Genomic DNA, 72,089 nt, shown 5'->3' on the forward strand with positions numbered 1-72,089 from the left:
GTAAAATGTTCAGAGAGTTTAACCCTTCACAGTCACAGAAATAAATTACTTTCTTCATTGAATTTCTAATATTGCATGTCCACCATACAAATACAGCCCTTCACATTTTAAGTGGAAATAAAGGAAGAAATGTCAAATATGACTTCAGCTTAAAAAGCAGCCTCATTTTTTGTTCTGTTTGCAATGTTACACAAAGCATGAAATGTGGAAGATCACGGGAACGTGATCATCATGTAGAATAGCACACCCCCCCCCCCCCCCCCCGCTTTGAGCATGATTTATCTTTTCCCTGAAGGCTTGGTTAATTTGCCAAGATTTTCTAGTAAGAAGCCAATTATTACATCATTAAGGTTTACCTCAATGTTCGTAGAGCAAATGATGATAAGAGGTTACCCTTAATCCTCACAGAAGCCCTTAATAAGTAGAGACTATCAAGCCACAAAAAGTTATTAAAGCTTCATCATGTATACAGTGGAAAGCAAAAAAACTCACTTTGCTGTACTTCTACGTAGCCCCTGAGAAGTAAGCAGGAGGCACTGTCTGGAAACTGAAGGATGTTCCCTGCAGCAGACTAATCAATACGCACAGAGGCCACTGCCCTTCACATCTCACTCTCCTTCCTGAATCCAGGCGTGCTCAGAGGTGGACGCCCTGCGTGGAGACCAGTGGAGAGAAGGCCACAGGATGAGCATGGCCGATCAGGGACAGGGCGCTGGTCCGAGTCCCCACACCATCACTGGAATCCCCATTCCACCTTGACTTGCCTAACCCCAGATTTCTAACTTAGTGACAACAAACCTACCCCCATACTTGTTCAAGACACTTTTGGTAGTCTTTTTTTGTTGCCTGCAAATGAATACCTTTTCCAACTGACCAAAACTACTATATAACTTCTATTCTAAACTCTAACATATTTTTCACTTTTAACTTTTGAAACCTCTCAAGACAGTTAAGACACAGAACTGTTATTTGCAACTATGCAAATGAGGAAGTGTAGGACCCAGTGCAGACGAGGTAGCTTAGGACCAGGTGCAGACAAAGAAGCTTAGGACCAGGTCAGGTGCAGACGAGGAAGTGTAGGACCAGGTGCAGATGAGGAAGCATAGGGCCAGGATCCACCAGATCCATCAGATAGTTGTATTGCTTACTCTTCCCTCCTTATAGCTCCAGCAAGGAGTCTGGTTTACAAGTTTCCAATCTTCTTTTTCAGCAATAGACATCATATTCTTTAAACCAGAAATCTTCTGCGGCCACACGCTGGGTCCCTTCTGGCAATTACTGCTTGTGTGATCTGGGGCAAGTGATGTCTCCGAGCCTTTGCTTTTTTACAGAATTGTAATAAGAACGAAATCCAATAATGACTTATGGTCCTGGCAAGTCATAATAGCTGCAACTCATACAGAGCACTTACATGTATGCAAGACACTGCACTAAACACTTCATAGAATGACTCATTCAATCCTCACTGCAGCCCTGTGGGAAACGCACATTGTAGTTCAGAATATACAGATGAAAATTGAGCACAAGGAGAATGTAATTTGCCTGAGGTTGTACTGATGGTGATAAAGCAGGGATTCCATCCCTGTGGTCTGGCAATAACATTCATGCTCAGGCCTCTATGCCACACAGGTAAGTCTATTCCGAACAGCCACTTCCTGCACTTTATTTTTTTCCAGTGAATGGCTACACATTGATAAGAGACCACATAACCCTCCTGTCCCAATGGAACATTCTCCCCACGTGACTGACTTCCTTCCCAGTGTGCACACCACCACATTCTGCATGCATTTCCCACCAGGCTTGCCTGAGCATCTCTGCTGTCCAGCCCTACATGGCATCACGTTTTCCCAACACCCAAACTAATTATACTCCCAGTCACACTGCTCATTGCACACCCCAAGTCCAACGCCTAATTACACTTGCAGCAAGGCATCTTACAAGAGCCCCAGACAAGCATCTCATTATGGTGTACCAGACAAGCATCTCATTACAGGGCTCGACACATCTGACTTCCCACAGAGACACCCATCTCATTAAACACTGTTGAGAAACACACATATGAACTGAGGACTTTAGATATTCGTAGCATTAAACCTGATTTGTCATATCCCATTTCACATAAATTTTTTAAAGTTTTTTTTTTTTTTTTTTTTAGAAATAAGCATCACACAGTACCTATTATTATTTAAGTTCTTTTTTTTTTTTTTTAGGTCAGCTAACTTTTTTTTATTGTTGACTCTATTACAGATGTCCCTCATTCCCCTACACCTTTGCCTCCCTCCCCTCCTTGCCTCCCCCAGGCCTTCACCATATCTGTTTCCATGGCTATGCATATATGCATATATATCCTTTAGTTGATTTATTCTCACTCTTCCAACCCTCCTGTTCTGAGATCTATCAGTCTGTTCCATTTGTCATGACTCTGGTCCTATTTAGTCTGAGATTTTACTGCCTATGTTTTTTTTTTCTATGATTTTTATGGTTTTGCGACTTATAGTTAAGTATTTTATCAATTTTAAGTTTATTCTTGTCTCTGGTGTAAGTTGGTGGTCTAGATGCATGTTTTCATGTTTCTGTCTAATTTTCCCAACACCATTTATTGGAGAGACTGTTTTTAGTCCATTATATTTTCTTGCCTCCTTTGTCAAATATTAATTGAGCATAGAGGCATGGGTTGATTTCTGAGCTCTCTGTTCTGTTCCATTGATTTATATGCCTGTTCTTATTCCAATACAAGGCAGTTTTGACTACAATGTCTTTGTGGTATTGTTTGATATCAGGTAATATAATTCCTCCAACTTTGTTCTTCTTCCTCAACATTGCTGTGGCAATTTGGGATCTTTTTTGGTTCCATATAAATATTCACAATATTTGTTCTAGTTCTGTGAAATATGACATTTGTACTTTGTTCTTGTTGTTGTTAGCTCTCACCCAAGGGTATTTCTCCATTGATGTTTAGAGATAGTAAAAGGGAGGGAGGAAGACAGAGAGAGACATTGATGTGAGAAAGACACACTGGTTGGTTGCCTCCTATTTGACCCAGACCAGAGCCAGGGATTGAACCTGCAACCCAGGTACCTTCCCTTGACCAGAATCATACCTGCAGCCCTTCAATCCACAGGCTGATGCTCTAACCACTGAGCAAACCAGCTAAGGCTGGCATTGGTATTTTAATAGGGATTGCATTGAGTCTATAGGTTGCTTTGGATAGTATGGACATTTTAATGATAATTTTTTCTAATCCACGAATATGATATATACTTTCACTTGTTTGTATCTTCCTCTATTTCTTTTTTTCAATGACCTATAGTTTTCCAAGTTTAGTTCTTTTAATGTCTTCATTAAGTTTGTTCCTAGGTACCTTCATATTTTTTGTTGCAGTGGTAAATGGGATTGTTTTCTTGGTTTCTCTTTCTGAGAGCTTGTTGTCAGTGTATAAAAATGCCACTGACTTCTGGATATTAACTGTGTATCCTGCTACATTGCCTAATTCATGTATTAACTCTAGTAGTTTTTTGTTGGATCATGTCATCTGTGAATAATGACAGTTTTACCTCCTCCTTTCCAATTTGGATGCCTTTATTTCTTCTTCTAGTTTGATTGCTGTGACTAGGACATCCAACACTATGTAAAGTAAGGTTGGTGAAAGCAGACATTCCTGTCTTGATCTGATTTTAAGTGGAATGCTTTTAGTTTTTGAATATGATGTTGGCTGTAGGTTTTTCATGTATGGCTTTTATTATGTTGAGGTATAATCCCTCTATTCCCACTTTGCTGAGAGTTTTTATCATAAATGGGTGCTGGATTTTGTTGAATGCTTTTTCTTGTGTCTATTAATATGATGATGTAATTTTTAATTTTTATCCTTAATTTTGTTTATTTGAGGTATCACATTTATTAATTTTTAAATGTTGAAACAATCTTGAATCCTCAAAATAAATATCACATGGTCTTGGTGTATATTCTTTTTAATGTATTGCTGGATCCGATTTGTTAATATTTTGTTGAGGATTTTAGCATCTATATTCATCAGGGATATTGCCCTATACTTTTCTTTCCTGGTTTTGAAATTTGTGTCTTTTCCTGGTTTTGAAATTTGGATAATGCTGGCCTCATAAAAAGAGCTTGGAAGTCTTTCTTTCTCTTGAATTTTTTGGAATAATTCGAGAAGTACAAGTATTAGTTCTTCTTTGAAAGTTTAGTAAAATTCACTTGTGAAGCCATCCAGTCTAGGACTTTTGTTTGCTTGGAGTTTCTTAATTACTTCTTCAATTTCATTAGTTGTTACAGGTCTATTCATGTTTTCTGAATTTTCCTGATTGACTTTTGGATGATTTTATGTTTCTAGTAATTTGTCTATTTTTGCCAGTTTGCCCAATTTGTTGCATATTATTGTTCATAGTATTTTCTTACAATTATTTGTATTACTGTGGTGTTGGTTGTTAGTTCACCTCTTTCATTTCTGATATTTATTTTGACCCTCTCTCTTTATGTCTTGGTGATTCTGGCTAAAAGTCTGTCAATCTTGTTTATTTTTTCAAAGAATCAGCTCTTGGTTTCATAAATCTTTTTTGTATTATTTTTTAAGTCTCTATGTCATCTATTTTCATTCTGATCTTTTTTATTTCCTTCTTTCCATGCACTCTTGGCTTTTCTTGTGCTATTTTTTCTAGTTCCTTTAGTTTTAAGTTTAGATTATTTATTTAAAATGTTTTCTTATTTCTTGAGGTAGGCCTGTAATTCTATGAACTCCCTCTTAGCACTGCTTTTGCTGTGTCCCGTACATATAGGGTAGTTATGTGTTCCTTTTCATTGGTTTCCAGGAAGTGTTTCATTTCTTTCTTGATCTCTTTGGTAACTCATTCATTGTTTAATAACATCCTATTCAGCCTCTATGTGTTTGAATCTTTTTGAGGTTTTATTTTTATTGTGATTAGTTTCTAATTTCATACCACTGTGATCCAAGAAGTACTTGATATGAGTTCAATCTTTTTAATGTAAGTCTTATTTTGTGTCCTAATACGTGGTCTGTCTTTGAGAATGTTCCATGTGCACTTGACAAGAATGTATATTCTGTAGATTTAGGGCAAAATGTTCTATATCAATTAAATCCAACTGATCCAGGGTGTCCTATAGGGTTGCTGTTTTCTGGCTGACTTTTGTCTGGAAGATCTATCCAGTGATGTCAGGGGCTGTTAAGTTACCTTGCTATGACTGGGTTGCTATTGATCTCTCTTTGAAAGCCCTCCAAGAATTATTTTATATATTTAGGTGCTGCAATATTGGGTGCATATATTTTTTACCAGGGTTATACTCTCTTGCTGGATCGATTATTATTATGTAGTGACATTCTTTGTCTCTTGTTATGCCTTTGTTTTGAAGTCTATTTTGTCAGACATAAGTATTGCTACCCCAGCTTTTTTTAAATTTCCATTTTCATGGAATATTTTTTCCATCCCTTCACTTTCAATATGTGTGAGTCTTTTGTTTTGAGGCGGGTCCTTGTAGACAGCATATATATGGGTCATGTTTTCTTATCCATTCAGCCATTCAGCTACTCTATGACTTTTGATTGGAACATTAAATCCATTTAAGATTATTATTTAAGGTTTTTATTGATAGATACTTAGTTATTGTCATTTCAATTCATCATGCTTATGTTAATCTCACTCTCTATTTCTTCTTCTTCTTAAAGTAGTTCTTTAATATTCTTTGCAGTGCTGGTTTGGTGGTAATAACCTCCTTCAGTACATCAATTATTGCCAAACACTATGTGAGTTTCAGAAAGGCTTGTCTCTTCCAGTGCTGGATGCCTGGGGATGGAGGTAGAAAAATAGTTAGAAAGCATGTGTTTAGATCCAAACTAAAATGTCAGCAAAGTTGAACCCATGGGCAATTGTCAAGGTTGGAGAATCTTCATTTGCTAAGCATAGAAAACCCATCCATTTTATTTTTAGTTTTTCTTCGGAAAAACACAAACAAATAACATGCTCACTTTACTGAAAAACAAAAATAATAAATAGAAAATAAATCACCAATACTACCATCATTCAACTATAACCATAAACTGTAAAGTGTATATCGTTTTAGCTATATATGTTAACATATATGTGGTAGGCAAAATTATGATTCCCAAGAACATCCTATACCATAATTTCTGTGACAGAATACATTTTCTTAGGGCTAAAGAAACCTTTCAAATGTAAGTAAAAATACCAGTCAGTTGACTTTAAGATAAGGCAAGTTTCCTGAATTATTTTGGTGAGCTTAATATAACTCATATAAGCCTTTAGAAGCAGCAAAAGAAAGCCAAATGACAAATTCAGAGATATTAGAAGCACGTGAAAGAATCAACTGGCCGTTACTATCTTAAAGAAGAAGGGAGACATGTATCAAGAAAATGAAAACCTCAGTCCTACAACCACAAACAATTGAATTCTGTCCACAGTAAAAATGAATTCAGGAACTAGTTCTCCTTCAGAGCCTTCCAAAAATAATGCACGTCTGCCAGACCTTGATTTTAGGCTCACAAGACCCTGCGCAGAGAATCCAGGCACCTTGTGGTGGAATTCTGACCCACAGGGCTATAATATATAATAAGTAGGTTTTATTTTAATCTGATAAATTTGTGGTAAAGTGTTATACATTAGTAGAAAACTAATAAAATATGCATAGTTTTTTAAATTTAAATTATACTATGTATATTTTTGAAGTCCATTTATGTGATAAGGTACCTAAAATATTTTACATGTTAAAAATGCATGTTAACAAAATATTTAATGTCTGTGTATTTATTAGCTGAATCATAACATAAATAACCATGTATTTGGAACATATAGATGATTATTTTGTTATTAAAAATAAATGTCATGCCCTGCCGGAGTGGCTCAGTGGTTCAGCGTCGACCCATGCACCAAGAGGTCTTGGTTATATTCCAGGTCAGGGCACATGCCCAGGATGTGGGCCAAATCCCCAGTGGGATGCGTGCAGGAGGCAGCCAATAGATGTTCTCACTCATTGATGTTTCTATCTCTCTCTCCCTCATCCTTCCTCTCTAAAATCAATAAAGAAAAATAAATAAATAAATAAATAAATAAATAAATAAATAAATAAATAAATAAATGTCATGATTTATCAATTGTCATTTTGGATTTTACAGGATACAAATAATAGCATTGCCTTACCTAATACAAGGTCACTGTTCAATGAGCATAAGATATAATTGCAAATACAAAATTATCAAACAAGAATTATGTATGGATCAATTACCTACTAAATTTGGGTGTATTTGGAATAATCATTCTTACAATCATAGAAAATTAAAAAACAATCTGAGAGTTATCATTTGGCAGGATTATACAGATTTTAATCATCCATTCTACAAATATCTGTTAAGAACTTCTTCTGATCAAAGCTCTATGACGGGTTCCAGAAATATAGGGATGAAAACAATGATTGAAGCTATGTCCAGCAGCCTCAGGTTGTCAGAGGAAACTAGGCAGCAATCATACACTAACATTCAAAATTTTAATAGGTATGACGCAGAAAGAATACTTTATATCTCAGTTTACTAATGTAATTTTTCAGAGAGTTACATTGTATATGAGACTCAAAATAAAAAAATAATTTTAAAATGTATGAGAATCAGGCAATGAAGCCTGAATTGAACACCAATGACTCTTCATAGACCAAGTGTAGGTGTGGGGATGGTATTTCATAATTAAAAAATTCTGCCTTATTTTATGGGGGTATATTGAGGTGAAATAGTATAAAAGGTGCACCCTGGCCGGTTTGGCTCTGCGGTTAGAGCATCGGCCTGTGGTCCAGAGAGACCCGGGTTTGGTTCCCGCTAAGGGCATGTACCTCGGTTGCAGTTTGTCCCTGGCCCTGGTTGGGTCGTGGGGGTGGCAACCACTCAATGTGTCCCTTTCACATTGATGTTTCTCTCTCTCTCTCTACCTCCCACTCCATCTGAACAAAAAATGGAAAAATGTCCTCGGGTGAGGATAAAAAAAAAGAAAGAAAGAAAAATGTAGCAGTGCATTTACAGGTAATGTGAATATTATATATATGTGTGTGTATATTTTTTAGACAGAGTGGGAAGGGGAGAGAGATAAACATTGATGTGAGAGAGACACATCAATAAGTTGCCTCCTGTATGACCCTGACCAGGGCCAGGGACGAAACTGCAACTAAGGTACATGCCCTTGACTGGAATCCAACCCACGACTGTTTGGTCTATGGGCCCGCACTCTAACTGCAGAGCCAAAATGGCCAGGGCCTATTATGTATTTTAAAGGTAAAGGAATGAATGGAAAAACTACTCCGTGGAATGAAAAATGTAAAGATGTTTCTGGAACCTGTTGTCAAATGAAAAATAAGGAAACAATAAAAAACTACTAGGGTCCTATAAAAAAAAATGCAGAACCCAACCTGACTGAACCTAACTACCAATGACAGGATGGTTTGAGCCTCTGCTAGTATTATAATGTCATTGGATTAAGCCTTATTAAATTTGTTTAAATCTATGAGCTTCTGAAATTCTGTTGACAGTAACTTTTATGGGACATCTTTTGAGAGTACTAAGGAAGCCAACTCATTATTTTGAACACTGGAAAACAAAGGGAAGGAATCAAGCATTTGTCCACCTTCTGCTTGTTTAAACTGGACCTTATTACTATGAGTTGAATAGTTCATGGGAAGTTTGTCTTAAGGAAATAGTCTAGCTAATTAATGATGAAAGAATATTAACATCAGAATGTTACAACTTGAACCTTAATCAATCCATGGATTTACTAATAATTATCTATAACTGCTAGTACAAAAATACAAATATGCATTGTGCATCTTCTGAAAAATTATATAAAACAACTTTGAAGAAGACTTACTAATGAACGAATAAATAGATGATTTAATTATTTAACTAATCTGACTACCTAGTTACAGAAAATAAAATAAACAAAGGAATATATCAAATGGCACCATGAATATATACCCTTCAATATTCTGACTTTTGGAAATTCTATAGAACACATAACCTGGTTTCTTCAACTAAAGATTACATCGGAGAAACTGTAAATGAGGTGTATTAGTTCGGCCTATATATTAAGACAAAAAGTTCACAGTAAATATTTAATGATACAAAAAAACGTATTGTTAATTTTGTTTTGGTATCATAATACCATTGTGGTTTTGTTTGCAAAAGGAACCCCTATCTATTAAAAATGCATCATTAAATATTTATGGTTCAACTAATATGATGTCTAGATTTTCTTCGCAGTAATCTTGAGCACAGGAGTGGAGATAGAAAAAATAAGATTGTCCATAAGTGAGTTGGACCTTGTTGAAACTTGGTAGGTGGAGATTCATTATGCCATTTTCTCTTCTTTTGCATGTTTGACAATTCCTGAACCAATTTTTTTATCATAAGTCTTTTCATAAGTTAAAATACTCATTGTTTTAAAGGATATGGTAAAAACAGTTCTACATTTTCAGGAAAACATTTTGTTATTATAATCAAGTATAATTTAAGTGTTAAAAGTGTATGCTATTGACTTAATTTCAAAATCAGAAATCTAACCTAAAAGTGTAATTATAAATACAAATAAGAGTATATGCCTTAAATTACTTATTAATGTAAAATATGGAGGCAAGTGAGATATTCAATAATATAAATAAGTAAAATATATCTAAACAGTTGCATATCATATAGATACGTCTAAGGTATCTCAAGAGCTTTGATGGTTAGAGAAGCTCAAATCATGATGTAATACAAATTGAAATAAGCTGGATTCAGCATGGTATTGTGTGATTGTACCTATGTAAGAAATGGATTCATATTCAATCATCCAGTCATGATAATTCAACTCATATTCCTTAAGTGTCTTCTATGAACTGAAGACTAGAAAAGCTGCTGGGATACAGTAGTTTAATTTTTTTTTAAATATAGATATTGTCTCTATTCTCTAAGAGTTAACAGTCTTCAGTTGGATTGTTGCCCTGTTTCTGAGGTAAAAGAATGAGTGCAATAACAAAACATCAGCCTTCCCATTGAGTTATTTACAAATATTCCCAAGGATCAGATGGGAAATTGCAAACAGTAAGTTCTATGAAAGTGTTAGCTTTAAACTGCCAAAGACACACAACAAGCATGCACCTGACTTCTATGGAATGACAGCAATGGAGTCTGATGTTGGGAGTTAATAATTTAATAGGATTTAATGAACTACCTAGAATGTAGAGTGAGAACAATGGGAAAATATCTAGAAAATAATCAAAATAAACAAGAGGAATGAAGTCATGTTAAGATTAGTGAAAACATCGGTGTAGTAGAAATGTAATTTCCGAGGAAGGCAGGTGTTGGGGAGGCCATGGCATAGTGCACGATGAGAGACATCCAGCTGGCATCCCAGGGAAACGGAAAGCCATGGAATGAGTGATGTCTTAGAAACCTGCGGGATTCAAATATTGCTCTTTATACTTTTCTGTAGTGGACAAAATTAAACAAAAATAAAAGTGGAGAAATATGTACGCTAGAGACAGCGAGGGTTTCTGGGTGGAGGTAACAAATGAGAATGGCAATGAAGGACGATACGCAGATACTGGGGATGGGTCAGTGACAGAGGGAAAAATAAAGGCAGAAATGAAACATAGTAGACAGTCACAACCATCCAAGCAAGAGGTAGTAGGTTCTCAATAAAGAAGCTTACAAGGAGGCAAAGGCATTGGATGTGAGACCCTTTGAAGAAGAAGTGACAAGACCAGTCCGTAAAGAGTAAGTGTCAAGGAAGAAAGATGGTTAAATGTGTAGGCTGAGACAAGGAGAGTATGATGCTGTCACTTGTTAGAAGCAGAGAAGTGTTTTGACAATTAACTGTGTGGAAGTCACAAGCACTACAGCATGTGTTTGAACAGTGTCAAAGTGGATTTGGCTCAGAGCAAAGATGCCACACACCTATAATGCAGCATTTGTGATATATTTGTTCATTCACATACACTGTAAACATCAATCTCTGGGAGCCAAACACTCCATGATAGTAAAGGCCTTCAAGTAGATCACGAACTAGTAAAACATATTATTCTGAGGATCTAAGTGGCTCTTCCTAAGATCATGTGGCAAACAGTTAAGTCAGAAGCAGTAAGTATTCTCAAAAACACAACGCACACAAATAATTGCTATTTCTATATCATTCCAATGTATTTCATCTGTGAAGCAGCTCCGAGCAGATGAAGTGGATGGAACCCCTTCTCATAAGTGGAACTGTTGGCGTATTGAATTAGAACTATTCTTGTTGTGAAGGTAAAGGAGCTACATTATTTTAGAGCAAAGATAGGTGGGTCTGGACATAAGTGCACTTAACTTATTTTTGCTTATCTTCTCATAAATTTAACACAGACAGGTATCAAACCCCTTGCATATGCTGAATTGTTGCACATTAGTTAGTATCAACATTTCAGATCATTCCAGATTGGCACTCTGCATCCATTGGGTGATTCAGTGTTTTTTTCTCATATGTGTTAGCTCAGGACTGTTTGTAAATGTTGCATTCTTCCTCGTAACTTAATAAAAAAGGGCAAAAATGGAAACATAAAAGTGCTGATATAAGTGATAAGAACTTTTTGTCTGTTAAACTAATGCAATTGAAAGTAAAAAATCATCTTTTATGCTGACGAGCAGCTTCGTAGCTTCTATAAGATCAAAATCAGTAAACTTAAGCCATTAAAGTGGAATAACAAAGTTAAAGCAACAGGTAATAATAGAAATATTCAAAATCTATGCATTCTTGAATGCATGCGACTGATGTTAGATTCTGTAACTGAAAGTCATGCTGATAATGAATGACCATAGCTTGCTTTTCTCCATTTGTGCACCTGTACAGAAATGCAGGGTTATGTAGTGAACTGCATGCTCCTAATTTCAGGTCCTGAGGATATTTTTTATCCATTAATGCATTTTACACTTACAGTAACCCTGTGAGGGGCTCATCATCACCTCTGTCTCATTGATGACAAAACTAGAATTTATTGAGACTATTAAATTGACCGTGTTAAATAATTTATGAATGGTTAAGGTGAAACTCACATTGCATACTGACTGCATATCTATATCCACATACACATTTGTTCATCAGGCTAAATCATTCCCCGAAACTTTTTTTTTTTTTCCTGGAAAATTGTAGCATAAAGAGAATTTAATAAAATCTACAACTGTTTTTCTATGTTGTGACCATTAGTTACTGTTTTAGTGTAGGTTCCCCCAAAACCAGAGCATGTGATAACATAGGTCTGATTATTGATGGAGAATGTAATTCCCAGGATCAGCAGTGAGAAATAGGAAGTGATGGAGAGAAAACCAATGTAAGGATGAGGTGTCCTCTGCTCCTACATGAACTTCAGAGAAGACACATGAAATTAGGTATGGGGGGTGGTGAATCCCAGATGCAGAAAGGGGGCATATTTATCAATGGGACCCCACACCCACTGGTCAAAAGTTATTCCATGTGAGGACTTAAGATGTCCATTTCCAGGTTGTTCATGCATGGGTACCAAGCCGACTTCCATAGTGTGAGATAAGAGGGGCTTAATCAATCCAGAGACAAGGCCTCAGCAGGATGCTTCTGTTTGAAGTTACTCAGAGCCCCACAGAAGTGCAGTATGTAGCGATGGCTAGGTTAAGGGCAGGGATAGGCCAAGACGAGATGAACTGGTGGTGTGTAAGAGTTGTCTGATACATTCAGACATGTGTGTGAACATAATATAATACATCTGTATGTGTGTGTATACACATGTCATCCATTCAGCCATCCAAAAACAATTTTTAGGACCTACAGTGTGACAAATTGTGTGCTATGCAATGGGAAGCATATGTACACACACACACACACACACACACACACAGTCCCAGCCATCAAAGAGGTCATTCCCTGAGGAAAAGAGACAGACACACAAACACAAGCACTACAGCGTTGCCTGTCATCACATGAGTGGTCTTCAAGGCATATGCCTGGTTGATTCTCCCTGCAGGAGCATTCAGGAACAAAAGAGCTGGTGTTTCCAATCAAAGGAGACATAACAAGGTTCATGACATCATGACAAAGCTCTGCTTTGCTGATATGACAGACTGAACTGAACCCAAAACCTAGAACTGAGGGTCTTAGGTGGAAAGATGACAGAATTTCTACTTCTCTTTCCCTCTGTGGCAGAAAATATTCTTACAGCAAGTGAGGTAGTAGATGGGAAAGCCATTTGGAAGGAATGCTCATGTGGGCAAACTACAACAAATGTCTGCAGTGAAGTAGTGACTAAGATCCGAGTGGCATTTGAGAGGAAGAGAGAATTTGAAAGATATTTCAGTGGAGGAATAAAAAGAAGATGGGACAAGTGAGTGATGGGAAGAAGGTATATATCTTGGGTAACTGCATAAATAGTGATACTGGTAAACAAGGCTGACACCCTGGAGAAGAAGCTATTTTGGAGGTAAAGGATGGGGTAAATTAGCAACTTTCATTTCATGTGTGGTGTCTGAGGTACTCTGTGTATATGGCGTGTGTGTGTTTGTGCATGTGTGCTTGTGTATTTGTGAATACTGCCCAAGTGAAGACATAAGATTAGCAATGACACAGAGTCCCCCAGATCCCAAGAACAAATCTAGGTTTATTGAAGCCTGACACAAGACAAGTAAATGCAGCAGGAGGACAGAAGAGACGACAACAGGATGTGGGGAACCAGTTCTTAAGGTAGAGGATGGGCCAGATGGTGTCTGTGGAGAAGAACCAGACAGAGATGTTCCCAGAGAGGACAGAAAGAGGCGTGCTTAATGAAAACCAAAAAAAAAATTCAGATGAGTACAGTCAGCAGTCCCAGCAGCGGCATATAGAAACCGAGAAAGAATGTAAAAATATGTTCTTGGCTTTTAGTTAATCATCACTGATGACCTTGAGATAACAGGGGCTGTGACGGAGACAGGACCCAGTGAATTAGGAGTTGAGTGTGTGAGTAGAGATGGGGTGAGAGAAGGTGAGCATAGTGTAGAAGTAACAAGCACTGGGGTAAGAAAAAAATTCTAGGATAGAGTTGGTGAGCAAGGATACAAGGTCAAGGTTAGCTTTCTTTAAAATATCTTTGAGAAAAAAAGATGGCAGTGGGAAGGACCAGAGGGAGGGTGAATGTGTGAGAGAGTGAATTAGTGTGTGAGAGAGTGTGAGTGGACGTGAAGGTGGACGACCAAACTCGTGCAGTGCAGAGACACGGAGCAGAAGGTTCCTGTGCTGTGGATGGGAGCAGTGGGCTCCACTTTAAATGGCCCTTCAGGGCACTTTTCCCTGCACTGCAGGGAAGTCCCACTACTTTGGAAGATCCTGGGTCTTCCTGGGAGGAGGCAGTGGGAGCGGCTAGGGCCCAGTAAACTGACCAGTGCACCTAGCACCATTGGACCAGTGGACAACCTGTGTCAACACAGACCAGTGCACAGTAGTGGAGCTGCCAAGGTGCCGGTTGCGGAAGCCGCAGACAGCTGGGAGCCCAGCACCATCCCCCACAGTAGCAGCCAGATCAGAGTCAAGATATACCCCCAGCAACAGAGGCTGGGGAGCAGACATCCATCCCCAGGCAACAGAAGCACAGACCAGCAGCTGAGACCCATCCCTAACAACTACAGCAAAAGCTGAGCAGCAGTTGAGCCCCATGGGGCAGCGGCACTACCCAGCTGCCAGCAGCGGGACCTGAAGCTCCACAGAAGCCTGTGCAACACAGCAGCCCACAAAAGTGGTGGGAAGCCGGAGCCCTAGAGGGACTGGTGCAATCCAGCTGCCTGGCCACAGAACCTGCAGGGAGCAGGGGCACCAGAGAGACCTGTGAGACCCAGCAGCCCACAAGATAGGAGTAGAGCCAGGTCTCCAAAAGGATTGCGATCCAGTTACCTACAGGACCTGTGGGGTGCTGAGACATCAGAGAGGCCTGTGCCACCCAGATACCCACAAGATATGTGTGGAGTCAAGTCTCCAAAGGCACTGTGAGATCCAGCTGTCCAAGGTACTGGCAGGAGCACGGCTACAACAGGGCCTGAGCTAGACAGCTACAGGTGGCACCAGTGACCAGCTGGGAACTCAGCTCCAGAGGGGCCCACGTGATCCAGCAGCAGCACCTACCAGGACACACCAATACCAGCCCTTGGCAGTCAATCTTCTAGGATCCACAGCCAAGAGGCAACACAATAGAACAGTGTCAGAGGCACAGTAGCCTTGTTTGATATACAGTGAGCTGCATACACATCCAAACATCCCTCACTGAGTCTAGAGCTACCAGATGGCTAAAATGGGGAGACAAAGAAACAACACCCAAAGGATAGAAAAAGAGAAATCACCAGAAAAGAACTACAGGACATGAAAGACAGCACCTTGTCAGATAAAGAATTCAAAGAAATGATTTTAAGGGTGCTCAAACAATTTGGTGAGAACTACAAGCAACTTAATAAGAATTATAAAGAGCTCACTGGAAACTACTTCATCTTAAAAAAAAAAAAAAAAAAAAGATAGAAGCTATGCATAAAAATCAAGAGGAAATGAAGAATGACATAACTGTTATGAAAAATACCTTAGAAGGTTTTAATAATAGATTAGAAGAAGCTGAAGACCAAATCAGCAACTTAGAAGACAAGGTAGAGAAACATACTCAAATAGAACAAGAAATGAAAAAAAAATTTTTTTTTAAATCAGGAGGAGAGTTTAAGGGAGCTGTGGGACAATCAAAATGTAACAACATTTGCATTATAGGGATACTGGAAGAAGAAGAATCAGAGAACGGAATAGGGGACCTGTTTGAAGAAATAATGACAGAAAATTTCCCTAAACTGGTGAAGGAAAAAGGCACACAAGTCCAGGAAACACAGAGAGTCCCAAGCAAAATGACCCCCAGAAGACCACAGCTAGACACATCATAATAAAAATGGCAAATATTAAATAAAGAAAGAATCTTAAAGGAAGCAAGAGAGAGACAGAAAGTTACCTACAAGGAAGCTCCCATTAGACTGTCAGATGATTTCTCAAAGGAAATGATGCAGGCCAGAAAGGAGTGGCATGAAGTGTACAAAGGAATGCAAGGCAAGTGTACAAAGGACGGTCTGAATCCAAGACTACTCTATCCAGCAAGATTATCATTCAAAATTGAAGGAGAAATAAAGAGCTTCATGGATTAAAAAGAAAGTTATAGGAATTTACCACCACCAAACCAGCACTGCAAGAAATGCTGAAGGGACTGTTGTAAGAAGAAGATGAAAATAGAAAGAGGGGAGTGGGGGGAAGGAACACAGGCATAAAATTAAAATGGCAACTAATAATTATCTATCAATAATTACCTTAAATGTAAATGGCTTAAATGCTCCAATCAAAAGACATGGGGTAGCTGACTGGATAAGAACACATGACCCATATATATGCTGTCTACAAGAGAACGGCCTCACAACAAAAGACTCACACAGGATGAAAGTGAAGGGATGGAAAAAAATTTTGCAAGCAAATGGTAATGAAAAAAAAAAAAAAAACTGGTGTAGCAATACTCATAACTGACAAGATAGACTTCAAAACAAGGGCCATAATAAGAGACAGAGAAGATCACTACATAATATTAAAAGGAGCAATCCAACAAGAGGATATAACCCTGGTAAACATATATGCACCAAATATGGGATCACCAAAATGTATTTAAAAATTTCTGGGAGACTTCAAAGGAGAGATCAATAGCAACACGATCATAATGGGTGACTATAACATGCCACTGACCCCACTGGATAGATCTTCTAGACAAAAAATTAACAAGGACATAGTCCTTACAAGACAAACTAGGTCAGTTGGACTTAATTGATATTTACAAAACATCTCACCCCAAAGCTGCAGAATATACATTCTTCTCAAGTGCACATGGGTCATTCTCAAACATAGACCACATGTTAGGACATAAAGCAAGTCTCTATAAATTCAAGAAAATTGAAATCATATCAAGCATCTTCTCAGATCACAGTGGCATAAAACTAGAACTCAATTACAATAAAAACACACAAAAATATTCAAACACTTGGAGGCTAAATTGAATGGGTTACTAATGGGATCAAAGAAGAAATTAAAAACTTCCTGGAAACCAATGAAAATGAACACACAATAACACATAATCTATGGGAAACAGCAGTCCTGAGAGGAAAGTTCATAGCACTATAGGCCTATCTCAAGAAACAAGAAAAATTCCTAATTGATATTCTAACGCTACAACTTAAAGAACTAGATAGTAAACAAAAAGAAAAACCCAGACCTAGTAGGAGGAAGGAAATAGTAAAGGTCAGAGCAGAAATAAACAACACAGAGACAAAAAAAAAAAAAAACAACAACAACAACAAAAAAAACAATTCAAAAGATCAATGAAACAGAAAGCTCGTTTGTTGAAAAGATAAACAAGATCAATGGACCTTTAGCCAGACTCACCAAGACACAAAAAGAGAGAAACCAACAAGAAAAAATGAGAAATAAAAGAGGAGAAGTAACAACTGACACCACAGAATTACAAAGGATCATTGAAACATACTGTGAACAATTATATGCCAACAAATTGGATAATCTAGGAGAAAGGGACAGATTTCTAGAAACACACAGCCTCCCAAAACTGAACCAGGAAAAGATAGAAAACTTGAACAGAACAATAAAAACAAAGGAAATTGAAGATGTAATCAAGACTCTCCCAGCAAACAAAAGCCCAGGCCCAGATGGCTTCAAGTAGGAGTTTTCCTGAACATTCAAAGAAAATCTAATACCTATTCTCCTCAAACTATTCCAGAAAATTTAAGAGGACAGAACACTTCCACACTCATTTTATGAGGCCAGCAGAATCCTAATTGCAAAACAGGATAAAGACAATACAAAGAAAGAAAACTACAAGCCAATATCCCTGATGAACACAGATGCCAAAATCCTTAACAAAATATTAGCAAATTGGATCCAGCAATACATCAAAAAAATTATTCATCATGACCAAGTGGGTTTCATCCCAGGCATGCAAGGATGGTACAATATTTGCAAATCAATAAATGTGATAAACAACATAAACAAAATGAAGGATAAAAACAATATGATCGTATCAATAGATGCTGAAAAAGCATTTGACAAAACCCACCACCCATTTTTTGATAAAAACACTCAGCAAATGTGGAAATAGAGGGATCATATCTCCACATAATAAAGGCCATATATGAAAAACCTACAGCCAACATCATAATCAATGGGTAAAAAGTAAAAGCACTCCCCTTAAGAACAGGAAAAAGACAGGGATGCCCACTTTTACCACTCTTGTTTAACATAGTACTGGAAGTCTTAATCACAGCAATCAGACATGAAGAAAAAATAAATGGGATCCAAATTGGAAAGGAGGAAGTAAAATTGTCATTATTTGTAAATGACATGATGTTGTATATAGAAAACCCTAAAGACTCCACCAAAAATCTCCTAGACTTAATAAATGAATTTGGCAAAGTAGAAGAATACAAGATTAATGTCAAGAAATCAATAGCATTCTTATCCATCAATAATGAAATCATAGAAAAAGAAACCAAAAACTCATTTACTATCACAGCAAAAAAATTAAGAATCCTAGGAATAAACTTAACAAAAGAAATAAAGGACTTCTTCACAGAAAACTACAGGTCATTGAAAAAAAAAAAAAAAATAGAGGAAGATATAAAAGAGGGAAGCGTATACCTTGATCATGGATTGGAAGAATTAACATCATTAAAATGTCCATACTACCCAAACCAATCTATAGATTCAATGCAATCCCCATCAAAATACCAATGACATACTTCACAGAACCAGAATAAACAAAATAGACCCCAAATAGCTATAGCAATCTTGTAAAAGGAGAACAAAGTTGGAAAGATCAAATTACCAAATTTCAGATTATACTACAAAGCCACTGTAATCAAAACAGCCTGGTACTGGCACAAGAACAGGCAGATAGATCAATGGAACAGAACAGAGAACCCAGAAATGGACCCAAGATAATATGCTCAATTAATATTTGACAAAGGTGGCAAGAGCATACAGTGGAGTCAAGATAGTCTCTTCAATAAATGGTGTTGGAAAAATTGGACAGCTGCTTGCAAAAAAAAATGAAGCTAGAACACCAACTTACACCATACATGAGAATAAACTCAAAATGGATAAAAGACTTAAATGTAACTCATAAATCCAGAACAATTCTGAAAATGTAGGCAACAAAATCTCAGATATCATACGCAGCAGAATTTTCACTGACACAATGCTTAAGGCAACAAAAACAAAGGAAAAAATGAACACGTGGGAGTACATCAAACTAAAAGGCTTCTGCACAGAAAAAGAAACCACCATCAAAACAAGAAGGGATCCCACTATATGGGAGAACATTGTGGGAGACTTTTTGCATGGCGTCAATTTTGTTATAATCTGCTCTGCCATCACCTGCCCCAAGGCAAGATATCTCTGCATTCTGCATTTCTTTATCTCTGCATTTTGCATTTCTTTAAGTAACCATTTACTCATCAGCCAGTCTTTACTGACCTTTTGTTCCTTTTGTAGTATTTCCTAGAATTGCTTCGGGCAAGCCTGGTGCTTGGCAACAGGTGCTTCTTGCCCTATATATTGTATGAATTACCCCTGAATAAACAATAAACGGGACTTGATCAGAATCCTGTCTTGTCTCCATTTCTCGTGTATCTTGTCCCTCCTCATCCTCACTCCCCCTCTAGAGTCCTCGTTGCTTGACCTGTGGGACGGGTCAAACCATAATCGCCAATGATGCATCCAAAATATATAGAGTGTTCATACAACTCAACAAAAGAAAGACAAAGAACCCAATTAAAAAATTGGCAGAGGACTTAAATAGACACCTCTCCAAAAAGGACATACAAATGGCCAAGAGACTTATGAAGAAATGCTCAACATCACTAATCATCAGAGAGATGCAAGTTAAAACAACTGTGAGGTATCACCTCACAAATGTCAGAATGGCCACCATCAACAAATCATCAAAAAAGTGTTGGCGAGGGTGTGGAGAAAATGGGACTCTAGTACACTGCTGGTGGGAATGCAGACTGGTGCAGCCACTGTAGAAAACACTCAAAAAGTTAAAAATTAAACTGCCATTTGACCCAGTGATCCCACTTCTAGGAATAAACCCTAAGAAATCTGAAACACCAATGAGAAAGAATATATGTACCCCCATCTTTATAGCAGCACTATTTACTATAACTAACATCAGGAAACAACCTATGTGTCCATGAGTAAATGAGTGGATTAAAAAGCTGTGGTACATGTACACAATGGAATACAACGCAGCTGTAAGAAAGAAAGATCTCTTAGCCTTTGAGATGGCATGAATGGACCTGGAGAATATTGTGCCAAGTGAAACAAGCCAAGCAGAGAAAGACAAATATCACATTATCTAACTTATTTGTGGAATATAATGAACTCAACAAACTGCTGAACAAAATTAACCCAGAGACATAGAGGTGGGGTATAGACTGACAAGCCTCAGAGGGGGCGGATTTGGGAGGGACGAGGTAAACCACAGAACTTACACACATGTATGCATGACAAATGAACATAGACAACAAAGCTGAGGATGGGGCGGGGAGGGGAGGGGAGGAAGGTGTCAATGGGGGAAAATGAGAAACATCTGTAACAAAAACAAATTAATAAATAATTTTTTAAAAAATCTTTGAATATGTAAAAAATGCTTGCAAGTCTCAAGCAAAAAAAAGGAAATACTCAAAATTTTAAGAAAGCCGAAGATAATCAGTACAGTGAGATCCCAATAAAGCCACTTACTCTCCTGCAAAAGCATCACATCTCATGAGACACTTTGCTCTAAGGCAGGTTTATCGCCAACTTCAGATGTCACTGGCTATTTTGATTGAGACATGGGCAATGAGAGTCCACTGGGACCTTAATCCACAGTCAGAATTAGGATAAGCTGCCACATCCTGGTGCTTCATATTCATCATCCGGTGGCCTCCCTTGCCGTTCCCTAGGAGACACGTCCTTGAAAATCACTTCCATTGAAATTGAATAGAGAATTCATTGCTTCCAAAGACTACCCATCCTGTTTAGAGTAGTGTTCATATTCTGAAGCAAAGAAGCTTGTCCATCACACGCCTGGTTTCCTTTCACATGCTTCATGGCACTAAGACCACATTGCAAAAATGAGAATGCTCGGAACAGCTTAAATACAAAACAAAAGGGACTATGGACAGCTGCTTGTGATCAGTGGGGAAGAGGCTAATGAGTACGAAGGGTTACAGCAGGTGATGATTTCCTCCACCTGCCCTTGGGCCCTGCTGACAACCCAGCAGTAACCCTTTGTTCCTGACTATCATCTAAACATTTCCAGTCTCATATTTCCCCATTAGGAAACACAGCCCAGAAAGGTGACCATCGTGCTAGATCACCTTTAACAAGCCTTCGCCCAAGATGAGAGTCCAAGTCGTGCTGCAAGAACTCTAATGATTTCCCCATTGCAGGGGCTTAGCAGAGTGGATTATAGGAGGCCAGAGAAAGTGATGTTAGGACAGAAATGCCCACTTTTCACTGCCCATGTTTATGTTGTTGACCACCCCAGATTGTTTCCATGTCAAGGGACGTCTTGCAGTTAATGAGATGTGGTGATTTTATTATGCCTGTTCACGGTATCCTTAGGGCCACACTGTTCATCACTCATACTTTGGTTGAACCATCAGTGTGACAAGGAAAATGTTCCTTTAATTCTCTTTTTTATGAAAGAAGTGCATTCCTTTAAAGTAAGTACATAGCTAATTTTAGACTTTGAAATGCTCAAAGCCAGAAGCGTAAAAATAAATGTACTTAATAAAATATTATAATAGCCACGACAGAAGGACACATACTGGTGTCCTGAGTATTCTGTTTGTTTAAAAAGAAACACAATTCAAACTGGCTTAATTTGGAAAAGGAATACGCAGAGCAGGTAACAAAACTGAAAAGGGAATAGACATTGGAACCAGAGACAAACATTGACTTGTGATTATCTCTGTATCTTTTTTTCTATTCTTTTGCTCAGAAAGTTTCATTCTTCAACATTTACTTAATCCACAAAGCTAGAAGCCTCACTTCCAGCACACACACAATCTATATCTTTCCAGATCCCCTCATTCCAAGCTCTTATTTGAAAAAAATCTAGTAATGAAACACTAAATTGCAATGGTTCACCTACTGATTAACTGGACTAATTTTCCTGGTCTGCACATGAGGCAATGTTGCCCGGGCTATGTGGACGCCCTAAATCTCAGTACCCATTAGCACCAGCTAGTGTACAGAATGTTCGGTCTGCCAAAGAGGAAAGGGTGTCCATGGGGAAACATGAGCAATGAATGTCCAATGCACATGGTTTAGGAAGAAAGGAGAGAAAGAGTGATTTTAATTGGGATCACTGGGACATACATCATAAATTAGATGATGTTTGTGTTGAGCCTTGAAAGATAAGAATTATGCTAAGTGAAATAATCCAGTCAGAGGAAAACAATTGCCATGTGATTTTACTCTTGTGTGGAATCTAATAAACACAGTGAAGACAAGCGAAATAGAGATAAATTCAGATAGATAGTGGCTGACAGCTGTCGGGGGTGTGGGTGCTGGGGGAGTGGAGGGATTGAGCTAAAAATAAAATAAGAGGGAAAAACTCACAAACATGAGCATCAGCATGGTGATTGCCGGGGGTGGGAGGGGTGGAGAAGCGTAGAGTGGAAATAAATGGTGATGGACGGAGACCTGACTTGGGGTGATGAACACACAATAGAGTGTAAACATGATGTATTGTGGAATTGTGCAACTGAAACCTGTATAATTTAGCTAACCATTGTCACCCCAATAAAGTCAATAAAAAGGGAAAAAAAGAAAGACAAGTATGGCCTGAAAAGGGGAATGTGAAAAATTGGCAGCCACACACCTACATGGGAAATGCACCAAGTTCAGCACAAGCTTTATTAGGTGACGTGTAGGGGTGATTGGGACCGAGGCTGGAAAGAAAACCAGCAACCTTCCTGTGCCCTTGCATGCCATGCTCAGGAATTGAGAATTAACCCCAAATGCAATGGGGAAACTTTGAAAGATTTCACCCTAAGTATCCTGTTTAAAATTTTACTCCAGCAACTTCACTGAAGACTAACTGTGTAAAGACTAACTGGGGCAGAGGTAAGAAGGTAGCAACCGAGACAGTGAGACACACTAGAATGATTTTGGAATTCAATGCCATAATCAGTTAATACTTTTTTAATGAAAAAAGAATGGGATTAATTTAAAACATTTATTCCATTGTACAAGTTCTTTTGACTGGACCCTTGTGAATCATGCAAAAATACTCGAGAAGTTTAAGTAGATTAGATTCATTTTTATTTATTGTTGGCACTATTGCAATGTTCCCCATTTTCCCCCTTTACCCATCTCTACCCAGGCCCCACCCCATTCCCTCTGGCCATACCACACAGTTTTCTGTTTCTGTTCTAACTTTTTTTCTTATTAAGTGCATCAATGATCATGACTCTCTTAATGCCTTAAAAATTCAAACATTATCAATAAACATGTAGAGTTCAGATCATGAAAATCATCAAACTTTCTATTCACATCTGGAACCAACAGAAAATTACTGGGTATGTTTAAATTTTAAAGTTATGAAAATTAGCTCTTCTAAGAGTTGCAGTTAGATTTTCCCTTTTTTTTTAAACAACCATGTAGTATTCCATTGTGTAAATGTACCACAGCTCTTTTATCCACTCACCCACTGATGGGTACTTGGGCTGTTTCAGAATCTTGGCTATTGTAAACAACGTTGCAAATGAACATAGGGTTGAATATATTCTTTTGATTCGTGTTTCAGATTTCTTTGGATATATTTCCGAAGTGGAATTGCTGTGTCAGTAAGCAGTTCTATTTCTAAGTTTTTGGGAAACTTCATACTATTTTCCACAGTGGCTGCATCAGTTTTACCTTTTACAAATGCATAAATAGACCTAGAGAATATTATGCTAAGTGAGATAAGCCAGTCAGAGAAAGACAAGTAGCATATCATTTCACTTATATGTGAAATCTGGTGAATAAAATAAACTAACAAGCAAAATAGAAACAGACCCATAGATACAGAGAACAGACTGACAGCTGTCAGAGGGGATGGGCACATACACAAAGACCCCAGACAGGATGCTGACAAGAACTAAATACATCAAATTAAGAAAACTGCTTCAGTAAAGTGGGTGTAGAGGAATCATACCTCAATATATTGAAGTCCATATATGACAAACCCATAGATAAAATCATACTCAATGGGGAAAAAACAGAAGCATTTCCCTTAAGAACAGGAAGAAAGCAGGGATGTCTGCTTTCACCACTCTTACTCAACATAGGACTGGAAGTCCCAACCACAAGCCCTCAAGTTGCAGATGACATGATGCTGTGTAAAGAGAACCCTAAGAACTCCACCAAAACACTGCTAGAAGTGATAAATAAATTCAGTAAAGTAGCAAGTACAAAATTAATATTGAGAAATTGGTTGCGTTTTTATATAACAGCAATAAACTATCAGAAAGGGAAATTAAGAAAACAATCCCATTTATAATCACATCAAAAAATATTCCTACAGGTAAATTTAATGAAGGAAGTAAAAGACCCGTACTCAGAAAATATAAGGCATTGAAGAGAGAAATCAAAGAATGTACAAATAAATGAAATTATATACCATGGTCATGGAGAGAAAGAATTAACATCATTAAAATGTCCATACAACCCAAAGCAATCAATAGATTGAATCCAATCTCTGTCAAAATACCAATGGTGTATTTCACAGAATTAGAATAAATAATCCAAAAATGTATATGGAACCAAAAATAAATATATATATATATATATATATATATAAAAACCTGAATGGCCTCAGTAATATTGAGAAAGAAGAACAAAATTCAGGGTATCATGCTACCTGATATCAAACTACACTACAAGGCCCTTATAATAAAAATGGTAGGGTATTGGCATAAAACATACATAATCAATGGAACAGATTATATGGTCAATTAATATTTAACAAAGGACACAAAAACATATAATGGGATAAAGACAGTCTATTTAATAAATATTGCTGAAAAAGTTGGACAGATATGTTCACAAAAGTGAAACTGAACCACCTCCCTACATCTTGTACAAAGTTAAACTCAAAGTAGATTAAAACTTAAATCTAAGACTCAAAACCATAAAAATCCCAGAAGAAAACATAGGCAGTGATATCTCTTACTTTCTCTTATCTATATTTTTTCTGCTATATCTCCAGACAAGGGACACAAAATCAAAGTGAACAAAGGGACTCCATCAAACTGAGTTGTGCACAGAAAAGGGGGCCATTAAAACAAAAGGTGAAGAGGTAACCTACTAGACAGGAGAACATATTTGCCACTCATCTACCTGATAAGGGGTTAATATCCAAAATTATAAAGAAGTCATACTACTCAACACCAAAAAACAATCCAATTAAAAATAAGCAGAGGATCTGAATAGACAGTTCTCCAAAGAGGACACACAGAATGCCAATTGACATATGAAAACATGTTTAACATCACTAATTGTCAGAGAAATGCAAATTAAAACCACAATAAGATATTATCCCACCCCTTTCAGAATAGCTGTCATCAATAAACCCACAAGGGATAAATGCTGGCGAGGATTCCCACCCTCATGCACTGCTGGTGGGAATGAAGATTGCTGCAGTCGCTTTAGAAAACAGTATGGAGTTTCCTCAAAAATTAAAAATGGAACTGCCTTATGACCCAATGATTTCACTCTTGGAAATATATCCTAAAAATCCCCAAATCCTAATTCAAAAGAATCTATGCACTTCTATGTTCATTGCAGTGTTTTTTACTACTGTCACACTATGGAAGCAACCATGGAGTCAATCAACAGATGAGTGGATTAAGAAAGCATTGGTACCTATATTCAGTGGGAAATTACTCAGCCAAGAATGAAATCTTACCATTTGCAACAACATAGATGCACCTAGAAGATATTATGCTCAGTGAAATAAGTTTGTCAGAGACAGACAAATACCATTTGAATTTACTTATATGTGGGACCTAAAGAACAAAATAAACCAACAAACAAAATAGAACCAGACTTACTGACACAGAGAGAGAACAGTGGTTGTAAAGGCAGAGGGGAGGTTTGGGAACTGGACGAAAGAGGTGAAAGGATTAAGAAGCACAAATTGATAGTTAAAAAATATTCATGGGAAAGTATGAAAAACATAGAAAATATAGTCAATAATATGGAGGGACCTAGAAAGTATTATGCTAAGTGAAATAAGTCAATCAGAGAAAGACAAATATCACATGATCTCACGTATTTGTGAAATATAATGAACAAAATAAGCTGATGAAAAAAATAGACCCAGAGATATGGAAGCAGGGAACAGACTGACAAACCTCACAGAAAGAGTGGGGGGGGGGAGTGAGAAGAGATAAACGAAATAATTTATATGCACGTATGCACAACCAATGGGCATAGACAACTATATTGTGAAGGGGGGAAATGGGTACAGGGAGGAGGGTGTCAAGGGGGGAAAAGGAGAAACACCTGTAACAAAAATAGATAATTAATAATGATAGTTATATATGGTGCCAGTTGGGATACTGGAAATATCCAGGGGAAAACTTTGTAAAGTATATGATTGTTTAACCACTGAGATGTACACCCAAACCAATACAGAATAAAATTTTGAGAAAAAGACTGATAATAACATCTGTTGGTTAGTTTGTAAAAAACCTGTTACTCTCATACACTGTTGGATGTTAAATGGTGCTGCTGCTTTGAAGGTTGGGCAGCTGCTCACAAGGTTAAACAGGGAGTTGCCATATAACCTGGTAATTCCACCCCTAGGCATATACCCAAATAACTGAAAACACATCCATACAAACACTTGCATATGACTTGCTCACAGCACCATTATTCTTAATAGCCAAAAAGTAGAAATAACCCAAATGTTCACAAATGAATTAATGAATAGATAAAATGTGGTATATTCATATAATAAAATGTTATTCAGCAATTAATAAAAAAAAAAAGATTTCTAAAACTTGTTTAAGAACTGACCAATCAACACAAATCATGACCCTGAACCCCTTACTCATGACTGTTTGCCTTTAAATTCTGCCCCCACCCATGTAAGCCAGTTTTGTTTATGTGGTGCCCTGAACTAAAACACCTCTAATTTTTCCACTCTGATGTTCTGTGTTCAGTGTTCGGCTCTGCTGTGCTCTGGGTGGATGGACCATCTTTTTGTTCTGTTACACAACCAATTTAAGTGTGTGTGTGATCACAGCCCCAATCAATAGCGCAGTGGGTGCATGAGAACGCTGGCCTCATTTTTCTCACCATCTCCATCCCCAGGGCACAAGACAGCATAAGAGGGAAAAAGGCCAGAGTAGGGGAAAAGAGGAAACAAAGGTGTTTTCCATTATATCTTTATAATTCAGACTACAAAAGATTTATTCTGGCCCTGGCCGGTTTGGCTCAGCAGTTAGAGCATTGACCTGCGGTCCAGAGAGACCTGGGTTTGGTTCCCGCTAAAGGCACGTACCTCGGTTGCAGTTTGTCCCCGGCCCTGGTTGGTCGTGTGGGAGGCAGCCACTCGATGTGTCCCTTTCACGTCGATGTTTCTCTCTCTCTCTCTCTCTCTTCCTCTCTCTCCCTCCCACTCTATCTGAACAAAAAATGGAAAAATGTCCTTAGGTGAGGATAAAAATTTTAAAAAAGATTTATTCTGCTCTTTAGAGGCAAAATGAATAGTAGACTTTATATTTAAATTTTTTATTTTATTTTATTTTTTTATCCTCACCCGAGGACATTTTTTGTTCAGGTAGAGTGGGAGAGAGAGAGAGGAGGAGAGAGAGAGAGAGAGAGAGAGAGAGAGAGAGAGAGAGAGAGAGAGGAGAGAGAAACATCGATGTGAAAGGGACACATCGAGTGGCTGCCACCCGCACGACCCACGACCGACCAGGGCCGGGGACAAACTGCAACCAAGGTACATGCCCTTAGCAGGAACCGAACCCGGGTCTCTCGGGACCACAGGCTGATGCTCTAACCGCTGAGCCAAACCGGCCAGGGCAGTAGACTTTATATTTAAAATACTGTGTTGTATCACATTTAGCTGGCTAAATTTATATTGTCTTTATATCTAATAATTTAAGAACTTTTGCCATCAGAGCTTCTGTTAATACCATAGTCAGTGCAGCCACAACAGCTGTTTTTTATACTTGAGATGTCTACAGTGCCATGCTATTTCTGGTATTTGAACAGTACGATAATTAGTGGTGTGTTATGAGAGAACCAGCCTAGGAATCACAACAGACGACTATTACCAGTTGTTCCCATAATTTGCCGTGTGAATTTCTAATAGCTTCTCCACTTGGGTCCTTTCCTCTCTCCATAAGAAGTAATTGCCACAGATTGCTCTGCTCTCTGCTAGCATGAGAATTCTCCCCTACCCACCATCACGCTTTTTCAGGATAAGTATATTTCTGGAGACTAAAAGCACACGGTGGTCCCTGCCAGACAAAGAAAAATAAATCATTTCCCCACAAGCCCATTTGTTTAAAAACAGTCTCATTCTAGATAATGCCTTAACAGGGTTATTTTTAACTGTGTCAGCCTCAATGTTTTCCTTCCAGACAACGTGATCAGTACTTTTGTGCTTGGCTTTTCTCATTTCTAAATGGGGCTCTATTCCCAGTGATTATCAAAGACACTCTTGAAATAATGCCATCCACAGTTTCATTACCTCACTACTAAAACTCGATGGATGGCTTTGGGGTAACTTTTCCTGTGATTCAAACTATTTTTTGGTAAAATAAATAAATAAATAAATAAAAATCTCAACATGCTTAAGCCAAACATATTGTTCAATAGAAGGACTAGAAATTCTATAATGTTCTACAGTCTCCTCAGGTAAAAATCCCATTGCCTTCCCTTTTGTAAAATCATGTTTTCCTATTTATTTTATTAATTTATTAAAAACAATCACTTTGCCTCACCGTGTAATTTCTTTTTAAATCTCAAATTTAATATCTATCTTCCATATAGTTCTCCCAGAGACATCTTTCTGAGATTCAAACTGGTCAGATACAATATACTTAAAAGTAAAATAAATGCAAATTAAAATATAATACATTCTATTTTTATCTTCTGTATTAATCTTGACATGTTTATTAATCCAGGCAATTTATTAATCTCAGTAAAGACTTAATTGTGGATGTAACTGAAAAAAAAATAGACACCCTGAGGCACTGTTTTTGTAAGTGAAAATTACAACAACCTGTTTGGAAGACTTGGCAGTACACATAAAAATTAATAATAAAGCTATGTGACTAAAACATATATATACACATATATATTTCTGAAAGATACATTCAGAAAGAAAAAAAACTACCCCTGGCTGGTTTGGCTCAGCGGTTGGAACATTGGCCTGCGAACCAGAGAGTCCGGGTTTGGTTCCCGCAAGGGGCACCTACCCCCCCCAAAAAAAAAAGAAAAGAAAAACTATATATACAGGTACAAGAAGTATAGGTTCAAGAACAGTTTAAATGACTACCAATGGTGGTTGGTAACACATAGAAATGCATTATTTAGATGAAATACTAAACACCTACTTCAAAATGAGATAGCTTTATATGTGCTAATCAGGAAACACCTCTAGGATAAAACCCTAACACACTCATTTATTGTATTCTGTTATTAGGATACATCGATATTTCTGTGAACACAGTGCAATGTTTCCAATGACTTTGAGTGCTTAGACTACCTCTGAAGGAGACACTGACCGTGGGGACTGACCCTGAAGAGAGGGACCAGGGGACTGCAGGCGTGAGCAGCAGCCTGTTGTTATTGTCTAAATGTTTGTTCAGTTATAGTTTTTGCCACAGGAAAATAATACGTTAGTCCCAGAAAAAGGCAATGTTCTTTAAAATAAAATCAAGATTAAAATAAAAATGGACCTGTCTCCTCCTTGATTACAGTGTCATTTTTGGTAATTCTTGAAATCTCAAAGAAGACTACAGGAATTTACAATAGTTCCCAGAACCTGCCAGGACTTTTTTTTTTTTTTTTTTCCTCTTTGCATAATCCTTCTAGTTAATACCCTCTTGTTTCTCAGAACCCAGCTCAGTCTTCATCTCCTTTATGTGTGTTCTGCTGCTTTTACTTTGGGAATGCTCTGGACTGCTTGCTCCATGCCCTTCCCCCACTCCTCCTCTGGTATCTTCTGCTGCTTCAGAGAATAGGAAGTTAAAAACCATATATACTAGGTTCATGGATTGGAAAAATTAACATCATTAAAATTTCCACACTACCCAAAGCAATCTATAGAGTCAATGCAATTTCTATAAAATACCAATGACATATTTAACAGATCTAGAACAAATATTCCAAATGTTTACATAGAATCAAGAAAGGCCCTAAATAGCCTCAACAATCTTAAAAAAAAGAAGAAGAAAGTCGAAGGTATCAACTACCTGATATCAAACTATACTTCAAGGCCATTGTAATCAAAACAGCATGGTAGTGACATAAGAATAGGCATATAGAGCAATGAAGCAGAGCAGAGAGCCCAGAAATAAACTCATGTCTTTATGGTCAATTAACATTTGACAAAGGAGGCAAGAGTGAACAATGGTGTAATGACAGTCTCTTCAATAAATGGTGTTGGGAAAATTGTATAGTTGCATGACTAAAATAAAATAAAATAAAATAAAATAAAATAAAATAAAACAAAACCACAAACTTGCACCATACACAAGAATAAATAGAAAAAGGAGAAAAGACTTAAATGTTAAGTTGCAAGACCATAAAATTTCTAAAACACATAGGCAATAAAATCTCAGATATTTCTCGTTGCAGTACTTTTGCCAATATAATCCCTTGGGTAAGTGAAACAAAGGAAGAAATAAACAAATTGAACTATATCAGACTAAAAAGCTTCTGTACAGCAAAAGAAACCATCAACGAATGAAAAGGGAACCCACTGAATGGGAGAACATATTTTCCAATGATACATCTGATAACAGGTTAATTTTCTAAATATATAATTAACTTATGCAACTCAACACCAAAAATAAAACATCAACAACAACCTGACCTGGCTGGTTTAGCTCAGCGGTTAGAGTGTCGGCCTTTGGTCTAGAGATACCCGGGTTCGGTTCTCAACTAAGGGCACATACCTCAGTTGCAGTTTGTCCCCGGCCCTGACTGGGTCATGTGGGTGGCAACCACTCAATGTGACCTTTGCATGTCGATGTTTCTGTCTCTCTCTTCCTCCCACTCTATCAGAACAAAAAATGGAAAAACATCCTCAGTTGAGGATAAAAAAAAAAAAAGACAAACAACCCAATTTAAAAATGGTCAAAGGACCCAAATAGTTCTCCCAAGAGGACATACAGATGGCCAATAGACATATGAACAAATGCTCAACATCACTAATCATCAAAGAGATTCAAATTAAAACCACAATGAGATACCACCTCAAACTTGTCAGAATGGCTGTTATCAGTAAGTCAACAAACAACAAGTGCTGGCAAAGATGTGGAGAAAAGAGAGCCCTCGTGCACTGTTGGTGGGAATGCAGACTGCTGCAGCCACTGTGGAAAACAATTTAAAATTTCCTAAAAAAATTAAAAATGGAACTCCAATCTCACTTCTGGGAATGTGCCTAAAGAATGCAAAACACTAATTTGAAAGAAAATATGCACCCCTATGTTCAGTAGCCAAGAACTGGAAACAGCCCAAGTGCCCATCAGTAAATAAGTGGATAAAAATGCTGTGGTACCTTTACACAATGGAGCACTACAAAGCCTTAAAAAAAGAGAAATCCTACCTATCACGACAGCATAGATGGACCTAGATATTATTATGCTAAGTGTAGTAAGCCAGTCAGAGAAAGATAAATACCATATGATCTCACTTATATGTGAAATCTAATGAACAGACTAAACTGATGACCAAAATAGATCCAGAAGCATGGATACATAGGACAAACTGACAGCTGTTGGGAGGAAGTTGGGGTACTGGATGAAAAAAGATGTAAGGATTAAGCAAAATATATGTATATGTATATTAATTTACATTTAGACAACAGTGAATGGGGACAGCCAGAGGTTAATGGGGGTCAGGCATAAGTGGAGGTGGGCCAATGGCTGGGGTGGGGCGGGGATTGGGAATAGAAAGAAACTCTATTTGGGCCAATTGGTGCACAATTCAATGTGCAGATGATGTTTTACTGAGTTATACAGTTGAAACATGTTCCCCAATAAATTTCAATAAATGAGAACTGCATTTCCCAGGCTCTTTTTTCAGAATCTGGCCTTAATTGGAAATAAGGTCTTTGCAGACATAATCAAATTAAGTAAGATTTAATCATACTGAATTAGAATTAGTCTTCAATCTAATAACTTGTGGTCTTACAGGAGAGAGACTGGAACACAGATGATCAGGGAAGAAAGCATTGTGATGACAGAGCGGAGATGGGACCCACTGCCAGCAACCACTAGGAACAAGGGAGGGGCGAGGGGGGATTTGTCCCCAGAATCTGCAGAGAAAATCAACATCTTGATTGCAGACTTCTAGCTACCAGAGCTGTGAGAGAATAAATTTCTTTTATCTACTACTTCTGGCTCACTCACTTTTCTACTTTTGTGTACGGAAGAAATAAAAGTCTATGTCTTTCAGATAATAAAACCTCTTCCTGAGTAAAATACTTAGAGTAAGTTTTATTTACTGCACTAAATCCCAAATGATAAAATCAACCCTTGATTTTAAGGTGACCTCTTAACCTACCCTTCTCCAGAAGCCCGAAGTAGCTGCAAGGGCAGGTCACACTGAGAGAGACCCCACCAGCCTGTGTTCAGTGATGACAGCTTCAAATGCCTCCAGGCCCAGTTGCCATCTGACTTTAGACAAAAACTGTCCAGCCAAAGTCTAGAATTTGGAGGGGTAATAACAAACCATTTTAAGCCATTAAGTTCTGTGGCAGCATGCTATGCAGTAAGAGATAACGAGAACATTGATGCAATGTCTTCTCTTACCCATCATATGATACTCATTTTGAACTCTTATTTTTATTATTGATCATTACCTTGTGTTTATTTACTCAGTTGTATTTTCTCTGTCTGCTCTCCACACTGGAAATTTTTCTCATATGTCTGGCAGTGGTTAGATGTTCATTGTGAGTCAAGAGTGAGACAGTAGAATCAGAAGGGGACCTGTTGGATGGGAGGGGCTTGTTGGTGGATGGGATTCACTGCAAGGAGCTCCTTTGTGGTCTGAGTTTACAGGTATCCTGGTTAAGGGTCTCTAGGGAATATTTGTTTCCTGCCACGGTAGGAGAAGCGACCAGAGGTTCTATCTGATTTTTACTTAGAGTTTAAATCAGTCCCCCTGTTTTCAGCCTTATCCCCATCCTTCCTGATGGCCTGCTGTCTTTAATGCAGGTTGCTCTGCAGGGTGGGTACTGGAAAACCTCTCACTTTGCCTTAGCATCCTGCTCTTGTCCTTTTACATTTTCCCCCAAAAAGGAGATCTTTCATCAGTTGTCCCATATCCTGTTCCCTTAGTCTATGTGAGCTTACATTTTTCTTTTTTTTTTTTTTTTTTGCTATCATTTTAGTGGTCTTTTGAAGGATATAAAGATCACTATATTTAGTCTTCAAAATTTTTAATTACATTTTTCTATTTTGAAATGATATCAAATTACAGAAAAGTTGTGAGTACAGTAGGAATAATTTCCCTCTGATCTTTTTAAAGTCAATTGTTGACATGATGTTCTATTTCCTCTGATACTCTCCTACAAACACATTCTTCTTTATATTCATAATAAAGCATTAAAGTAAAATAAAAATTTAATATTGAACATCATTATATGAATCTTGAGATCACACTGAAGTTTCACTAAGTACACCAGGTCTTCTTACTCTCCTTCAACCAGGAACAGTTACTGAATTTTTTGTTACCTTCCATGAGCTTGATAATTTTGACAATTGCAGGCCAGCTACTCTTTAGAATTTCTATTAATTTGCTTTTACTTGACATTTTCTCATAATTAGATTTAAGTAATCCCTTGCCGGTAGACCTATTCCAGCAGGGGTACTGAGCGCACCCCAGCAAGTGGCACACAATTTCGATGCATGCCATTACTGGTCAGGTGGACTTCAATTACCTGACTGAAGCGGTATCTGTCAGAATTCTCTACTGTAGAATTACACTGTTTTCCTCTTCATAATTAAGAAATATTTTATGAAGACACACTTTTTTCTAGACTTATTAAAATATAAATGACATTTAACTTTGTGTAAATTTATTTTTTTTCCTTTATTGATTTTTAGAGAGAGAGAGGAAGGGAGAGGGAGAGAGAGATAGAAACATTGATGATAGAGAACCTCAATTGGCCACGTCCTGCATGTCCCCCACTGGGGACTGGGCCCACAATCTGGGCATGTGCCCGGGAATCAAACCAGTGATCTCTTGGTGCATGGGTCAACGCTCAACCACTGAGCCACACCGGCTGGGCTAACTTTGTGTAAGTTTAAAATGTACAACATGATGATTTCATATACTTACATGTATTGTGAAATGATTACCACAGTAGAGTTAGTTACCGCCTCTGTCACCTCACATAATTACTTTTTCTTTGGTGGTAGTAACATCTAAGATCTACTCTCTTAGCAACTATGTTTAATTGTATTCAGTGACCTAAACATTAAATTTCCAGAAATTATTCTTCTTATAGCAGTACGATTATATCCTTTGATCAATATCTTCTCATATCCTCTATGCCTCACCCTATTATTACACAGTTTCTATGAGTTTTGTGTTTTTCTTTGATTTTTACGTATTAGTGAAATCATGTTGTATTTTTTTCTTTCTCAGTCTGATTTATTTCACTTAGCATCATGACCTCAAGTCCATCCATGTTGATGCAAATGACAGAATTTTCCTTTTTTACATTGCTGAACTGTATTCCACTATATATTCTTGCCCATTCATCTGTAGTGGGACCCTTAGGCTGTGTCCATATCTTACCTATTGTGAAACTGCTGTAATAAACATGGGAGTGTAATAAACTTGTCTTCAAGGTTTTGATTTCATTTTCTATGCTTAAATATCCAGAGGTGGATTGCTGGATCCTATGATGGTTCTATTTTACGTTTTTGAGAGACTGTATTGATATTTTCTATATGGTTGTAACAATTGACTTCCAACCAACAATGCACAAGTGTTCTTTTTTTAGCATGTTCTTGTTAATACTTACCACTTCTCTCTCTTTGTTTTTATAATAGCCATTCTAACAGGTGTGAGGTTTTAATTTCCATTTCCATGGTGATTATTGATGTTGAGCATCTTTCACATATACACTTGTCATTTGTATGTCTTCTTTGGAAAAATTGTCTACTCAGGTTCTCTGCCTATTTTAATAGAATTATTTGGTTTTATTTTTGCTATTGAGTTGTGTATGTTTAAAATAGTTTGAATAATAACCCCTATCAGATAGATGTTTTTCAAATATTTTATTCTATAGATTGCCTTTTTATACATTTATTTATTTATATTGTTTCTTTTGCTGTGTAAAAGTTTTTATTTCGATGTGCTCCCTGTATTTCATTTCTGTTTTTGCTTTTGCTACTTGTGGTTTTGGTATTAGATGCAAAAAACTGTTGCAAGACCAAAGTCAAGGAGCTTCTTTTCTATGTTTTCATCTAAAAGTCTTACATGTTCAGATCTCATGTTTAAGTCTTTAATCCATTTTGAGTTCATTTTTGTGAGTGGAATAAAATAGGAGTTCAGTTTCATTCTTCTGCAGGTGAATATCCAGTTTTCTCACCCCAACTGAGTACTTTTGGCTCCTTTGTCCAATATTAGTTGTCCATATATGCAAGGGTTTATTTCTAGACACTTGGTTCTGTTCCATTGGTCAATGTATCTATTTTTATGCCAGGAGCACACTGTTTCAACTATTATAGCTTATGAGTATAGTATTAAATCAGGAAGTATAATGTCTTTTCTTTTTCATACATGTTTTGGCTTTTTCTCTATTTCTGTGAAAAGTGCCTTTGGAGACTTGATGGGAATTGCATTAAATTTATAGATGGTTTTGGGTGTTGTGGACATTTTAACAATATTAACTCCTTGATTCATAGACATGGTATATCTTTCCACTGATTTTTGTCTGTCTTCTTTATTTCACCAAAGTCTGATAGATTCCAGTGTACAGTTCTTTTACCTCTTTGGTTACATTTATTCCAAAGTAATTTATTATTTTTTATGCTATTGTAAAAAAGATTATTTACTTTGTTTCTTTTTCAGATATTTCATTGTGAGTGTGTAGAAACACAATTAGTTTCTGTATATTTTTGCATATTTTTAAATTAGAGTTTACATGCAATATTATTGTGTATTAGTTTCAAGTGTACAGCATAGTCATTAGACAATCATATTTCCTTACAAAGTGGTTCACACTTCAATATTTCAAGTATCCACCTGACACCATACATGGTTATTACAGTATTATTGAATACATTCCCTATGCTTTCATTTACATCCCAGTAACTGTTCTGTGACAACCAATTTAATACACACTGATGGCTGCCTGAGGGGAGTGGGGTTGGAGGACTGTGTGAAAAAGTTGAAGTGATTAAGTGATTTCTGTATATTGGTTCTGTATGCTGTAACTTTACTAAATTTGTTACTTCTAACAGTTTTTTAGGAATTTCCCAATATAAGATCATATCATCTGCTATAAAGGACATTTTAAATTCTTGTTTTATGTTTCTATTGCCTAATTTCTATAGGTAGAACTCACAGTACTCTTTTAATTGGAATTGTGAGATTTGACACTCTTGTTTTGTTCTGATCTTAGAGGAATAGTTTCAACCTATCACCATTGCAAATATTATTAATATTAATTATAAATTAATTATACATGACATTATTTAGTTGAGGTGTATCCCTTCTATATCCAATTGCTGAGGGTTTTTGTCATGTAAGGATGTTAAATTTTGTCAAATGGTTATTTTCTGCATCTATGTAGATAATAATATAATATTTATTCTCATTCTATTAAGGCAATGTGTCATATTCACTGATTTACATAAGTTGAAACATCCTTGTGTCCCAGGAGTAAATACCATTTGATAATTGTGTATGACCTTTCCGTGTTGTGTTAATTCAGCTTATTAATTTGGTGTTGGTGATTTTCATGTCTCTATATATCAAGAATATCAGCCTGTAGTTTTCTTTCTTGTGGCATCCTTATCTGGCTTTCATATCAGAGTAATACTGACATTGTAAAAAGAGTATGGTAGCGCTCCCTTCTTTTTAATTTTTGGAAGAGTTTAAGAAGGATCGACATTAATTCCTCATTAAGTGGTAGAATTCACCAGGGAACCCATCTACTCCTAGACTTTTTGTTTGTTTGTTTGGGAGGAGGAATTTTTGATAACAGATTCAATCTCCTTCTTCATTATTGTTCAGATATTTGGTCATTAGTTTCCTCATATGTGTGAATTGTCCAGTTTTCCTCCTGCTGTATCTTGTTTCATAGCCTGTGGTCAAAAAATAAAAATCTGCTAGGTATGATATCAAACTGATAGATTTACTTATAATTTTTACCTAACATATTAACTATCCTGGAGAATATCTGTGTGTATTTGAGAAAAAAAATTAATTCTGCTGTTGTTGGATTGGATGTTGTATAGATGAATATTGTGTCCTTTGATATAAAGTATAAAGCACAATGTTTCCTTATTGATTTTCTGTGTAAATGACTTAATTTTTTTAAAGTGAGGTATTAATGTCTGTTACTACTAGTGTATTTTTTTGTCTATTTCTGCCTGCAGATCTGTTAGTATTTTTAAAATACAGTCATGTGCTCTGATATTGGTGTATATGAAGTTTTGATTATTATATTTTCTTGAGGAATTGGCCCCTTTACCTTTACATGCTTATCTTCATTGTCTCATTATAACTTTTAAGTCAATTTTTCTGATAAAAGTATAGCTATCTCAAATTTCTTTTGATTTTCATTTGCATGGAATAACTTTATCCATCCCTTCACTTTAGCCTATAACTATTTAAAAATGAAGTCAATTGCCCAGCCAGGGTGGCTCAGTGGTTGAACACTGACCCATGCACCAAGAGGTCACCGGTTCAATTCCCAGTCAGGGCACATGGCCAGGTTATGGGCCTGATCCCCAGTGGGGGGACATGCAAGAGCCTGCCAATTGATGTTCGCTCTCATTGATATTTCAATCTCTCTCCCTCTCCCTTCCTCTCTCTCTAAAAATCAATAAAGGAATATCTTATAGACAACATATTTTGGGGTTTTGTTTCTTATTCCTTTTAGCCACTGTATGTCTTTAGATTAGAGAAGTCTAATCATTTACACTTGGAGAAATAATTAAGATAAGGAGGACAACAAGAAAGAAAATGGAAACAAGGCAAATACAAAATGCAATTAATAAGATGCCTTTATTAATACTTTAAATATATATGTCAATTTCCAGATCTAACCAAAGATCCTTTACTAATGTCTATTTAAAAGAGTGAGTACATACCAAAAAAAAAAAATTGTTTTGAACTTCAGACCAATTCAAAAAATAACTAAGGAAATGGGGGCAAAGTTATATGTTAACATCTAGTATCTGCATAACCCCTACTGGGGATCTAGCCCACAACTCTGGCATGTGCCCTGACAGGGACTCAAACGGGGACCTCTCAGTCATGAGACAATGCTCAGTCCACTGAGCCACACTGGCCTGCCCAATTTTGTTTCATTTAAAAAGTGATAAATTCTTCTATGAGCACATTTATTCTGAAAAGTTAGACATTGATTTTTAAAAGTTCAGAGCACTCCTTCTATGTCTTGAGCAGGCCAGCTCCTTTCCTCGACCCCTTCTTTCCCAGGGTACACTCTGTTTCTCTGGAGCAGGCTCCCCTATTGTCCCACTCCTTCCTCTAGGTCCGTCCCTTCCTTCCTTCCTTCCTTCCTTCCTTCCTTCCTTCCTTCCTTCCTTCCTTCCTTCCTTCCTTCCTTCCTTCCTTCCTTCTCTCTCTCTCTCTCTCTCTCTTCTTTCCTTTCTTTATCATAGGTTCCAAAGGCCCTTCCTTTGCCTCTGTGGCTTTTTTTCTGAGCCACACAGCCCGACTGGCTCACTTCTTCCACAGCTAACTTCTTCTATCTTCGGGACTTTCTAACTAAACTTTGGCTAGAAAAAATAATAATAAAGTCAGAGAATTGAAACTAAGAAGATCTAAATTCTGGCCCTGCTTCTGCCAATAACTAGCTTCCTGTGTGGTTTTAAACAAGCATATTTATTTCACCAATTCTGAGTTCAGTTATTTAAATACTTTCTAAATTTTACATGACTATATGTTCTAAGAATTTTTTATTATAATATTATTTTCCATCAATAGAATAATACCAAAGCCTTCTAAACTTCCTTAATGAATAAGTGTTGAAGATTTCATTGGTATCCATATTTACTTTATGTTATACAAAATATATTGGGTGAAAAATTAACAGGATGTTATAGAATTATACGCCTGAAACCTATATCATTTTATTAACCAATGTGAACTCAATAAGTTCAAGATAAATAAAAGAAATAGCCTTGGCCAGTTTGGCATAGCAATTAGAGTGTCCTCCCATGGACCAAAGAGTCATGGGTTCAATGCTAGTCAAGGGCACATACCTCAGTTGCGGTTTAGTCCCCAGCCCTGGTCAGGGTCATGCAGGAGGCAACCAAACAATCTCTCTCTCTCTCTCTCTCTCTCTCTCTCTCTCTCTCTCTCTCTCTCACCCTCCCACTCTATCTAAAGATATAAAATTTTAAAAATTAAAAATAAATAAATAAATGAAAGAAATAAAAATGTACTCCCACAAAAAAATTTGACAGAACATTAAGAAAGATAGATGATAAATATGTTAAGTTTATTCTTGGCTCTGATACAGCAAAATTATAAAACATTAGTCATTAAATATTTTCTTTCATTAAATGTAGGCGATCTGTCATTTGTGATCTCATACTAGTCCACATTGATGACATGCAGACTGTTCGTGCCGTTTCAATGTTGGACACACCTCTCCTGTTCAGAAAATACTGCGTGGAAGTCATATAAGACTCAACACCATTTAATTATTTCTTTCAAAGTACAGATTTTGGAGTGTGCAGTATGAAAAATAAACCATCATTTTCCTTTATGGGCCATGGTTTATCTCCCTCAATTTACCCACCAATTGTGATTACTTGCACGTTGAAAATGAAAAAATAATAATACTTATAAGGACATTGAATTAGAAGAACCAACATTCTCAGGCAAATTTGGGTTATTATTTAGGGTAGTTTCATTTTTAAGACAGAGTCAAGTGGTAATAAATTATCTCATCAATTTTCTATAGTAAGAATTCAGATGCAACATGAATTTCTAAGAAAAATCTAAAGAATTAAAATGTTAATATATGAAAGAAAAACATAGCTTTCATTGAATTTCATTGTTATCCTGGATGGAGCATTATACAAAGATAACAAGGGATCAAATGCTGTCAACCTGTCCTCTTCAGCGCTACACAATAGTGAGACATGCAGCAAGTGAGTTGTCTGTATGGGATTGAACTTTCACTTCTGCAAGATAGAAAAATCATTCATTTTTTTTAATCTTCACCATGTTTAGATAAAGGAATAGAGAGAGAGAGACAGAAAACATTGATGCAAGACAGAAACATCAATCAGCTGCCCTCTGTACGTAGCCTGACTGAGGATAAAACCAGAAATCCAGGTGCGTGCCTGGACCAGGAATTGAGCCAGCAATCCCGCAGCACACAGAATGATACTTAACCAACTGGGCCACTTCAGCCAGGCTAGAAAAATTATTCTTGCCTCTTGAGTAGAGGACTGTGTACCAGAGGAACAACTGAAGCTCTATTAAATTTCAACAGTCAGTTGTCTTTCCTATATTGGCTGTGCCTTTTTTTTTCTCCTGAGGACTTTCAAGAAGTCTATCTGGTTGTTGATGAGACCTTTGTTTGTTTTTTCTTCATATTTTATATTACATATCTGATATTCTTACTTAGAAATAATATTTTACATACCAATAATATTTACAAAAATATCTTATTATACAATTATTTGTTTTAGTAAAATGAGAAAATCCAGGATATTATAAATAAGGAAATAAAAAATACTCATAATATCTGTACTCAAAATAACTTTTGAATATTCAATTTCTAAGCATATTTCAATGCATATGCACAAATTATTCTGTTACCAAATAACATTACATTAACAATTTATTTTTAACAACAATATTATGAACATTATCTGAGATCAATACATTTAACTCAAATCATTCTTCTTAATCATTGCATAAACTTCTAGTCCATGAATTATTTCATGCTACAAGTAACCAAACTGCTACTGCTTGACATTAAAGTTGTTCTTAGAATCTCATAATTATAAATGGTATTTTAAAATATATGTTAGATATAACTAACAAAATCAACTGCACACATAAAATGTGTACAAGATGGTAAGGTTTGGTCTATGTATAAAACCTGTGAATGTGTCCCCACACTTAAGAAATTCACACACCTTTGAGGCTTTTTCAGGACTCTGCAATTCCTCATCCCTGCCTTAGGCCACTTTTCTCTAAGTAACTGCACACTCCTTTCTGTCACTCATATAATATTTTATATTATTTTTATTCTATTTTATTATCATAGTTTGTATTTCTTAGGGTTTATACAAATGAATTTGTATATTATGTACTCAAGATTGCCTGGCTTCTTTCACTCAGCCTGATTATTTTGAAATTCATACATGGGGTTTAGTATAATGATAGTTCATTTATTTTTATTGCTGAATAGTATCCTTTGTAGGCATGGACCCTATTTTATACACTCTCTGGCTGATGTGCATCTGGGCTCTTTTAGTTTGGGACTATTAAATTTAAGGTGCTATGAATATCTGTTTAAAAGTCTTTCCATGGATACATGCCTTTTTCTTTACCCTTGGGTAAGTACAAGTACCTAAGAGTGGAATGACTGAATTATATGGTAGTTTCATATTTAACCTTTTAGAAATGGTCAAACTATTTTCCAAAATAGTTGTACCATTTCATATTCCCACCAGGAGTATACACACATTTCAGTGGCTCTGCATAATGGAAGACATTTGATGTAGTCAGACTTTTTATTTTTAGCAAATCTAATGGGTGTGTAGTGGTATCTCATTGAGCATCTGAACATTTGTTTATGTGACTATTTGCCATGAAAAGGACTTCCTTCAACATTGCTTTTTAAAAAAATATGTTTTTACTGAATTTTAGAGAGTGCGGAAGGGAGAAGGAGAAAGATGGAAACATCAATGAGAGATAAACATTGATCTGCTGCCTCCTGCACGCCCCCTACTAGGGATCAACCAGAAACCCAGGCATGTGCCCTGACTAGGAATTGAACTGGTGACCTCTCTGTGCATGGGACAATGCTCAGCCACTGAGCAGCACCAGCCAGGCTCCTTCAACATTTCATATAGTGCAGGTCTAATGGTAAAACATGTTTTCAGCCTTTCCATGTTCGAAAAAGTCCGTTGTCCTGTTGTTGAAAGCTACCTTGCTTGTATAGAACTCTGGTTGAAGATGGCTTTTTGGTTTTTGTTTCATGAAGTACATAAAAGATAATGCTCTGATGTCTGCTCACATTCACAATTTCTGACCAGAAAACTGCTGTCATCTTATGTCTATGTTCTTTATGTATAATGTTGTTATCTAAGAAATGTGTGGATCGTATTTCTCGTTTGCTAGCAGGAGTGGGATTCCTATGCTATCTCAAGAAAAAGAATGTTCTGAGACTCACATGGGAGGACGAGTGTGCTTTGTTTGCGTGGATTGCATTTCCCTTAACCCGGTCCGGGAAGATATGCAGCTGGAGATTCAGGAGAACCAGAAGTAAAGCTAGTGTCCAAAGTCTCTGCTCCATATTGCGGCCAGGTCCACTTTAGTATTAACCTAGTTGCAACCCATATGTCCATTGTGTGAGGGTCCACAAGGCGGTGGACCAAGTGGGTGAAGCAGGAGCTGGAGAGCCCCATAAACTAAGAGGCAGGCTCCAGCAAGCTAGAGTCAAGGTAGCAAGAGATCAAACTCCTTTGTTTAGGGGATTAAGTATCTCAAATCTTCCCATGCTTGCAGTGGCCACGCCTACTCTGGCCAGTGACCCATTCCTAGGTGTGACTGACAGGCAAGCCACCTTCCCTATCAGCCAAACTGTGCTGGGCATGGTCAAAAATGCAGTTTTCGGGCCAAACTGCATAAAAGGCATGTTTTGCTCCCTTCCTATTATTCATAACTAGATTAAATTAAAGTAGCATCATTGTGTCTCTTTTTCCCAGTGACTCCTTTAAGATTTAACCTTTACCATGTTTTTGAACAGTCTAATTATGATGTACCTTGCTATGGTTTTGTCATATTTCTTGAAACTGTAATTCATTTAGCTTATTAAACCTTGGGTTTATACTTTTTTTTTTATAACATCTGGAAAATTTTATCCATGACTTCATGAATTTTTTCCTGCCATCTTTTCTCTCTTAACCTCTAATTGTGTATACATTACATTACTTGACTTTTTCAACAGCTCACTGATGCTCTTTTCATTGTTTAATTCTTGTTTTTGTCTTTTTCGCTCTGAGCTCTTTTTTTATATAGTTTATGTTGTTGCTTTGGGTCTTTGTTTTATATCTTCCATGTCTTTACTTAACTTTTGAACATATGAAATACAATTTTTATTATTACTTTAATATCCTGTCTGGTATTCTAACATCTGTTTCAGATCTGGTTTGGTTTACTCCTTAAAATGAATCATGTTTGCTTGCTCCTTTGCATAACTGGTTATATTTGATTTTCAAATATTGTTCACAGTTACCTTTTTGTGTGAGTACTGGCTGTGCTTTGTAATCCTATTAATATTCTTGAGCTTTGTTAAAGTATTTAGAGATAGTTTGATCATTCTGGATCTCGCGTTTAAGATTTTTTTTTCAGGAAAGACAACAACTGTTTCTAGTCCCTAACAAATGGTTCCTGTCTTCTGATCAGGGCTGGGACACGAGGGATCAGGTGAGGCATCCGGGGTGCAAACGTAGTGAGACATCCACACCCTGGCTCCTGCACGGGCCTGCCCTGGCACAGACAGCTCCGCACGATGGGGCCCCACGTGGCAAAATGTGGAGAGGCTGTCTTCCTGTGTCAGTCGTGCACTTGTAGGAACTTGGAAGCAAATGCTTCCTTAAAACTGTTCCCTGGCTTCCTTACTTCCATCACCCTATTCCTTCCTGCTTCTGCGTACCCTGTACAAAGTAAGCACACCAAAGAATGGTGCGATTCTTCATCCCACCCGGTGGGAATATTATTCCCAGGACTCTGGGAGCACTGGCACTCTTCCTCCTGGTTCCTAATTCCCTTAGATGGCCATTTCCCAGTGCTATCCATTTCCTCACGCATGCACAACTAGTACTCTGCTGCATGCTCAACAGAGACCCCAGTGGCTTCCAGAACTGTTTTCTGAGCATCTCTAGTCTCAGCTATACTCTCTCCTACAAACTCTAGCCAATTGGACCTCCGAAACTTTTAACTTCATCTTCTCAACTCAGTTTATGTTCTGAGTTTTCTTTATTAACTCTCCCTGAGCTACAATCTGAAGACCCTCTAAGCTGGGGCAATCATACAATTCACTATCTCTCAATAATTATCACCTCTCATTGTCTGATCCCTAATATCTTAAAAATTGTTTATATGTTACCCACTATTTACTACTGTTGATACATATTGGAGGAAAAATATGGTCCCTGTTACCGCATTTAAGACAAAAGTAAAATATCCTATAAATACTCTTCTGAAAAACAAACACGTTTATATAGTTTCACACACATTTATTATTTCATATATAAAAATTCTATTCTGAAGGGCATCTCTGCCACTGAGTGCCACATGCACAGAGTACACTTCTGGGTAAAGTTCTAAGTATGTGCCATATACTAGAAAGACCCCATGAAAAACAGATGGATAAAATTAGCATTCTGATATAAATATTTAGTATCAGTTAATACTTAATGTAATAATGCAAAGAGTCGGTTCTTGGCAAAGCACACCAATGTATAGTGGGTAAAGGAAGTTAAGTGAGCAAGTACTTATGTCTCCACAATTCCTCTTTGCAAAGAAGGGGGTGATGTTGCTCTTCGCCATACCCAGCAGTTAGTGAGGAAACCCAAAAAAGAATTACAAAATTAATTTTATAATTCCACCTTGAATTATGAACACAATTGCCTTTCATGATTTTAAAATCGTCTTCTACATGCACAGTAGCACAAACACTCAGATCTAATATACAAGCTCTAGAAATATTTTTATTTTGCCACCAGCAACACTTTTTTTACACTGAACACAGATTATGCAGCAATGATAAGTTGTCAATCATGCAAGTGCAGTCACAATGCAACTATGAAGTGACAGTGGATCTTTGGATGAACCCAGAGAGTTCAAGGCCAAAGATAGCCAGAGCAGATGATGTCAGTCACAAGGGATTGGTCCAAGAAGCAGAATTTACCTGAAAGGCCACCACCTGGGAGAAGGAAGTGTCCAGCTGTGTAGGTGCCTGCTTATCATGAGAAAAATACCCAGTACTTCCGGGTACTGAGTCACAGAAGTCAGATTCTCTCTCAGGAGTTTGAACCTGAGTCACACAACCAGAGTGGGCAGCAGCAGATGGAGCAGAAAGAAAGACAAAAACAAAGTAACTGTCTCAGCACAATGGCCCAGCACGAGAACAGAAGCAATAGAACCCAACTGTTGTTTTTTTTGTTTGTTTCGTTTCGTTTGGTTTTGTTTTTAATTATGTTTTTATTGATTTCAGAGAGAGGAAGGGAGAAAGAGAGAGAGAAACATCGATGAGAAACATTGGCGGTCTGTCTCCTTCACACCACCCACTGGAAATTAAATCTACCACCCAGGCATGTGCCGGGACCAGGAATTGAACCAGTGACCACTCGGTGCGTGGAACAGTGCTCTACCAACTGAGCCACCAGCCAGGGCATGGGGCCTCACTACTGAGTGGACTAGAGTTACAGGTATTGTGGATGCTAATTACTCCTAGCTGGGTGGTGGTTTAAACTATTTGCATTAAAGATGAAAATCTTTCCTTTGCTTTTTATCTTTAATGAATGTATAATTAGGGTGATGAATACTCAATGTTAATTAAGGTGTATTTCTTTACCTGGCGAGAGTTTTGAGTTTCATGCCTGTTCTTTTCATGTTCACCTCATCGTGTTTCCTGTTCTATGGCACACAGTCGTCATACGTCTTTGCCATACCACTTTATTGAGTGTTCTCTACTTTACCCTGATCTGCATTCCTATTCTTCTTCTACTGCATTGGCACTTAATGTCATTTACACATATCTGTGGATACAACATAACTTGTAACCTAATTATCGTTGTTTTGTGCATTTATTTTTGATTAATCTAAATGATATTGACTATAGGACCCCTGGAGTTTCTCACATGTTTTACCTATCCTGTGTTTAAGTAATACCCATTTTGTGCCACATACATTTAGATTAATGCTTCTAGAAGCTACGTGGCATTCTATAATATTTCTTATATTCATGATATATTAATGATCTTATCTCTAGATTTCTTTAAACCCTCCACAAAAATTAAAAAATGCTTTATTAATTCTATTTGGGCAATTCCCTTTATATAATTTTTATACATAATTTGGATTCATTTTCAGAAATGGAATTATTGGGTCTTAGGTGATGAGCACAATTAACAAGATGCACTCACCGGCCGTACCAAACGCCCCTCCTAGCAGCATCACACAGATGCGCACCACTTCACTTGCACAGATGCTGAAATCACTGATATTTCACATTTTCACCAGTCTCATTTTAGTAATGTGGCATCTCATTATAATAGTTGTTGGAGTATATTTCTCTCATTCTTAGTGAATTTAAAAGAAAAACCAGCTTGCATGATTTTTTACTCAGTCTTTCCTTTTTTAAAATTTCTGTGCAAGTGTCCTTTAAAAAAATGGTCACTCTCACTGTTCTTATTCAACACAGTTCTGGAAGTCCTAGCCAGAGAAATTAGGCAAAAGATAAAAATAAAATGCATCAGAATTGGGAGGGAAGAATTAAAAATGTAACTTTTTTGCAGATGACATAATTCTGTGTATATAAAACACTACAAAATATTTAAAACAATAAATAAATACAGTAAAGTTGCAGGTTACAAAATCAATGTATAAAAATATACTGCTTTCCTGTACACTAACAATGAAATTTTAGAAATACAAATGAAAACAAAAACAATTTATTTTGAAATTGCAACCAAAAGAAGAAAATACCTAGAAATAAACTTAACAAAAAATGTGAAAAACCTGTATACTGAAAATTACAAAGCATGATTAGAAAGAGATTGAAAAACACACAATGAAATGAAAGATGTTCTGTGTTCATGGAATGAAAGATTCAACATAGTTAAAATGTCCATATTACTCAAAGAATTATACAAAAGTAATGCAATTTCCATCAAAATCCCAATGTCGCCCTGGCCGATTTGGCTCAGCAGTATATTTTAAAGAAAGAGAACAAAAATCATCAGATTTTTATGGAACCACAAAAGACCCTAAATAGCCAACACAATTCTGAGAAAAAAGAATTAAGCCAAAGGTATCATACAATCTGAATTCAACCTATACTATAGAGGTACGATAATCAAAACAGCATGATATTGGTAGAAAAAGAGATACACAGGTCAATGTAACAGAACTGAAAGGCATAAATAAAACCACACATATATAGGCCAAGCATTTTTGACAAAGAAGCCAAAAACATCCAATAGAGTAAGAAATATTTTTCAATAAATAGTGCTGGGAAAATTGGAAAGCCACAATCAAAAGAATAAAACTAGATTACACTGTGTCCATGTAAAATATTAATTAATTGAAAATGGATCAAAGACCCAAATATAAGATCTGAAACAATTAATTACACAGAAGAAAATACAGGTACTAAACTGTTGGAACTTAGAGAGAACATTCTATGAATTTGACCCCAAAATCAAGGGAAGTAAAGGCAAAAAATAAATTAATGGAACTATATAAACTATAAAGCTTCTGCACAGCAAAAGAAACAAACAACAAAACAAAAAAAAGCAACCAACTGAATGAGAGATGATATTTTCAAACATTAGCTCTGACAATGGTTAATATCCAAGATATATAAAGAACTCATATAACTCAACACCAAACAGATAAAAATCCAATTAAAATAGGCAGAAGACCTGAAGAGACACTTCTCCCAAAAAGACATACAAATGGCCAAAGCACATAAAAAGGTGTTCAACTTTACTACATATTAGTGAAATGCAAGTCAAAACCACAATGAAATATCACCTCATACCTGTTAGAATGGCTGTTATCAACAAGACAAGCGAGAACAAGTATTAGGGAGGTTGTGAAGAAAATGAACCCTCGTTCACTGCTGGTGGGAATATAGATTGTTACAATCACTAAAGAAAATCTGGCAGTTTTTCAAATGATTAGGAAGAGAGTTACAATATGACCCGGAAATCCTGTATTCACAAAGATATGTGCACCCCTATGTTCATTGCAGCATTGTTCACAGTGGCCAAGACATGGAGACAACAAAAGTATGTGTGTATATACACACACACAAATACATACATACACACACACACACGCACACACACAATGGAATAGTACTCAGCTATAAGCAAAGATAAAATACTGCTATTTGTGACAACCTGGATGAACCTTGAGAATATTATGCTAAGCAAAAGAACTTAGAAAAGCCAGGAACCTTATTATTTTACTTATGTGTGAGATATAAAACAGAAACACATAGACCCAGACAGCAATATGTTGCTTATCAGAGGAAAGGGGATTGGGGTAGTAAAGGGTAAAGAGGCACAAATATATGGTGATAGAAGATTATTTGATTTTGGGTGGTGGGAAAACAAAGCAATCTACAGATCAGGTATCATAGAAATGTAACATTGAAACCTATAAGATCCTATTACCCAAAGTCACCCCAATACATTTCATTTAAAAACTTATAGAGAAACTTAATACATAATTTAGTCACTGAGCCATTCCAAAATTATTAATTATTATGCAACATGGAATAGGAAATATGCCTTCTAGCCCAGCTATTTGCTAAGTTAAAACACACGCGCGCGCGCGCGCACACACACACACGTGGATTTATTTTTAAGTTAATTTTCACTGCTGTATTTTCTCCAACAGACCCATATTCTTTTCCTAGTTTCCTCTTCCTTACTTTATTTCCACTGAAATGTTTAGCCTTCAACTGAAGCCATGATATTTCTTATTCATAGGAAGAGTGGTTCTCCTACGAATCTGTTCACTTTCTATTTATATATTATTAGAGGTTTCCAAATAGGTAAGGTATTAAGGCTGGACAGAATTCTGTGATTTAATATGTCTATTTATGTGATATAAAGTTGAATCATATGCTATTCACATAATAAAACTTGACTTTTGTGGAAACACTTATCACAATTTGTAGAGACAGCTATTGTGTTAAGAACCAGTCATACCTGGCTAGAATGTTTGTGAGACAGTACACATCTTTCTCCAACCTGTGCAGTGCATGCCTGCGGAAACCCCACTCCAGACTTCCAACGCTGAGCTGTAAATACTTTTTCATGTTGAGTTGATGCCTTCACAGAATCTGCACTCTAACAACATTTCTTGAATGAATGGATAACTACAAGTGCTGCCAAATTCTCTTCCCTTTACGTGTAAAACACTGAAAGGATGAGGAGATGCCATATATTTAATTCACTATATTTATGGTGGTTATGTTCTTACTTATTCAATAACTTATTTACTGTCATCTCACTAAAAGTCTAAGGGATTAACACTTCTTACTTGCACATCTAAGGACCTTGGAAGTTTCCACTTTATCCTAACATGTGGAAAACTAAATAAATTGAAAAATTAACAGTTCTTCTAGGATCCATAAGGCATTGAGAAAGCAAGCATATCACTGCTCCTAGATGGGAGAGAAAAGCAAGAAGAAACAGGTAGCGTGTATCACCAGAGTACATCATTGCCTGCTGAAACCTTGGTTAGAATAGAGCTGGAGAAGAAAACCGATCTTGAGAGCTAAAACTCCAAGGGGACTCCTCAATCATGGGTCCTCCCAGCATTTTGTGACATTTACTTCCAAGAGCTCAACCAGGTTCTTACAATATATATCAGAGAAAAATCCCTCATGCTTGTGATATGGAAAGGAGAAAAAAACCATATTGAAATATGCAAGAATACTGTTTTTTTATTTCTTAACAAGACCTGAACTGAAAGGTAACTAGTTAACAGATTCAGATCTGCTGGGGTGTGTTTAGAGCTTAACTGATTGGCATGGTGGCAGGAAAATATACAACTCTGCACACTTCCAGCCTACCCTACGGAATAAAGGAAATGCACTGCTGTAGACCATGGAGCTCGCCTTTCCCACTGACAGTGGGCACAGAACTGAGGAACCGTTGTGCAGATCACATGCTCACTAAAAAGCAGAGACATGATCATAAGACTATAGGACACTTTCCCTCTCCATACCTCACCACTATGTGACTATAGGCATATTTATAGCAGTTCTTGTTACTTGATACATTGGGTCTGTCTTTCAAGAAAAATATTATAAGGCATGCAAAAAGGCAAAACAAAAATTCACAACCTGAAGAGATAGTAGCATCAGAAGCAGATATGTTTGTGATGTTGGAATTATCAGACAAGAATTTCAAAACAGCTATAATTGATATACTACAAGCTTTAATAGATAAAGTAGACAGCATGCAAGAACAGATAGACAATACACACGGAGAGGTAGAAAACATAAGAAAGAACCAATAAGAAATGCTACAGTTCAAGGATCCAAAATGGGGGCAGACTAAGTCTAAGGTACCTCACCTTCTCACAGGACCAAACTGGAATTAGAATAAACCATTGATTTTGTGGACCCCAGTTTAATGGACTTCATATTTAATGGACAAAATTTCCTGTCCATATGTCATATTTGAAAATTAACACTCTGTTAATTTTAAAATGCTTTTAACCAAGATATGTTTATAATTTAATTAACAAGTGTTTTTCTGCTATTAATTCACTGTTATTTTCAACAAATTTTAGCTAATAGGGCATATGTTGGAAAAACGACTGTAGCAATTTTGGCAACATAAGTAAATATTACATAGCTGCAACTATAGTTTGTTTGTTTGTTTATTTATTTATTTATTTATTTATTTATTTATTTATTAATTATTTAAATGGAATATCACGTTTATTTGCACAAAATCCTGTAAAGGAATGCCAGACATTTTTGATTGCTGATTATTTTATTTAGTATATGATCATTTTATTTTATTTTCTTAATTAATTTATTTATTTTTGTTACAGATGTTTCTCCTTTTTCCCCTCACTGATTCCCCCATCACCCTCCCCTCCCTCCCCGCCCTGTCTCCAGCTTTTTTGTCCATGTCCATTGTTCATGCACACATGCATATAAGTTCTGTGGTTTATCACTGATATTTTAATGGGAATTGCATTGAATCTACAGATTGCTTTGGGTAGTATGACATTTTAACAATGTTAATTCTTCCAATCTATGAGCAAGGTATATGCTTCCACTTTTTTATATCTTCCTCTATTTCTTTTTTCAATGACCTGTAGTTTTCTGTGAATAGGTCCTTTATTTCTTTGGTTAAGTTTATTCCTAGGTATCTTATTTTTTTTCCTGCAATGGTAAATGGGATTGTTTTCTTAGTTTCTCTTTCTGTGAGTTCATCATTGGTGTATAATGAATGCCATCAATTTCTTGACGTTAATTTTGTATCCTGCTACTCTTCCAAATTCATTTATTAAGTCTAGTAAATTTTTTATGGAGTCTTTGGGGTTGTCTACGTATACTGTCATGTCATCTGTGAATAATGACAGTTTCACTTCCTCCTTTCCAATTTGGATCCCTTTTATTTTTTCTTCCTGTCTGATTGCTGTGGCTAAGACTTCTAGCTCTATGTTAAATAAGAGTGGCGAAAGTGGACATCCCTGTCTTGTTCCCGTTCTTAAGGGAAATGCTTTTAGTTTTTGCCCACTGAGTACGATGCTGGCTGTAGGTCTTTCATATATGGACTTTATTTTGTCTAAATATGATCCCTCTATTTCAAGATTGCTGAGCGTTTTCAGCAGAAATGGGTGCTGGATTTTGTCGAATGCTTTTTCAACATCTATTGATATGATCATATGATTTTTATCTTTCCTTTTGTTTATGTGGTGTATCGCATTTATTGATTTGCGAATATTGTACCAGCTTTGCATCCCTGGAATGAATCCCACTTGGTCATGGTGAATAATTTTTTTGATGTATTGCTGAATTCGATTTGCTATTATTTTGTTCAGGATTTTGGCGTCTATGTTCGTCAGGGATATTAATCTGTAGTTTTCTTTCCTTGTGGTGTCTTTTTTCTGGTTTTTGAATTACAATTATGCTGGGCTTTTGTTTGCTGGGAAAAATCTTGGTTACATCTTCAATTTCTTTTGTTGTTATTGGTCTGTTCAATGTTTCTATCTCTTCCCGCTTCAGTTTTGGGAGACTATGTGTTTCTAGAAATTTTTCCATTTTGCTTAGATTGTCGAATTTGTTTCAGTGTAATAATTTATAATACTTGTTAACAATCCTTGGTATTTCTGTGGTATCAGTTATTATTTTTCCTCTTTTATTTCTTATTTTGTGTATTTGGGTTCTCTCTCTTTGTTTCTCAGTGAGTCTACCAAAGGGTTTATCAATCTTGTTTAGCTTTGCAAAGAACCAGCTCTTTGTTTCATTGTTCCTTTGAATTGTTTTTTTGGTCTCCATGTCATTTATTTCTGCTCTGATCTTTACTATTTCCTTCCTTCTACTTGCTCCGGGTTTTTTTTGTTGTTGTTGTTTGTTTGTTTGTTTTCCAGTTATTTAAGTTGTGTGGATAGACAGTCTTTGGAAATTTTTCTTGCTTCTTGAGGTAGTCTGTAGTGCTATGAACTTCCCTTTCAGAACTGCTTTTGCTGAGTCCCATAGAATTTGTGTTATTGTGTGTTCATTTTCATTGGTTTTCTGGAAGTTTTTAATTTCCTCCTTAATCTCCATGGTAACCCATTGATTGTTCAATAACATGCTATTTAGCCTCCATGTTGTCAAATTTCTTTGCATGTTCTTGTTGCAATTGATTTCTAGTTGCATACTATTGTGATCTGTGAAGATGCTTCATATGATTTCAATCTTCTTGAATTTGTAGAGACTTAGTTTGTGCCCTAACATGTGGTCTATCATTGAGAATGTCCCATGTGCACTTGAGAAGAATGTGATTTCTGCAGTTTTGGGGTGTAATTCTCTGTAGATATCTATGAAATCTATTTTATCTAGCACTTCATTTAGAGTCTGTGTTTTATTGTTAATTTTTTATCAAGAAGATTTATCCAGTGATGTCAGCGGGGTATTGAAGATCCCTGCTATGTTTGGATTACTGTTGATTTCACCTTTGAAGTCCTCCAAAATATTTTTAATATATGTTGGTGCTCCATATTGGGTGCATATATGTTTACCAGGGTTATATCTTCCTGTTGGACAGATCCTTTCAATATTATGTAGTGGCCATCTTTGTCTGTACTTATTGCCTTCATTTTGAAATCTACTTTATCTGATATGAGTATTGCTACCCCAGCTTTTTTTTTTTTGCTTTCCATTTGCTTGATAGATTTTTTTCCATCCCTTCACTTTCAACCTATGTGAGTCTTTTATTGTGAGGTGGGATTCTTGTAAACAACATATGTGTGAGTCATGCTTTCTTATCCAGTCAGCTACTCTGTGTCTTTTTATTGGAGCATTCAAATCACATTTAAGGTAATAATTGATATGTACTTATTTATTGCCATTTTTGTTTAGTGGGGTTCTATTTTTTTTTTCTACTTCTTCTACTAATTACAGCAGTCCTTTTAGTATATCTTGCAGTGCTGTCTTGGTGTTAATATATTCCCTTAGCCTTTCTTTGTTTGGAAAGTTCTTTATTTGACCTTCTATTTTGAATGATAGCCTTGCTGGGTAGAGTAGTCTTGGATTGAGATCCTTGTTTTCATGATGTTGATTACCTCATGCCATTCCCTTCTGGCCTGTAGTGTTTCTGTTGAGAAGTCAGCTGAGAGCCTTATGAGATTTCCTTTGTAAGTAACCTGTTGCTTATTTCTTGCTGCCTTTAGGATTCTCTCTTTGTTTTTAATTTTTGGCATTTTGATTACTCTGTGTCTTGGTGTGGGCCTGTTTGGGTTCTTGTTACTTGGAGCTCTCTGTGCTTTTTGAACTTGAATGCCTTCTTCCTTCACCAAGTTAGGAAAGTTTTCTGTCACTATTTCTTCAAATATATTCTCTAACCCTTGCCCATTTTCTTTCTCTTCTGGGACTCCTATGATGTCAATGTTATTACTTTTTCAATTGTCCCACAGTTCTCTTAATCTATCTTCCTGCTTTTTAAGTGTATTTCCTTTTGGTTTTCCGATTGGTTGATTTTTTCTACCCTGTCTTCTAATTCACTTATCCGGTACTCAGCTTCCTCTACTCTGCTGGTTAGTCTTTCCAATGTGTTTTTAATTTCTACTATGTCTTTCTTCATTTCCACTTTGTTGGTTTTCAGGGTTTCTATATCTTTACTCATGGTGCTAAAGTCCTTACTCATGCTGTTGAGCTTTCTCAAAACCATGACTCTGAACTCTACCTCTGGTAATTTGCTTATCTACATTTCATTTATCTCATCTTCGATAGAGTTCTCTTGTTCTTTCATTTGTGATTTGTTTCTTTGTTTCACCATTTTAGCTATCTCAGTGGGTTTTGGAATCTGCCAAATTTTCCCTGTGGCTGTTGGTGTTCTGCTGTTTGTGGCTCCCTGTACTGGGTTTGGATGAGCCTGGGTGGGCCCACATTAAACACCACTGTCAAGTCTTACTTTCCTGGGCAGATTTGCAAGCCCAGGAAAGGGTCAGTTATCCTCCAGCTTTTCCTTGGTGGCTAGTAGTCTCAGGTACTCAGTGCCCTGGAATGTAGACCTGGTGTTCTACATAAAACTATTTCCAAAATGTGGGACAGATGCTGGTTATTAATGAGCCTCAATTTTTTTTTTTTTTTTATCCTCACCTGAGTATATTTTTCTATTTTTTTGTTCAGGTAGAGTGGGAGGGAGAGAGAGGAAGAGAGAGGGAGAGAGAAACATCGACGTGAAGGGACATATCGAGTGGCTGCCACCCACATGACCAACCAGGGCTTGGGACAAACTTCAACTGAGGCACACGCCCCCAGCGGGAACCAAACCTGGGTCTCTCTAGAGTGCAGGCTGACGCTCTAACCACTGAGACAAACTGGGCAGGGCATAAGCCTCAAGTTGTATTTCTTTGCCTCACCTGGGAAAGGCTGAATCTCCGAGGCTGGGGGCTGCTGCTTTTCCTTACAGCTCTGGGAAGGAGCACACTGACCACTGTCCTTTATGGCTGCAACTCAGCAAAAACTTTGAGTGCCCTCCAGATGCTGGTTGTCCCCACATAGTTCCAGCCCAGTCTGCCTTCCCTCTGCCATAGCCCTCAGGTGAGTGGCTGTGGCTATTTTAGGGCTCTGTCCTGAGTCTCTGCACTGTGGAGAGGGCTTGGTCTTTATTTCCCAAAAGTGCTGCTCACAGTTAAGACTGCTGCTGTCCATGGGTTCCCAGCTCGCCACCCTCTCCTGCCTCTGCAAATCCTACCAGTGTCCCTAGTTATATGGTCCTGTCCTGCTGTTTTTCTGTTACTTTTTTCAGAGGATTTGTCTTTATTTTAGTTGTAATTCCCGTTTGGTCCTGGGAGACCATCTGCATATCTTCTATTCACTCCACCTCCATTTTCACATCCTCTATGCCTATCTTTTGCGCAGCTGGGTTACACAGGCCTTTCTGGTGCCTCTGCACCCTGCATGTTCCGCAGGTAACTTTATTGCACGGTCCTTTTGGGTAACCTTCTCTATGCCTATGTTATGGGCTGCTGGGTCGCACTGGCCCCTTTGGTGCTGCACACCCCGCAGGTTCCGCGGGTAACTGGATAGCACAGTCCTTCTTGGGTCACACATGCCTCTCTGGTGCCCCTGCACCCTGTAGTTCCTGTGGCTGGGCAGCTGGATGGAACCAGTCTCTCTTGGGCTCTGGCTTCCCAGTGCTCTTGTGGGCTACTGGATGGCAAAGGCCTCTGTGGAGCCCCAGGTACTGCTGCTGGCAGCTGGGGAGTACTGTTGCCCCATGGGGCTCAACTCCTGCTCAGTTTTTGCTGTAGTTTTTGGGGATGGGTCTCAGCTGCTTGTCTGTGTGTCTGCTCCATGGGGATGGATGTCTGCTCCCCAGCCTCTGTTGCTGGGGGTATATCTCGACTCTGATTGGGCCGCTACTATGGGGGATGGTGCTGGGCTCTGTGCTGTCTGTGGCTTCCATGACCAGCACCTTGGGAGCTCCACTATTGTGCACTGGTCTGTGTTGACACAGAGTGTCCACTGGTCAGATGGTGCCAGGTGTGCTGGTGGGCTCAGGTTGCTGGGCCCTAGCTGCTTCCACTGCCTCCTCCCAGGCAAGACCAAGGATCTTCCAAAATGTTGGGACCTCCTTGTGGTGCAAGGAGAAGCGCCCTGAAGGGCCGCTTACTGTGGTAGCCGGCTGCTCCCATCCAGAGCACAGGAACCTTCTGCTCAGTAGTCTGCACTGCTCGGGTTTGGTCGTCCACCTTCATGTTCACAGCAAATTTTAAATTTTTTTTTTTTTTTTTTTATCCTCACCCGAGGATATTTTTCCATTTTTTTTTTTTTTGTACAGATAGAGTGGGAGGGAGAGAGAGGAAGGGAGAGAGAGTGAGAAACATCGATGTGAAGGGACACATCGAGTGGCTGCCACCCGCACGACCAACCAGGGCCGGGGACAAACTGCAACCGAAGTACGTGCCCTTAGCGGGAACCGAACTCTGGTCTCTCTGGACCGCAGGCCGACGCTCTAACCGCTGAGCCAAACCGGCCAGGGCTAAAATATTTTTAACTAAATCAAAATAAGAGCAGAATTTATCAAAGTTTGTGGGCAAAGGAGGGAATGTGTACATATGTAGTAGTGTTAACAATAAAAATAAAGAGAAAAACAACTGAGAATAACTAGAAAAAAAGTAGTGGGAAGCAGTAACCCAGTACTCTGAGTGAAACTGATATCATTAGGTGTATATACTAGACAAGCAGAAGTTCCAAAGTACGTCTTCTAAGTTTTCAATCAGGGAAACCAGAAAAAGAAGAACATGTGAAATCTAAAGTCAACAGAAAATAATAATAATAATAATTAGAACATAAACAAATTAAATGGAAAACACTAAAACAATAAAATCTACAAAAACAAAAGCAAGTTCTTTTAAAATGTCAATAAAATCGAAAGGTTTCTAGCTAAAATAAAATTTAGAAAAGAGAGAACACCAATTAATAATACCATGAACATAGCTCCTTGAACATTAAAATGATAATAATGGAATAGTATGAGAAATTTGATGCCCACAAAGTTGGTAACCTAGATAAAATAGACCAATTCCTTCAAGACACAATTTGCTAAAACTCACAAAAGAAAAAATAAATAATATGAATAGGCCTATATCTAGCAATAAAATCGAATTGATAATTATTAAATTTCCAAACAGATTTACTGGTAAAGTCTATCAGAGATATGAGGAAAAAATTATTCTATTTCTCTAACATCTCTTTCAGAGGATAAACACAGGGAATAGTTTCTAACTTATTCTATAAGGCTAGTATTATCTTAATGACAAAAATCAGAAAAGGACATTACAAGTTAAAAACAAACAAACAAAAAAAACTACTAACCAATATACTTCATGAACATATATTTCAAAATCATCAAGAAAATATTAGCAAACTGAATTGAAAAGTTTAAAAATAAATGTACACCACAGACAAGTAAAATTTATCCCAGGTACGCAAAGCTAATTCAACATTCAAAAATCAAGTAATGCAATCCATCATATCAATAGACTAGAAAGAAAAATCACATGATTATATCAGTAGATGCAAAAGTCATTTGAAAAATTCTAATTATAGTAGTTATGATAAAATTTCTCAGTAAACTTGGTGTAGAATGGAACTTTCTCAACTTGATAAAGACTATCTACACAAAGCCTACAGGTGATGTCATGCTTGATTTTTGAGAAACTAAAATTATTCCTATTAATTCTTCCTTACCAATTTTTATCAACATTGGACATTCTAGCTAGTGCATTAAAACATGCAATAAAAAATAAATAAAAAGAATATGGATTGGCAAAGAAGACATACAACTGTCTTTGCAGAGACATAATTGTTTATACAGAAACATTTTAAAAAATTAACAACAAAAAAGTATTGGAACTAATAATCGATGATAGTAAAGTTGCAAGATACATGGTTAATATACAAAAGTCAATTAATTTCTTTCTTATATAGCCACAATAAACAGGTAGAATTTGAAATAGAACACACAATACCATTTGTATTAACACCACCAACAACAAAATAGGTATGAATCCAAGAAATGTATTCAAGATCTGTATGAAGAAAACTGCAAAACTATGATGAATAAAAGAAGAATTAAATAAGTAGAGAGATACTCCATGTTCATGGATAATAAGATTCAACATTGTCAATTGTCAGTTCTTTCCAACTTGGTCTATATAGAGTTAATGCAATCCTTATTAAAATCGTAGCAAGTTATTTTATAGATATTAATAAACTAAAAGGCCCAGAAGAGTCAATGAAATTGTTATTTAATTTTTTTAATTTGCCGGTTACAGTTGACATTCAATTTATTATTTATTTATTTATTTTATTTTTTTTATTTTTTTATCCTCACCTGAAGACATTTTTCCATTTTTTGTTTATTCATTATTTTTATCCTCACCTGAGGACATTTTTGCATTTATCTTTAGATAGAGCAGTAGGGAGAGAGGGAGGGAAGGAGAGAGAGAGAAACATCGATGTGAGAGAGACACATCGACTGGCTGCCACCCACACGACCCCATCCGGGGCCGGGGACAAACTGCAACCGAGGCACGTGCCCCTAGCGGGAACCAAACCCAGGACTCTCCAGTCCGCAGGCCAACGCTCTAACCGATGAGCCAAAATGGCCAGGGCAACACTCAATTTATTTTATATTAGTTTCATGATTGTAACATAGTGGTTAGACATTTATATAATTTATGAAGCAATCCCCCAATAAGTCTAATGCCCACCTGGTACCATGCATAGTTATTACAATATCATTGACTATATTGCCTATGCTGTACTTTACATCCCATGACTATTTTCTAACTACCATTTGGCACTTCTTAGTCACTTCACCTTTTCACCCATCCCCTCCCAACACTGCTTCCATCTGGCCACCATTAGTATGTTCTCTGTATCTATGAGTCTGTTTCTGTTTTGATTGTGTGTGGTTGGTTGGTTTTTGTTGTTTTCTAGTTTCCACATATAAATGAAATCATATGGCATTTGTCTTTCTCTGTTTGACTTATTCACTTAGCATGATACCCTGTAGGTCCCTCCATGTTGTCAAAAACAGTAAGATTTCATTTATTTTTATGGATGAGTAATGTTTCATTGTATATATTTTCCACTTCTTTATCCAACTATCTATCAAGGGACATTTAGTTTTCATCCATATCTTGACTAGTGTACATAATACTGCAATGAACATAGAGGAACATATATCTTTTCAAATTAGTGTTTTGGATTTCTTCAGATAAATACAACGGTGAATTGCTGGGTCACAAGGTAATTCTATTTTTATTATTTGAGGAACTCCCATACTACTTTCCACAGTGGCTGCAGCACTCTGCATTCCCACCAACGGTGCACAAGGGCTCCCTTTTGTCCACATCCTCTCCAACAGTTGTTTGTTTATTTATTAATGATAGACATTCTGACAAGTGTAAGGTGATATTTCATTGCGGTTTTAAAATTAATTAGTGATTAGTTAGTAATTAGTGATGTTGAGCATCATTTTATGTCTATTGGTCTTCTATTTCCCTGAGGTTAGTAACAGACACACATATATTTGCTTTTGAAAAGCTTGATTTAAAAGATGTTATGTTGCAGCTGGTGTGGCTCAGTGGATTGAGCATCATCCCATGGACTGAAAGGTCCTGGTTTGGTTCCTGGTCAGGGCATGTGCCCTGGTTGTGGGCCCATTACCCAGCAGGGGGTGTGCAGGAGGCAGCTGATTAACGCTTCTCTCCACATTGATGTTTCTATCTCTCTCCCTTCCTCTTTCCCTAAAACATCAATAAAAAGCTATTTTTAAAAAGTTACTATGTTGCAAAAGCCCTTCTTGAATTTGAATACCTGCAGGTCAAACATTTTGATGAAGCACTCATTTCTGCAGTCAGACTGCCTAGATTTTTATCCCCAAATCCTCTTATGACTAGATTTTATCCTAGAAAATTTTATTATTTTGTCTAGGCTTATATTGGGAAGGTTCTTATTTTTGTTACTATTTTACTATCACCATCAACAGCATCTTCATTTTTTTATCCAAGAAAAGAAGTGATCCAAATTGGAAAAGAGGAAGTGAAATTGTCATTATTTGCAGATGACATGATACTATATATAGAAAACCCCAAAGACTCCATAAAAAGTTTACTAGACTTAATAAATGAATTTGGCAAAGTAGCAGGATACAAAATTAACATCAAGAAATCGATGGCATTCTTATACACCAATAATGAGCTCACAGAAAGAGAAATTAAGAAAACAATCCAATTTACCATTGTGGCAAAAAAAATTTAAGATATCTAGGAATAAACTTAACCAAAGAAATAAAGGACCTATTCGCAGAAAACTACAGGTCATTGAAAAAAGAAATAGAGGAAGATATAAAAAAGTGGAAGCACATACCCTGTTCATGGATTGGGAGAACTGACATCATTAAAATGTCCATATTACCCAAAGCAATCTATAGATTCAATGCAATCCCCATCAAAATACCAATGGCATACTTCACAGAATTAGAACCATTATTTCAAAAGTTCATATGGAACCAAAAAAGGCCTCGAATAGCCACAGCAATCTTGAAAAGGAAGAACAAAGTTGGAGGGATCATAATACCAGATTTCAGGTTATACTACAAAGACACTGTAATCAAAACAGTCTGGTACTGGCACAAGAACAGGCATATAGACCAGTGGAATAGAACAGAGAACCCAGAAATGGACCCAAGGCAATATGCTCAATTAATATTTGACAAAGGTGGCAAGAGCATACAGTGGAGTAAGGACAGCCTCTTTAAAAAATGGTGCTGGGAAAATTGGACAGCTACTTGCAGAAAAATGAAACTAGACCACCAACTTACACCTTACATGAGAATAAACTCAAAATGGATAAAAGACTTAAATGTAACTCATGAATCCATAAAAATCCTAGAAGAGACTGTAGGCAACACAATTTCAGAAATCATACGCAGCAGAATTCTCACTGACACATCACCTAAGGCAATAAAAACAAAGGAGAAAATGAACACATGGGACTACATCAAACTCAAAAACTTCTGCACAGCGAAAGATACAATCATCAAAACGGAAAAGCTACCCACTGTATGGGAGAGCATAATCGCCAATGATATATCAGATAAGGGGTTAATTTCCAATACGTATAGAGTGCTCATACAACTCCACAAAAGGAAGACAAAGAATCCAATCAAAAAATGGGCAGAGGAACTAAATAGACACCTCTCCAAACAGGACATACAAATGGCTAAGAAAAATATGAAGAAATGCTCATCATCACTAATCATCAGAGAGAGGCAATTTAAAACAACAATGAGGTATCACCTCACACCTGTCAGAATGGCCACCATCAACAAATCATCAAACAACAAGTGTTGGCGAGGGTGTGGAGAAAAGGGGACTCTAGTGCACTGCTTTTGGGAATGCAGACTGGTGCAGCCGCTATGGAAAACAATATGGTGTTACCTCAAAAAACTAAAAATTGAACTTCCATTTGACCCAGTGATTCCACTTCTAGGAATATACCCTAAAAAGCCTGAAACATATATTCAGAAAGAATATATGTATCCCCATGTTCATAGCAGCACTATTTACAATAGCTAAGATCTGGAAACAGCCCAACTGTCCATCAGTAGACAAATGGATAAAAAAGCTGTGGTACATATACACAATGGAGTACTACGCAGCTGTAAGAAAGAAAGATCTCTTATCCTTTGAGACTACCTGGTGTGACCTGGAAAATATCATCCTAAGTGAAACAAGCCAAACAGAGAAAGATAAGTTTCATATGATCTCACTTATTTGTGGAATATAATGAACATAACAGTCTGAGAAATGGGGTAGTCCCAGAGATGTGGAAGTGGGGTACAGACTGACAATCCCCAGAAGAGGGGGGTCATGAGGGAGAGCTAAACCACAGAACTTATATGCATGTATGCATGAACAGTGGACATGGACAACAAACTGGGGAAAGGGCATGGAGGGAGGGGGAGGGAGGAATCAGTGGGGGAAAAAGGAGAAACATCTGTAACAAAAATTAATTAATTAATAATTTAAAAAAAGAAGTGAGAAATTGACATTTGTTGAGGACTGATGTACAAACCTCTGAAGTTCTGTGCTGTTTCTGCTGCCCCAGAAAACTCTGCCTCATGAACTACTGACATCTAGTTAGTGGTCTCTCTTCTTAGACACACCAACAGACTCCTCTGTCATGTCTTTCCTTGTTCATCATATGTGTGTGTGCGTGTGTGTGTGTTGTGTGTATTTTAAATATTTCTTTTGTCTGCTATTACTGAGTTGATGATTGGCCCTGGAATTCTGCTTCCATGGAAGACCATGCAAATATCCCTTATGGTAAAAACCACAGTGCCCACTCTTAATTCATTTCTGCCTATTTACAGGCATTGTATGCATAGAAACACAAAGATTGGCACCTGAAAGGACAAGTCAGTTAGGCACCTGGGATTTACCATTGCTGATCTCATTGTGCTCCAGGATAATCCATTCAAAAAGCATCGTGTGGCATTCACCAGCCTGACAGAAATGTGAGCCTGATTCTCAAGGCCAAAGCAATATATGCAGTGTGTAAGGTAAGCCTTTATGTTACTACAGAGAGGCAGCAGCCAGCCAGAGATTGCCATTTCTTTTAAATTTCAGGACTTTGGTATTAAAGAGCTGCACTGTATAAACATGAGTGTAGTTGTAACTTAGCTAATTAAAAATTCACTTAAGAGAAAAAGAATCAGATGGATTGCAGTAATAATGGTAAGTCTAACTACTTAGTATTCCCCATAGCTAGTCTGCTGATATGAAAGTAAGAACAAATGTGATTGTACACTATTAAAGATTATTAAGCATGGCAAGTGTAAAATTACTTCTGCAGTGCATGTTTTTCTCTAAAATCAGAGTGATCTTGAATGCCCAAGGCTTAAAGCACTTATAAAAACACATCCGTCTTGAGACATCAAATTGTCAAATATGGCTGCCTAACAAGGAGGCTTAACAGAGACAAGACTGCTGCCCCCTGAGCATACTGAGAGACCAGAAACGCTCTTGGGAGAAGAGCTCACATCGACCCAGCTGTCTTCCAGTTTGGAGAAGGCCTTAGAGAGCTTCTGAAGACACGATGATCCTCCAAAGAGGATATGGAGTTGTCTGTATAGCCCGTGGCGGGCATTGTGTGCTTGTTGTTGGGAAGCACAAGAGAAATCACAGTCTCTAACAGTAGGATATACTTATATAGTTATTACTATCATCATTTTGGAAGGATGCAAGAAAAATATTTCTACCTACCTAGGATGAATTCTCAAAGGGGAAATGGTCTCTAGAAGAATAAAAATCCATGAGATTCAAGTTCAGTGTCTCTTCTTGACCACATATTGGTGACCTAGTTCAAGGACCTACCTTTCTGTTACCATCCCCTTTCTGTTCTCCATGTTACTACAGTGCTAGAGAGTGAGACCCGCTGGGACACAGATTTTGCCTTGATGTAAGGGGTGGGTTCCTGCTGAAGACCACTGCTGATCATTGCAGTTTGTGCTTCAGGAACTCATTAGAAAGACACAAGTTGGGTAAAGTTGGTAAAACAAAATAACAGTATCAGGTAAAATTTTATCAGAGATTTTAAATTTATCTCAAATAAATGCCACAAGTGCCTTGTGTGGTGAATAGTATTATCCTTTGTTTATAGATGAGCCAGCCGGGGTGCAGAGTGGGGAAGTGGTTTTCTCCAAGTCTCACAGCTATAAAGCGTTTTACAGCATATTTGAGGCCGGATTTGTCAGACTTCGACATCTATTTCTCTCCCACTGCCCAGAGGTGTTAAGGATAGGAGTTCTAAATCAGAGAGAGCTCAAACAAAGACATGCATGACTAATTGGGGCTTCTTTCTCTTTAATAACGTAGGAGAGAAATCACCATGACCTTCATTTCCAGTTCCTGTAGAACCTCAGAACCTCCTACCCACTTCCCATGTACACCTTACACCCTGTGACTCCTTAGCTTCTGCTCCTGAAACTATATGGCTCTCTTGCTTCTGAATCACATCAGACAAGACACAAAGATCTCCCCACTCTTTGTTCTTCAAAGCACAAAGCACGTCACATCAAATCCCGTGTGCAGTTTGCTGTTTACGAGCTTCTTTAGAGACCAGGAGGAGGACAGGAAGCACTTCAGGAGTCTCCTCTCTGCCTCGCAATTTCACTCAGCCCACCTCCCACCTCCCCACTCTTGTAAGAATGGCTTACTGACCTTCCTATATTCTGCAGACCCCTTGAGATCTGGGGGGAAAAGACTTATCTCTTCATACAAAATTATCTCTTATTCAGAGGCTGAAGTTTTTAACAGGTTTGTAATGTGGAAGCAGACACAACATAATTCGTTTGCTATTTTACAAAAATAAGTCTGACATAGGGATTAATGTTGGCATGACTAAATCCAGGAAGGCACGGTAAGTTCACTTTAATAGTCCAAAGGTAAAAAATAAAGAAAGAAAATGCCTAAGTCAATTTACTGGTTGGGTTCTCAGTCCTCCAATAATTATGTGGGCCTGTTTGGAAGTCAGCCTTTTTCTCTGCCCTTCATCTTGCCCTTCATCCTCCCCAGGGATGAGATGAGGCTCAGGAGAGGTTAATGCACTAATAGCCACCACCAGAACGTGCCCTTGTAGCAACAGAAATTGAAAAGAGATTGAAATCTGCCATAGAGATTGTTGCTGGGAGAAAGCCAAGAAGAGGGAGACAAGTTTAAATCCATAAAGACAGATGAAGATTGAAAACAAGACAATAGGTGAAATGGAGAAGAGGTACAAGGTTGTGCAACAAAAGGCAGAACAGATAAAGCGGCAGGCAGAGTGTGGTGAATGCATTGCACCACAGTCCTCACAGGAGCACATAAAATTCATTAGGGATTTGGATTTAAAATATAAGTCTAAGTACTTGGATGTTCCACCTGCCTTTTCTGGAAGAAGTGGGAAGGTGCCGGCAATTACTAACAGTCTGCTCTTTATTAGAATCCATATTTCTTGGTAATAAAGGTGTAGGCTGAGGTTTGGGGAAAGCATCTAAAAGCCAATGTTCTGTTAGGGAGATAAGCTACCTCATGCAATCTGAACAATGTACACCACTAATGCAGAACTAAGTACCAACCCTAGTCGGTGAGACCAAGGTCAAACATGAAGGAATAGGACTAAAATATGTGATAGAACCATAAGATTGAAGGCAAGGGGGAAAAAAAACAACAACAACTTTATATACATGGAGAGAGAGAAATCAGACAAGCAGGACAGTCCTAGCAAAAACAGCATAACAGGGCAATGACTTCACTGTGTAGACAGAAAACGATGTTGAGAGAATGGTGCCCAGTCCTGGAATCCTCCTCACACGTCTCTCCGTTTCCCTCCCCTCCCCCCCCCAGTGCAACAGCCACTCTGCTTTATGCGCCGGTGGTCACAGCTTCCCCACTGCTCTCCCTGTCTCTACATTCACCCTCCTTCCGTCCGCACTGTGGCTAGAGTGATTTCCCAAAGGCAAATGAAGCCAATTTAAGCAGGATGACAAACTGACTTCACATATCTGCCTCGTGGCTTTGGCTATTATCGTAATACAATCATAATAAACAGTTAAAAGTTGTTGTTCCCATAAAAGCAAAGGAAATCAACCTAAACCATCTACAAGAGAATTCTACAACTTTCTGTAAAACAGAAGGTGAATGGACTAGTACTGACTAATGAAACACCTGAGTCAGTCATATTTTCGGATATTCATAAAGAAAGGAGAGCCAAAATGAGTCACGCTTTAAACAGAACCTTGATGAGAGATTCTAGTCGTGGCCAGCAATAAACAGAAAACAATAAAGAAAAATTGGGATTTGTTAAAACAGAAGTAACATTGAAGAGCTTTATGCCAAGGCATAACGTATCCTGTTGTTCCGGGTACATGGAGAGAAACTCACCCTCAGGAAAAAAGTAGTATTATTTTCAAGAATTTAAATGAATTATTTAAGGCCTGGCCAGGAAGTTCGGTTGGTTAGAGCATTGTCCCGAGTACACCAAGGTTGTGGGTTGGAGCCCTGGTCAGGGCACATACAAGGATCAACCACTGAGTGAACAAATAAGTGGAACAGCAGATCAGTGCTTCTCTCTTTCTCTGTCTCCTTTTTCTCCCTTTCTCTCTCTCTCTAAAATTAATCAATAAAATTAAAAAGTGAATTTTTTAGATACAACTAAGGCATAAAGTGAAGAAAGCAGTCTAGGCTGAAATCAACCTTTTGATATATTATTGATACATATATCAGAAAATCAAGATTTATCACATATCTGAGAAAAAAAAATCTGCAGTATAAAACAAAAGTATCCAAACAAATAAACAGAAAAACTTACAGTAAAAATAGGTTGCCTTCAGTTAGATAATGCATAAAGTAATGGCAAGATGTGCAAAAATAATTTAGAAAATATGATTGCTTTCTAAAGTAAAAATAAAAACAAACAAACACTTAAATGGAAAGGATAATATACAAATATGAGGAAGCCTTTCATAAAGAAAAACCTAAGTAAAAATATATAGATATATGTATAAAACTTGAGGAAAATGATAAAGTAAAATAGAGTATCAACTTTATGAAGACTCACTATCATCAACTGAAATTCCAAAATAAAAGTTAAAAATAAGTAAATTAGTGAGAGGAATAAAATTATCAATAAAACAAAAAGAAATGTTGCAAGATCTGAAAACAGACATAAAGCTGTCATTTGAGCTGATAGAACAAATATTTAACATGAGGAATTTTGAAAAGACCGACATGAGTCATCTTTTGGAAATTTCAGAATATCAAAGAAAAAGAGAGGTTCTGAAAACATGTTATGGAGCAAACGGACAATCCCACTGCCGTCCTGGAACTGCACCTGTCTGCTGGAGAGAGGCTGGAAGAGGGGATGGGGACCATCGAAATGACAGGTGTCAGCCACACTGCACCCAGCAGGACGGTAGCCCCACCTGTGAGAAATAAAATTAAGCAGATAACACTAAAAGAGAGAAAAATATAAAATATAAGAGAGACTATATCTAACCCAGGAATACTGAAACTGATTTTCAGAAAAATAATGTGGCGATTGTCTTAAAATACAGGTGGTTCAAGTAGCACAGGGCATGAGTGTGACCCAGAGAGACATCTCCTAGAACAAACTGGAGGATCCCCAGAGAGAAAATGAGTAAGAAGACAAAGACATTTAGTATGTGATTAGGGGGAGGAAGAATGATTTTTTTTCCTGACACTTGGAAGGAAGGAAGGAAGGAAGGAAGGAAGGAAGGAAGGAAGGAAGGAAGGAAGGAGGGAGGGAGGGAGGGAGGGAGGGAGGGAAGGAAGAGGAAGGAAGGACGGGAGGAAAACTAAATGCGGAACTAATTAAAGCTTGCCCTTAGGCGTTATCTTGTGGAGACAGAGTTTTGTCATCTTAATATTCTGGGGACAATGGATAAAGGAAGGTTTGAAACAAGGGGCTCTTGATTTGCATGTTAAACATTTTTCCCAACTTATTTTTACCAAGTTAACATGTAATGGTGATGCGAGTAAGACTAGTACTTATTTGGGGCAGGCGTTGGGGAATGGGGTGAGCAGAAGCCAGGGGTGGAAGCCAGTTAGGATTTCGGGTACAGTTCTGTGCTCGCACGGTGAATTAATGCCACTGTGATCCAAGAGGCCCGGTCTTCCAGGTCCTGTTTCTGTGGTCTGTATATGCCACTCACTGCCACCCGCTGAGCTAGAATTACATTATTTTGGGAAGTGCTCCAAGTGCTTTTGATGGGAGTGATTAACATTTAAAATAATGCCAACTCATTTCCTAACTCATAGCCAAACGGCCCTCTCTTCCACACTGTGACCCGGGGCTGAGGGAAGCCGGGGTTTGCAGGCTGTGGATGAGTTTGCAGTGAGCCTTGGTCTCTCCTTCTGCATATGGAACGAGTGTCCATTAGGCTCATTAATTTCCAAGCACTCTTTATTTTAGTACTGATAGGGTTCCACAGCATTTAGGTCACCTTTAGTTTCAAGCTGACATTTACATCGCACTGAAATTAATGAACATTCAGGGACAGTTCCAAAATGCAAGAATCCCTTGAAAATGAGAAACACTTCAGAGTCCAGAGAAGGGATACATTACTTCCAGCACTAAAGGTCTCTGGTTCATGCAATCTAAATTCAATCAAATAAATAGCATCCTGTCAAAGGATCATTTGGCAGGACTGTCTTTTTGGGGTAGAACCCACTAGCTTCCTGTTCAGTGCATGAAGAATAACACCTCCATCATAAGTAAGGAGTAATCTTTGTCCCTTATTTTCAAAATTCACTGAATACATAGAAAGTAAAATTTTGTAGAAATTTTATGGTGATTGAAACAGTTTCTTCATTAATAACTTAATTGGGTTCCAAAATCAGCACTAGAAGAAATACAACTTCTTGTATTTCTAAATGACCTTATATTTTCCAGAGATTTTAACACCTAATATCTTGCCTAATGTTCAGCCTTGTACCAAGGCAGCAAGTTAGGAAGGGCAGATATCCACCTCATTTTAAAAGTGAAGAAGCTACCCTGCTGGTGTGGCTCAGTGGTTGAGCATCGACCCTGCACCAAGAGGTCACCAATTCGATTCCAGGTCAGGGCACATGCCCAGGTTGTGGGCCCGATCCCCAGTGGGGGGCATGCAGGAGGCAGCCCATTGATGTTCTCTCTCATCGATGTTTCTCTCTCTCTCCCTTTCCCATCTTCTCTCTCTAAAATCAATAAAGAAAAAAACAATTAAAAGTGAAGAAACTGAGGACTAGTCACTGTTGTAAAACTGTGGTGAGGATTTTCATAAAATAGTCCAACGTGTTCTTTCCTTCTTTGAAATGAAACGCAGAGCTGAGTGTGCCTCTGAGCGGCGTCTTCCTCACTCAGTGCCTGCCGTCTGGAACGTAGACCACTGAGGTCTCCTTCATTTTCTTCCGCTTATGTTTAACAGTCTGACAGCTGTCAGACAGGAGGGGAGTTTGGGAGCTGGGTGGAAAGGTGAAGAGATGAAGTGAACACACCCTCGTACAGACCACAGTGTGGACACCAGAGAAAAAGCCGGGTGGGGGAGGTAGGAGAGTAAAGGGGGAGTAAATGGTGAACACACAACACAGCACACAGATGATTTATTATAATTGTACACCTGAAACATATAAATTTATTAACCAATGTCACCCCAGTAAATTTAAAAAAATAATTTTATATTTTTTCTTTATTGATTTTTAGAGAGAGAGGAAGTGAGAAGGAGAGAGAGAGAGAAACTGTTAGCTCTTAACTTCCATATTACTACCCTAAACCTCTCATTCCTAGAAACCAAAACGCATCATTCTTATTGTTTAACCTTTCCCTAAGCCTCTGGTTCCAGAAAACCAAAACCCATCACTCCAGTCAGGCGGAACAGAATGATGGAACCACCCTAACCCACCCAAAACTGCAAACAGTCGCTGGACAAGAAAAACAAGTTTCAGGAGACCCTAGCCCCTGACCCATCAAGAACTCGGGAGACTCCAGTCCCGACCAGTCAAAGACGATCACATCTCCTCGGCTGAAAGACCACCCCCCCCCCCCCAGCCCCGAGTTTAAAAATCCCTAGTCTGTACAAGCCGGTTGCTACTCTCTCCTTAGAGGTGGTCCAGCAGGCTGATTTCCAATAAACCTGCACTTCTGGAGACCCCGCACCGCCTCGTTCCGCCGCGTTCCTACATGATGGTGCCCAAACCCGGGACGGGAGCTTGGTAGCCTGGATGGTCCCCAGCACAGACCACCCTTGCTACCTGGGAAGCAGTGGGCAGCAGAAGCTCGCCCCGGCTAACTCCCAGATTCTGGGTGGACTGTGGTTTGAATTCATTGGCCAGCTCCAACCCGTCCCAGACGCCCTCCTACCTGCTGAACCAGAAGGTAAGAAATTTCTCCCTCCCCCCTCTGGTTGGCCTTCCAAATTGTAAGCCCCCTCACTCTCCCTTTCTCACACTCTTTCTCTCCTCCCTATTCTCCCTTCTTCTTCCACCTACACTTGCTACCAGGTGGCCCGCCCGGTTTTCGAAATTCACCGAGTGGCCTGCCCGTCTTGCTCTCATCTTGAAATTCTCCCCTATTTTTCCACCTACGCACGTTTCAGTTTTGACTCACCCCTGTCTACCGAGTGGCCCTCCCGTCTCGCTCTCCTCTCCAAATCTAGGTACCTAGTCGGACCCCCTGCTACTCTGGGCATTCAAGTCGGGGTGACTCCTTCTTTATTTGTCCTTCTTATAGGTTTGTCCTCCCGAGGCCTTGGTTGGAGACGGGGACGCCCTCTCCTGTCATTGCCTCTCTACAAAATGGGGTCATCTCAATTGAAACCACCTCGCTCAAGCCCCCTTGGCTGCCTACTGAAAAACCTAAAAAACCTTGGCCTCTCCAATTTGAGGCCCCGCAAACTCGTATCCCTCTGCAATACGCCCGGCCCCAATATCAACTCGACAATAACTCTCAATGGCCAGAAAATGGCACTTTTGACTTCAATATTCTAAGAGATTTAGATAATTTCTGCCACCAGACAGGCAAGACCTCAGAAATTCCTTATGTGCACCCTTCACTTTGTTCTACCCACTCCACCCACCAAGTCCTTGTAGCCCGATCCCCAATCCCCCTGTCTTCTACAGATTCTTTTGACCCTCAAGACCACTCCGCCCCCACTCCTACTCCTCCTGCCCCAGATACACCCCCTTTTCCCACCGCACCAACTGCTCCACCTCCTCCTTATCTGAATACCTCTTCTCCTCCACCAGACGCACCTTCCCTCGCATCCCCCCCCCCCCCCCCCCCCGCCATGCAAACCTCCCAAAACTGGTTTATATCCTCTCGGGGAAGTAGCTGGTGCTGAGGGAATAGTGTGTGTAGCCATCCCCTTCTCCCTCTCTGACTTAGCCCAAATTGAACGCCGCCTTGGCTCCTTCTCCTCTGATCCTGATACCTACATCAAGGAGTTCCAATACCTCACTCAATCATATGATCTTACCTGGCACGATCTTTCTATCATCTTTATTTCCTCCCTCTCTGCACACGATAAGGATTGGGTGTGAGCGACCACCCAGCAAGTAGCAGATGAGGCACATGCCCAGGACAATAACCTCCTTCTAGGGGGGAAAGCAGTTCCCCCCAGTGACCCAAATTGGAACTATCAAATTGGCCATGCTAATCGTAGGAAACACGACTGTCTTATAGACTACCTTTTTCAGGCCTTAGAAAAAGTAGCCAATAAGGCCATTAATTATGACAAAATCAAAGAAATCATTCAAAGGCCCCAAGAAAATTCGGGA

This window comes from Molossus molossus, unplaced genomic scaffold (assembly GCF_014108415.1).
Source record: "Molossus molossus isolate mMolMol1 unplaced genomic scaffold, mMolMol1.p scaffold_m16_p_11, whole genome shotgun sequence".
NCBI classification, from domain to species: Eukaryota; Metazoa; Chordata; class Mammalia; order Chiroptera; family Molossidae; genus Molossus; species Molossus molossus.